This window comes from Medicago sativa, chromosome 3 (assembly GCF_051527215.1).
Source record: "Medicago sativa cultivar Bolivia chromosome 3, Bolivia_mono, whole genome shotgun sequence".
Classification (NCBI taxonomy): Eukaryota; Viridiplantae; Streptophyta; class Magnoliopsida; order Fabales; family Fabaceae; genus Medicago; species Medicago sativa.
Window position 1 is genome coordinate 95,813,464 of NC_140751.1, and position 67,949 is coordinate 95,881,412.

A 67,949-nucleotide genomic window follows, 5' to 3' on the forward strand; every position below is an offset into this window, starting at 1 on the left:
AGAATCAGTCAACATAGTATTTCACCATGACCCGGGCGCAGATACTCTACAACCGAGATGTTCATAACCTGCTTAAACGATCCAGCTGTGATAGTCCTCCGAACATGTGGATCAATTGAAGAAAGTTGGAAAGATGCTGGATAATCAAATGAACAGCTAGAGAAGAAATATATAAGCAACAATACCTGAAGGGAGCAGAACACACGCCAATCTTGCTACAAAGAACAAATAACTTCTACTAATCTTGACCTTGGGCATGACATTCTTGAAGCATGGAAGAATTGTTATATTTCAGGTAAATCAAAAGATGTTATACTAACAAGCCCGCCAAGGGCTAGATGAATGAAATGAAGAAATCACCAAACACCACGCCAAAATGAAATGTAGAAAGCAATGATCCCGCCATTAAGAGCTTGAAGATGAAACACGGAATTATTCTAACCTTTCTCAACCTTTGAGATTTGTTTTGCAGGTTTTTAACGAGGCACCCTCTCCTTTTTTCAAAAACTCTTGTCTTTATTATTGCATTCAAATATCATTATCAAATTGTAAATGCAGGCTTCGACATTCAACATCAACCCTGGAAGGGCTCTGATGCTCGCCCAAAACGTCAACCCTGTAAGGGCTCTGGCGGGGTTCAACTGAAAATTACATCAACCCTGGAAGGGCTCTGATGCTCACCCAAAACGTCAACCCTGTAAGGGCTCTGCGGGGTTCGACTGAAAATTACATCAACCTTGGAAGGGCTCTGATGCTCGCCCAAAACGTCAACCCTGTAAGGGCTCTGGCGGGGTTCGACTGAAAATTACATCAACCCTGGAAGAGCTCTGATGCTCGCCCAAAACGTCAACCCTGTAAGGGCTCTAGCGGGGTTCGACTGAAAATCACATCAACCCTAGAAGGGCTCTGATGCTCGCCTAAAACGTCAACCCTGTAAGGGCTCTGGCGGGGTTCGACTGAAAATTACATCAACCCTGGAAGGGCTCTGATGCTCGCCCAAAACGCCAACCCTGTAAGGGCTCTGGCGAGGTTCGACGGAATTTTCAGAGCCCTTCAGGGTTGGCGTTTTGGGGTCTTCGTCAGAGCCCTTCCAGGGTTGACGGAATTTTCAGTCGAACCCCGCCAGAGCCCTTACAGGGTTGGCGTTTTGGGCGAGCATCAAAGCCCTTCCAGGGTTGATGTAATTTTCAGTCGAACCCCGCCAGAGCCCTTACAGGGTTGGCGTTTTGGGCGAGCATCAGAGCCCTTCCAGGGTTGATGTAATTTTCAGTCGAACCCCGCCAGAGCCCTTACAGGGTTGGTGTTTTGGGCGAGCATCAGAGCCCTTCCAGGGTTGTGAACCACCAAAACCTTCCTAGAAGACTTGATGACCTCCAGAAGGTCCAGCCCCATGCTATCATCACTTCGCCTTGTCCCAAGACTCGTGCTTGGGGGGCTGTGAACCACCAAAACCTTCCTAGAAGACTTGATGACCTCCAGAAGGTCCAGCCCCATGCTATCATCACTTCGCCTTGTCCCAAGACTCGTGCTTGGGGGGCTGTGAACCGTCATAATATTCCTAAAGGCTTAGAATCCCTTCAGAAAGGCTCTAAGACCTCCAGAAAGGCTCTAAAGACCTCTAGAAGGGCTCGGGCGCCCTCCAGAAGGGCTCCCGAGCCTCTGGCGCGCCCATCTTAAGGCACCGTCCTTCTAAGCTTCCAGAAACCTCTAGAAACCGCCTAAAATACACAAATACCCCTGTTGCTTGGGAACCAAGCAACCAAAACCCAAGTCCATAACAGGCTATAAATACTACTCTTGAGAGCATTCTCAAGGGATCGAATCATCAGTCTAAAGCCTAGCATATGATTCTTAACACTGGAATCCTTACCGTACTTTTTGCAAGTACAGCTACCAAAGCATAAAAGACAGAAACATAAGAGGTCAAAATCACTTAAAAATATTAAGGGTCAAAATCACACAATCAAAAGACAAAAGTATAATTAAACATTTAAAAATAGAGTAAAATATATGAATTGATGAATACATTTTCCATTTCAAATAATCCATCACCATTTTATAGTCAAGGAAAAAAATGCTCATCTTACCTCATATAAATATACGGGTCTTATTATTTATTTGCAAACCTATATAAAACAAAATAACAATAAATAATTTTTTTTTTGTCAAAAAATATACAAGTAATTTACAATCATCTAATTTTCCCCGCATCTCACTCCTTTTGCTCAAACACTATTAGGACCAGATTCCAAAATGAAAAACTCAAAACCGTGTCACAACTCACAACTTTCTACAACAATTTTTAGATTCTTTGGAAATTGAAATAGTGCTCACCGAAATCCTACCTAACAAAGCTCACATCCTCATCGGGTACACTCACACACCTATGCTATGGTTTGATCCCATTCTTAAAAAAAAAAAAGAAAAAGAAAGGGGTACCCTAACGTACTGCCCTTAGCCCCTTACCCTCCAAGCTTGTTTATTACACTTACAACAACAAAACAGGCCAAAGTCCGTGACTTCACTAATGGTGTGTTTGGTTTAGAAGAGAAGTTGTGAAGAGAGAAATTGGTGAGAAATAGAGTAGATTTGAGAGGTTGTTTGGTACAAGAGAAAGAGATAAGAAATAGAGAAGAGAGAAGGATCACTTCTTTCAAAAAGTACTATAATACCCCTATGTTGAATAACATTTTCAACCAAATTAATTTAATTATTTTATTTAAATTAATACATTTAATTAATTAATTCAACTACTTATTTTAATTAAATAGAATTTATATCTTTTTTTATAAAGGAAACAATGAAATATATAAAAAAAAATTGTAAATCAACATGGACATAATTTCCAAAATAGCAAAATACGGTTTATAAAATATGATACGTATACAAAAAAAGGTTACAAATAAAAAAAAAAAAACTAAATTGACACAAACAAAATTAACTAAATTGACAGAAGGGTATAATAGGAAAACGAAAGGAAAAACGTATCTGTATAAGTTGATTTAGTCAATTAAATTTAAAACTAAAAGTTATAATAAAAATATTCTGTTTAAAAAAAAAATATTTATCAATTCAAATTAGGGGTATTTTGGTACACTTCAAAATAATCAACACTTCTTTCTTCTCTATCTCTTCTATCTTTCTCTTGTATCAAACAACCTATCAAATCAACTCTATTTCTCACTTATTTCTCTCTTTTCACACTCTTTCTCACCTTTTTATCTCTTCTTACTTTCTTCTCACAACCAAACACACCCTAAATGAAAACAATACCATGGACCTACTTTCTTTTTATAATTATCTTCCGCTATACCCTCTCTGATAATTATCATAAGCAAAATTTTACCTTTTAGATATATCAAATAGTAACCTTAGACTAAATACGTTAATTACTCAATATGTCTAAAAAAAATAAATTTTTTGTTTATAATAGTGATCGGAAAGAGTAAAGATTAATCCCTCGAGTTAGATATCAACGTGAGAAACGATTAATCTTTAGAGTTAGTTATCAACGTAACTAACGCAATAGAAAACAAAAATTTTCGTCAAAGAATTTTAAAATTGTTTCATTTTCATGAATGTATTCAAACATAAACTTCCAGTGGAAAGAGATTTATTTCATTCCAACACTATTTAACCCACCTTTTCTCTTCATTTGGTAATTTTTCACCCTTATAAATACCCCTCTTCTCCTCCACCTTTTCAATTCACTTCAACTTCAACTTCCTTAATCATCTATCTCTCATTCTTAACCTCTTTATTTCTCTCTACCAAATTAAAACCAATCTCAAACACCACAAACATTTTTCAAATCAAAATTAACAAACATGAGAAGCATCACAACATCTTCAACTAGTTACTCATCATTAGCACCTTCATCCACAGCTTCAATGATGAATCATTCATCATGGCACTCACCAATTCCTTACCTTTTTGGAGGCTTAGCAGCCATGTTAGGTCTCATAGCTTTTGCTCTGTTAATTTTAGCATGTTCTTATTGGAGACTCACTGGTCAATTACTAGACGAAGAAAACAACAACAACAACAGAAACATGGAGAATGAAAAAGATGGTGAAAATTCAAACAAAGAATCTGTGAAAGTTTATGAGGAGAAAGTTCTTGTCATTATGGCTGGTGATCAAAACCCCACGTTTTTGGCTACACCTGTTTTTCCAAAATCATCTTCTGTTATGAATCTAGATGCAAATCACTCCGATGAACAACGCGAAAACCATGAAGCTGTTGAGAAATCAGAGAAAGAAGAAATGGAAACAGAAGAACAGAGTGAGCAGCATCAGTAACATAATTTTGTTTATTATCTTAATTTTTGCTTTGTTCTTCTCATTTTATCTGTTCTCTTCCATGATTCGGGAAGTGTAAATTTAAGATGAGATAAATTTGAATGAAATGAGCGAATTTTGTTATAATCTGAAATTAATAATTTCTTATAATCTTTTGGTGTTATGAATGGTTTTATGGTTGATGAGTAGAACAGAACAGTGTATGACTGCGTAAAGAAATTTGTCTGCTTAATTAAAATAAAAATAAAATAGATGACGTAACCGAATAATAAGACAAATTATACCGTCTCTGTTGTAAACTTTCCATTCTTATGCAGTTATTCATTTCTTGGTATTATTTTATTTTTAAGGAAATGACAAATTCAAGCTTAAACTTGTGAGAGAAGAAAATGAGAAACTTACAAATACCAACCGCTCAAGAAAGGAGTAGTAGTGGTATTGTTGTTTTCTTATTTCATAAGAACAAGTAAATTACTCATTGTTTCTTTTTTCCTATTCTAAAGAATAAAAACTTAACTTCAATAATCATTAATCATCTTTTTTTGTTCTTTTTATCGCATTAACTAACATTCCTGGAAAAAGGAGTAAAATAAAAATCTTGGATACAAAATGTGTAATTGACAGCGTTCGAGACTGTAAAATACTACAGTACATTAATGATTTTCACGGGAAGCAGGATGGAAAAAAGACTCGCGTGTGCTTCTCTGATTGGATGCAACGAGTCAACGAGATATGTGTTATGCTGCTACGTATAGCCGCATCGCTGGCTTCCAAACACACACAACAGAAAGGCACGATTAAATGCAACTTTTTTGTAGAACTGTTTTCGTGTAGTACTCAAACTTTGAACTTGGGCAAGTAATTTTTTTCTGAAAAAGCAAAGAAATAGTATTTTTATTAAAAATATAACAAGAAGAAGGCCCAAGGCATGCCATAAGTCTAGCAGAATACATGATAAAGGAACACCAAAACACTGAATGCAAAACAGCCACCAAATTAATAGCACAGAGAGCACCTAGCTACTAACTCATGTCTCCTAAAACAAAAAGAAATTCAGCCACAAAACAACCATGAGAGGTGCATTGCTTTTGGAACTTGGCCAAGTAATTGATAATTGAGTTCTTGTTGTTGCATCCTGCAATCTATTTTTTTTAGTAATTAAATAGGTCTCACATATACATATTACTCATTTAATTTTTTTAAATAGTAGTAACTCAATTCCTTCGATCCAACATCTCATAAATTTAGTAAATAGGACTCGTTAATCAATTATTAATAAATTTATATCATTGCATTTCAATTTTTAAGATTAAAAAATGGTGAGTCCCTCTTAAAATTACTTAAATCCGTATAAGTGGAAACATTGATTTTTAAAATTATTTTCTTCATTTTAGAATAATTATAATCTTTGAGATCATTATTTTTTGTATTGACTTATATTATTGATACTAAAACTAATGAAGGAAAATATTATGGATCTAGACTAAAGTTGAAGAAATGTTTCATACATACTATAAAATGAAATTTTAAAATAAAATTATAGAGATTCAAAAAATAACAAGACTATTTTCATATTTTTTAATGGTTTTTTTTGTTAACCTTCTGATTCCTTAAAATTATTTTCTTCATTTTAGAATAATTATAATCTTTGAGATCATTATTTTTTGTATTGACTTATATTATTGATACTAAAACTAATGAAGGAAAATATTATGGATCTAGACTAAAGTTGAAGAAATGTTTCATACATACTATAAAATGAAATTTTAAAATAAAATTATAGAGATTCAAAAAATAACAAGACTATTTTCATATTTTTTAATGGTTTTTTTTGTTAACCTTCTGATTCCTTAGAGAAATGAGATCGTGATGTAAGTATAGTCAGACAAAATTATTTTATAAAAAATTAAAAGTGGTTCTCCTAAATGACTCGTCAAATGCTTCTCAAGTCGTATTATTAAAGTGTATTCGATAACTTTCAATCAATAGTTTCATGATTACGAAATAGTTTACTTTTTTTTGCTTAGACTTATAATTCACGTTTCCAATTTCACAAAGAAAAAAAAAACACGATCCTACATGTTTTTGCCAAAAAGGTTTTTTGAATCTAGATTAAACAAGCAAATGCTTCTCGCACATGTTCTAATTTTAAATCGCACAGGTTCTAATTTTAAAGTGTGTACAATAGATGCTAATCAATGGTTATCTGCACATGGGACACTACTAGAAACTCTCGAATTTCCTGCGGAATTTTCTGCGGAATACACTGAAATTTTTCCTGCGGAATTTGCCAAGGATTTTGGTTCCCAGGTAATACCTTCGTGGGTAATTGTTTCCTGAGGATTTTTGGATCCGCAGGAAAGCTTCCTGCGAATATATCCGCAGGAAATGTCATTAAATCCGCAGCTAAAGTTTGGTCAGTTTTACCTGCCCGTAAGCATGTTTACTGCGACTAATCCGCAGGTATTTCCGCAGCAAATGACGCAGGAAAATCCGCAGGAAATGCTTTCAAGAGGTAAAAAAAAGCTGGTAAATATGTAGCCCAAGCATTTAAATTTATTTAATTTAATAAAAGATAATACACTTCAAAGCGTTTGATAATGTCATACAACAAAATATAGCCTTTAAAAACACTGAAATTTCAATAGAATGTTTACAATTGAACTAAACATACAACAAAATATAAAACCCCGATTGATAATGTCTCATCCTTCTCAAAAGTTTGTTACACCAACACCACCTAACATACTTCCTATAATGGATCACACACATATAACATCTTCGACAATTCCCATTGTCAATGGATATGCTGCAAGATAGCTTTCATTTGTAATGGGTTGTCTCTCCCCATCACATTTACCTCCAGAGTTCCCCTGCCCCCTCTGCAAATTTCAGCCATAGAAGCAATTACTTAACTACATAATAGAGACAAGATGTAAAAATAAAACGAAGTAGAAGTACACATTCTTCTTGCTTGTAGTGAGAAGCTAAAAATCCAGTGAAAAAGACCCTTGTACGTGTGCTTGCTATCAACTGTGGAATCAACCCACTTAGCCCATGTCTTAAATGCTTGTTGTAATGCTTCAGAAACTTCTAATCTGTCATAGACATGATTACCTTGCTGAAAGTAGTTTCTACTGCAAGAATGAAAATTGATAGTAGTTAGCCTTTGAACTACTTATTAATAATAAAAGAATAGTGTCTTAGCAGAATTGTTTTTTACCCATTTTTTGTCTTTTCATGATTCCACCAGTATCCTGTGTTGAAAATGATTATATCAGCATCATAATATTGAGACTTGGAAGCTTGAATCATATAAAGCCTAAGAGTTTCTCTTTGAGGAACTTCATCGTTACGTGACACTTTCCATTCTTGTACAAGAAATGGGGATTTCACAATGTCTATGGAGCATCCATAATCCTAATTAACATCACAACACATCAAAAACACAATATCAAACCTTAAACCTTATGCAAGCAAAAGCTCTATAAAATTCACAACCAAACAAACACATCCAACATCCTAACACAAACCTGTCCCACCAAATTACAGTCAAACTACTATACTAACTTACAGGATAATTATTTTCTGCATTTCTGAATTCTAGAAATGATATACAAGGGAAAAGGATGGAAGACACCATACAAGGACATCACTAAGATAGCATGGTAAGCATTATTACCTAACTTTAATCTAGTAGTGTACCAGTGTTGTTAATCACGGATGGAAGAAAATAGCCGTTTGTTAAAATCTACTAGCAAATAGCCACTACAGCACTATAGTGATTTGTTCAAATTCCACAACACTGCAGAGCCGATATAACTGCTATTTGACAAAATTGTGTCCATCTGAACTCCACTCTCCTCTCTTCATTGAAGGAATTGAGCCCTAAGCACTCCTACAGACCTTATGACTAACTAATGCATCTACTTAAGAAATTAAATTACATGAACAAAATCAAAGAGGAGAAAAAGAAGATGAATCATTATGCATACATGAATGAGTAAAGGTACTATGAAATGCCACCCACAAAAAAGGCAAATCAAAGAACACACATTCAAATATAGGATATTATCATTCAAACTGTATAAAAAGATTAAAATAAAGACAAACACAATAACCTGTTTGAAGTTAGTGAATGCGTCATCATCTTCACTAGTAAAGGGGATTCCCACAGATGATTCCATACGCTGCACTAAATTTCTATTCTCAACAAGAACTGTTTGACCTTTATCAATCAAATCCTGCACAATTCAACAAGCAAACAATACTTCAAAACCTAGATCTTATTCCCAATTCAACCAACATATGTATATTATTACAAAAAATAATCAGACTATGAACTACGAGCAAACCACCAAATTAGTCCCCGACATTGTCACTGTTATATTAGCCATTCAAATCCAATTCTACATAAAGAACCCACCAAAATGCATTGAAGTATAACAACATCAAGTAATCACCACCTGCTTAGCAGCAAGAAGCTCATGACACTGCCCTTTCAGATTCATAGGGTTTGCCTGCAGAAACCCAATTTCAATATAAAGCACATCAAAGGTACAAAATGAATTAAAAAGAGTGAAAAAGGGGGTGAAAAATGTATAATGATATTAACACATGTTCAGAAATTTACTAAAATCAAAGCTAGACAAACAAAGAATCTAATTCAAACAACAGAAAAAGCAAAATATGAGCATCGAAACACCAGGAGAAAGAGAAAAGAGAAAGCATATTCACGAATATTATAACAAAGGTTAACAAACAAAATTAAATAGGAACTTGATTGACACAGAAAATTGAATTGAAATAAATTAAGTAACAAGGCAATGAAGCTTGTTTGAAGCCTGTTTAGGAGCAAATTGAACCTGAGATTTGGCATAACAGTAGACTAAGTAAACAACAGTAGACTAATTAAACAAATTTCTCACAATCATTTCATCAAACACTTTATGTGCCTTCTCCAAAATTCAATTTTTACTAAGTAATGAATGAATTACCTATTTCCTCGAATGAAAAGCTCGTCATCATCGTCCGTAAGAATCTAAAACCTAAAACTCAAATTAGATTAAACTCACAATTAGGATCATGAAAATCATAAATCAGAAACTCATCATCAAATTCAGTTGAATAATGAAAGTAATCTAAAACCTAAAACTCATAGATTAGATCAAATTAACAAACTAGAATCATGAAACTCACCAATCAGAGAGTAAGAGACCACAAATCCGAGCTTAAAAGACCACGAGTTTGAACAAATTCTACGAGAACGCAACTTCAACTTGAGCAAACACAAATTTGATTTGAGCAAAAATTAGCTTGAAGCTTTGCGTTGCTGGAAGGGAGATGAGCGGTGGTCGAACGCTGGTGGAACGACGGTGGAGCGGTGAGAGAGAGAACAACGATAAACTGAGTTTTCTCTTCATTTTCTTTTTGTGACACTTTGAGTTTTTTTTATCTAAAAATAATACTCCATACAACACTTCATTTTCTCTCTCACTCTTCCCCTCCCTCTCCAACAAGCCGGTCCTAGTTTTTACTTCCAGTTTCTTCATTGAGGGGTGGTTTTGGGTCAATTTTTGACCTGAAATCACCCCCTCATCATCTTTTTCTCTCTGTTTCAATCTAAATAAGTGATTTTCACATAAATCTAGGTTTTTTCATTGTGATTTCATCATCTAAGTGTCGTGGTTTGTTGTTCGTCGTCTTGTGCGGCGCTGTTTGATTTCCCGTCTTCTTGCGGTGTTCATTTTATTCATCTTGAAAGATCGATTTTTCAATCAAAGATTTGGGCGTCAACGTTGCAGATCCGGAGACCATGGATATTCCGGTCACTTTAATTTTATCATATATTTTTGTAGGCATTATGTCGTTATATGCTATTAACTTGGATGCTGTGAGTTTGTTTGCAGATTCATCCTTTACGTTTTTAGCGGTGTTGAATGATGTAATCTCTCGATTTGAATGAATGAATATCAATTTGTTTTTGTCAAAAAAAAAAATAATACTCCATCCGTTTCAAAATGAGTGTCGCTTTAGCCAAAAAAATTTGTTTCAAAATGAATGTCACTTTCAGTTTCCAATGCAATAATAACTTTTTCTTTTGAATTGTACCCTCCAATTAATACTCTGCACACTACTTCCAAAGTATTACTTTTAAAACTAACTAATAGTTAATAAGGATAATTTGGTAAAATAACCATTCTCTTTCTTTTAATCATTTCATTTCTTAATATGTGTGTAAACACCTAAAACGACACTCATTTTGAAACGGAGGGAGTAGTATATGTTTATATTTATATATAATTATGATGAGGTTTTGCTGATTTAAACCAACCAAAAAAACATAAGGTGTAAGTTAGTAAATGTGTATCTTTTTTATTTGGATAAAAAAAAACTCAATTATCTCTTCCAATTGTTTTCATAGAAGCCTATTGTTGCCAATACACTAATAAGGACTCCAATGAAAAATATTTAAATAGGTCCCATTAATTTTATATTAACATTGAATATGTATTAAAAAATAATCACAATCGACAAAAATAGTTTGATATTTTATTTGAACTTAAATTTAATATTGTAGGGTCCATGTTCACAATGTAAAGAGAAAAAAAATAATATACTCAAAATCTTTCAATTTTTAAAATTTCATGAAGAAATTCTGTCAAAAAAAATTCATGAAGAAATTAAAAAAATAAAAATTAAACAAATCCGCAGGAAATTCCGCAGGAAAAGTGACCAACACATTTTCGCAACAAAATCCTCAGCAAAAGTTACAGTTACCTGCGGATTTTCTTGCGGTGGGAGAATCCGCAGGAAAGGACCACAGTATAACGATACCCGCATGAAAATCCTCAGGTATTCCTGCGGATATATTTCCGCAGGAAAATCCGCAGGTAATTCGACAGTTTCTAGTAGTGGGACCAGCAGTGGCGAAGCCAGAAAAAAAAAAGTTAGGGTGGACCACTAAAATTAACCGTTGAAAAATTGTTTAAAGCCTCATAAAATAGACCTATAATTGAATTATTTAAATTTTTCGGGTGGGCCACTACACCATTTTGCGGGAATTTGGATCAATCGAAACCTAAAACCGACATAAAATTGTATAAAATCTCGCAAAATAGACATATAATTGAATGATTTAAATTTTTTGGGTGGACCACTACACCACTTTGCAGGAATTTGGATCAACCGAAACCTAAAACCGATACAAAATTGTATAAAATCTCGCTAAATGGACCTATAATCGTTGATTTTTTAATATTTCCGGGTGGGCCGTGGCCCACCCTGGCCCATGAAGGGCTCCGCCACTGGGACGATGCTGGTCAAATACATTCATGAGACCATCCTAAACGTCACCTTAGGAATATGCTTGACGGTTGTCTTGAAGAATTGGTCGTCCAACACGGTGTGGAGATTGAGCTGAAAATAAAAACATCGTACAAGAGAACGACACAATTGCCACCTGCGTTCGGAGATATGGAATACATGGAGACACTAAAGTGATGAAAGAGTTTTTCTTGGAAAGATCGAGGTGCACAAATTTTACTCTTGATTCAATGTAGAGGATGCACATACGAACTTACATAAGACTGAAGGATCATTTTCATCTTTTTTCTTTTTCATCTTAGTTTGCTTTCCTAATTAATTTCTTATAATGGTGATGGCGTTAAGTTTGAGTTCCGTAGTAAGAGTAGTAATATGCTACATGTGAGATAAAATCACAATTTTGGTATTAAATCATGCATAAATCAAGAATTAGAAGTCTAATTTGCTACTTAGATATTGCTTTACATACACATGCCTCATCTTTAAAGGGATCTCATTTAACCTTAAATTTGATTTGAGACATGATTTGTTATGGTTCTTTTTCAAAGTTCTAAGGTTGTTTTAAAACCATATTTGATATGTAGAAGTATTGAACGATCTTTGCACATTCCTTATTCCATTTTTTCTTTCTTTCTGCACTTGAAGGCAACCTGTCTATCCCCCCTATCCGGCGAACTACAGCAGAAATGACCCTTCTTACTTGGCTTAAGAATACATGTGATAATTTTATATTTCTAGATGTTTATCTTCAATTTGGGAGATATATGCATCGGAACACTTGTTTCTGAGCTATACCTCATCGCCATTTTGCATATTTTTGCTAATTTTGAAGTTCTTATTGAATTCTATTGCATATTTTTACCTTTCACATCTACTTAGTCACTTAGGCATTGTTGTGTATACATGCCTCATCTTTAACTGGGGCTCATTAAACATTATTATTATTTTTTGGGTGAAACCATTAACATTAACCTTGATCTGAGACATGAATTGTCTTAGCATGTCATTGGTGCTTTTTCGAAGTTCTAAGGTTTTGTTTAAAAACCGTTTTTTATATGCCGAACGTATTGGACGGTCATACTGCATTTCTTGTTTTTTATTTCTTTCTTGCACAGGAGGTTACCCTCATATTTTCCCCATTGTAATTTCCTTCCCTCTGACAGTATTTGTTTTCTTATTTTGTGTTGTGACTTGCAGGAAGATATAAACCATCTTGGGCAACGGTAACATTGTTATCTTGTGGAGGTTATATAGGCTATGCATCTTGGTGGATCAATGAGCTAGCACTGACTTTTAGTTTATGAATTTATTTATATGTAATGGTACGTAGTGTGGAGAAATAGTTCTTCTGGTCTAGTTTAAACCTTTTAAAATATTAAAAACTTATTGTTGAATCAATTAATTATTAATTATCATAGTTGTTTGTATATGATTCAGTAGGAGTAATATTTAGACCATTGTAGCAATAGGAGTAATATTTACTCCAGTGCCATCTAAAAGAATCATGACAAATTGACAGTAGCCTGAGTACTAAGTTCATGGGAAGACATACAATGAAATGGAATATATAATCGTAAGTGTGATCGAGGGCTTTCAAGTTATTACTATGTAATATGTGGAGTAATGTGGAGTACTTCAATGCTAAGTGTACTCTTCTAAACGATTTATCCATCTCAATGCTCCTTACCACTCACCAAATTTTCAACCATGCATAACATAACAATGCTTTCCAATTAATAGTTATATGGTGTTTCTTCATACAATATAAAAATGCACGATTTTTTTTTTTAATAGTTATATGGTGTTTCTTCATACAATATAAAAATGCACGATTTTTTTTTTTTAAAAAGCTAAATTAGCCCACCTAAATTGACACCGGTGAGAATCGAACCTGAGACCTCGAGGAGGAGCACACTTCCAGGTTCCAAGTCAATACCACTAGGGCAACCCAAGTGGGTTAAAAAATGCACGATTTTAATTTCACTTCTATATTTCTTTTTCAAATCTGACTTGAATTTTTAGCTATTTTCTGTAACTAGTTTTAACTCAGCTTCTAGCCAAATTAAACAACCTTTTGTCTTAATGTTTATTTTGAAAAGTATTATTTCTTTTGTGCACTTTGACAATTTGGAACATCCTTGTTTTAAACAAATGTGTGTTTGTTACTGCTCAATATATATGTTTTAATTTGATTTTGTATGTTTCTCCCTCATTTTTCTGACCTTGGCGGTCTGTACATTTTATTTACCTTTTGTTTGATGACAAAAGGGGAGAAGAGTATTAAGTTAGAATAAAGAAATTTAAATTGCGGGGGAAGAAATAATTTTTTTAATAATTTTTTTTTATGTTTGACATAAGTTTTTTACGGGGGGATTTATATTAGATAATGAGCGAGGTAGTTAGTACTCTACCTATTAAATTGAGAGAAGTACAAGGGATACACGATCTAAGAAAAAATATAGCACAGGCTGATAAATAAGACAACTAAGTAAGTTTAAAAACCACTCATAATACAATCAAGAGCCATTTTCTTTCTACCTAGCAACCACCTCAATGAAGTTAGCTACAATATCATTGATCACTCTTCAATTGTTGGGGTTTTACATGAGATTATGAGAAGATAACACTTGATACAGATTTTTCCCTTAGCATTTCCCTTGTTTTTAATATTTTTTTTCTACAATACATCTAATCATTTATTACCTTATTTCATCTATTTATCTTTTTACAGCCATTAAAATTGGACTGAGACATTTATTTTTCATTTAAAATCAATTTTAACTATAATTTTTATAAAAAAACATTTAAAAAAGATTTAATAGAGAAGAAGTGGGGATTTCAGGAAAACTTCGTTGATACATTGGATATAATATGCTTGAATGTGTTGTTGTAATGCAATGTCTTATTTAGAAGAGGCGTTATTAACTATAATGATAAGCTGTGTATTGTTGTAATGTGTTGAACTTTAGGAGTTCTTCTCTTAACTTTTTTTTTTTGGGGTAGAACATTGTTTTTCGGTTGATGTTTTTTAGTATTTTTAACAAAAAAACAATATTTTCCAAAAGAAAAATACATATTTACCCCTTTCTACTCAATTTTTTTTTTTTTGGATGGTGACTCAATTAATAGCACACTAGACAGTTTTACAAGGGTGTGGTTATGGTGCATAAGGAGATCCTTATGCACCGTGCATAATTGCTTTCTACACCCAACATAATTGCTTTCTACACCCCAAGTGAAAGCTTAATTCTAATAAGTCCTGCATAAGTCCAGCCCATTAACACCTAGTTCAACAAAAACAATTTAACCTTTCTACACCCCAATTGCTTTCTAATTCTACCGCTGACAATATCAACAACTAGTTTCAATGATATTGTTCCTGATATAATTTCAATGCAAATATGATTTTGACTTGATTGCGCTATGTATCCTACAGTCATAACCACCTCAATTTTACTTAACTAGCTGAGAGTCCTTGGATTTTGTTATGGTCAACTCTGTGCAGTAGTGAAACTGAAAATAGTATAGTGTTGCACTTTTGACCCAATTTCTTATTATCATCGAATTTCCAATGAGGTCTTTCTTTGTGCAGTAAAAAAAAATTAAGTTCATGTTATTTGATAGTTAGCAAGTATTATGTTACACTAATAGTTGATGGTAAAGATGATAATGATAACTGTTAGTAAGCTCTCATTAAAATAAGTATCAGAATATGCTGTTTTAAACACTTCTCTTCTCAAAAAGTTCTCCTAGGATGCTAAACAATATCAGGAACTAAACAAAATACCTTCATAATCACGCTTCAAGATGAAACCTAACAACGAAAAAAATTGAAATTTTAATTCGGAAATGAAAAAAAAAGAGTCTCGTCGGAGAAGAAGGCTTTTGCCGGCGGTGCTGTTTCTTTGTTTTATAGAGAGAGATGAGAGCTTTTTATGAGTTAGAGAGAGAGAGAGAGAAATGAGTATGGATTATGAGTTTCTTTACTGGAACGTTGTTTAACATGTTATACACTGAAATTATTACTGAAACCATAATTATGGTTTAATGGTTTTGACAGTCTTCTATAAGAAACCAAAATAATTGTCTAATGGTTTTGTTATGGGTATGGTTTCTGTGAGTTGTACTTCAAAACCATTTTGCTGTGGAAATGGTTTCTGTGAGTTGTACTCCAAAACCATTTTGCTGTCGAAATGGTTTCTGTGAGTTGTACTCCAAAACCATTAGATGTACTTAATGGTTTTGAATTTTCTTTTTCATCAATTCACAGAACCAAGACCGGAGAAGGAGTGAATCGAGTCCGAAGCGGAATCAATGTCAACGCGAGGTCAAGGAGGAAGCGTCTGAGTCTAACGCATACTGGACGATCAAAACCACATTTCCCATTTTCTCTTTCCCACTTTACAGATCAAAACCAAAAATTCATCAAAATTCTCAAGAACACTAAGAACAATGTGAACACAAAATTTTTTCCAGCAACGTTTTTTCTTTCTTTTTTCTTCACCATTCAAACTCAAATTCATCAACATAACCTATCAATTCCAGAACACATCTTACAATACCTCAATAACAACCATTTTCCAGATTCACAGTGCACCAAATCAAATTGTATGCACAAACAACATCACCATCATTCATAACCGAAGCTACACAAATTAACCATGACAACATAATCTCACACAAATTCAATTTAGAACAGAGGAGGTTTCAAAACCGTGACTCAAAACAACAGTTCACAGAACCAGATTGATCCGGAGAAGAGAAGGAGGAGTGCGAATCAGTTTCAACGTCTAGTTCTGCCCGAGTTTAACAGTGAGATCCAGAAGAAGGAAACAAGGTCGAAGCAAAGAAGTGAGAAGAACAGAAGCCAAGTGTCGCGTCATTTTTCGGACAGTCGAAGACCCGTTTTTGATTTCACGACTGAACATTTAATTCTTTTCAAAAGAAAGTGGAAAAAGGTTCAAATACCACGTTTTTAGGGATTAAGGGTTCGGGGGTCGGTTATATTTAGGGAAGGTGTTAGGCACCCTAAATATTCGTAGTACTCTACGAGAACCTCTTGATTTTATTTAACTTTTGTGCTATAAACTTGCTTGCTTTTAAAAAATGGAATTAGCAATGATAGAAGAAAATTAGAGACCTAAGTTATCTACGTTTTATTGATTTGGAAGGAAGCATATCCTCTGCCTACGTACCCGTGAAGGATCAAAACCTCGTAGTTCGGGGTAGAAATTGACGTTTGATTTGTTTTGTGTTTTTTTAATAGTTTTTTTGAAAAAGGTTTTAAAATGAAAAGCCAAGTGGCAAATTGAAATTTGTTTGTATTTTTTATATTTTGAAAGAAAATAGACTTAAAGTAGAATTAAATTGATTGATGATTTGATTAAGAAAATAAAATGAAAAGACGATCGCTTGATTTATGATCAAGGTTTGTTTATAAAAAATATTTTAGTGATTTTGATATATTTGAATGTTTTTGTTATTTTTGAATAGTGATATGAAAATTATACAAGCAGAAATATAATATTAACAGTTGATTTAGGACCAGAGCACTCTGGATTAATTTAATTAAACAAGGACCAGATCGTTCTGGAGAATAATTAAATTAAACAACAATATAATATAATCAGTTAATTAGGACCAGAGTACTCTGGATTAATTTAATTAAACAAGGACCAGATCGTTATGGAGAATAAAATAATATTAACAGTTAATTTAGGACCAGAACACTCTGGATTAAGGTGTGTATTTAATGACAAAATTTAAATATGCATATTAATAGTAGATAATAGAATGTAATGCAAAAAAAAATAAAAATAAAAATGCATGAGAAAAGAAATAAAAATGCTAAAGAAAATTAAATGCATGGAAGAAAATGAAAATAGAAAGCAGGGGTGTAAGCAGTATAATGGGGGTGCAGAAATAAAGTAAAGAAGCAGATTGGGCTTAAGGTGTGGGGCGCTGTTGTTGGGCTTTTATGGGTTTGGTTCAGACCGGTCCGGTTTAAGAGAACCGGACCGGTTCAGTGAGTAATATAAATACATGAAGGGTGGTTTTTTTCTCATTTTTATCTTTTCCTTCTCTCTCTAACATGTTTCTAGAGAGAGAGACTCCCTCCTCTCTCTTATCTTCTTCTCTCGCCGGTGAAGGCAAGTGGTGGTCGGCGCGGTGGTCTGCCGGTAAGGTGCGGCGGCGCCACCGCGCCGGAGCTAAAAGCTCCTCCTTTTTATATTTTTTTTCGGTTTTCTTGTTCCTCTACTCCTACTCCTTCTCTGTCTAAACTCAGAAATTGCACCAACGATTTAAATCGACGTAGATCTAAAAAGTTTAGGAACACTACCTTTTGTGTGTGTGTGTATGTATGTGTCTGTTTGAGTGGCTGTTGTTACTGTTGGTTCGGATTTGGAATCGGTTTTAGTGTGAATGGTTGTGTTTGTGTCGGTGTGGATTGAACGGTATAGAAATAGGTTTATGGTGTGTGTCTGTGACGTGTGTATGATGGTTGGTGCCGATTTGGTGTTGTTGGTTGGAATGATTTTGTGTTTTGGCTGGACCGAAAATTCCCCTGCTTTGTGTGTATTTGGTTGCTAGAAAAATTTCTTTTTGCTGGAAATTTCTTGTGTTGGAAATTTCTTCTCTCTCTTAATGCTGGTTGCAGGTGGTTTATATTGATAGAGCTGGATTGAGACAAAGTGTTGGTGAAGGGAGCAACAGAAATTACCTTTGGCTTGGTTTAGAGGGGACAATGACAGGCTGTGTGAGCCCCCTTGGATATTTTTGGACAAATTTTGGACTTTAAAATAAATAAATAATAATAATAATAATAATAATAACGAAAATAATAATAATAATAATAATAATAATTATAATAATAATAATAATAATAATAAATAAATAAATAAATAAATAAATAAATAAAAATAACTAAAAGTAATAATAATTAAAAATTGAGAGAAGAGGGCCCGACTCGGAACCAAAAATATGAGGTATTTTAAAATACCTCTCTGCCGAAATTTTCACTGAAAAGGCAAAGACTGATCGGAGTCAAAGGACACGTGTCTGTGATACCTTGTGTCAAAAATTGGGGTATGACAGATGCCCCTATTTAAGTTTTCTTCGTCTGGAGATTTGGAGATGAAATCTGTGATTTGACGGGCTGAAGAGACTTAAATACCGAAAGTGCACCAATTTTGACCTAAGATGTTATGAATGCAATGTTCATGAATATAAAGGTATGTATGCATGCGATGCAACTATGAATGCAACACTGATAAACATATGCCGACTGAGGGACCAAACCGACAACGATTACTGGGGAGGAAAGAATGCCAATTACCTTTGAAGTGATAATGGAGGGCATTACGGGGAAAGGAACTGTCAAATACTTTTGAAGTAGTAAAGACGAACGTAACGCTGTCTATTACTTTTGAATTAGTAAAGACGAACGTAACAAGTGAATAAAAGTGTCTATTACTTTTGAAGTAGTAAAAAGACAAAGTTTGTTACCTTTGAACTGGTAGAGACGAACATGACGGGAAATAAAATTGTCAATTACTTTTGAAGTAGTAAAAAGACAAAGTCTGTTACCTTTGAACTGGTAAAGATGAATATGACAGGAAATAAAATTGTCAATTACTTTTGAATTAGTAGAGGACAACGTTTGTTACCTTTGAACTGGTAAAGACGAACAAGAAATAAATTTGTCTATTACTTTTGAATTAGTAAAGGACAATGTTTGTTACCTTTGAACTGGTAAAGACGACCAAGAAATAAATTTGTCAATTACTTTTGAATTAGTAAAGGACAATGTATGTTACCTTTGAACTGGTAAAGACGACCAAGAAATAAATTTGTCAATTAATTTTGAAGTAGTAAAGACGCGTCTGTCACCGTGAATTAGGTGAAGACACACAATGCAGGAGAGAAACTGTCTATTACTTTTGAAGTAGTAAAGACGTGTCTGTTACCTTTGAACTGGTAAAGACGAACAAGAACTAAATTTGTCTATTACTTTTGAATTAGTAAAGACGTGTCTGTTACCTTTGAACTGGTAAAGACGCATCATTAAGAAATAAAATCGTCTATTACTTTTGAAGTAGTAAAGATGTGTCTGTCACTGTGAATTACTAGAGATAAGATTTTGAACAAACACTGGGGAAATTTGGATAGACACTGGTAAAGATGAGTATTTGGTGGGACCTGCCACTTGAAACGGATTTTGATTGGTGACGCTCTTTGAATCAGTCCTATTGGGGATGACACTATTGAAATTGAATTGTGATTCCAAACTGTTCATTAGTTGGAACTGGCCGTTTGAAACATGATGAAAGTAAACCTGATCGGTCCGTTGGTGGACTTGGTGACTTGAAACAAGATAAAAAGGTAAACCCAAGCGTTCGTTGGTGAATTTTGTGATTTGAAACAAAATAAAAGAAAAGTAAACTCAAGCGTTCGTTGGTGAACTGACAGCTTGACGTGATTGATATGTGAAGTGTTAATCTTTGTTTATTACCATGAGGTGATTTATCTGTGTGTACCGTTCGAGCCTTCCAGCGTCTAAATAAACGGTTATATTCCCCCTTTTAACGGTCATGAATAGTGAAAAGTAACCCCTTTTTCTTTCCCCCTAACGGCTACATTCCTCCCTCCTTCTATAAATACTTCACATTCATCTCTTATTTTTTCACAACCTCCATCCTCATTCTTTCTTAAAATGACTATATTCCTTCTCATTGTCATCACTCTCCTTGCATTCGTTCTTCTACTCATCGACATCTTCCATTATGAAGAAATGGCGTTTCTAAGAGAGATTGAAGTCGCAATAGCGGTATTGCTTGGTTTACCGTTACTGATCCTGGCATGGACTATGGAGATTTGTTCTCGTAGAAATCGCGGTTAGAATAATAATCTCTGCTATGAAATGTATTTTTTTCTTTTTTTCTTTCTTCTTTTTTTTTTTGGTGTGGCTGCTGGAATTTGCGAGAATCCACCCGGCTTGGTAAGAGTTCGCCGGAATCCAACGGGCTCATAACGAGTGACATCTCTGGACCAGACACACTGGGGATGACACTTTTGATGACAAGAAGGTAAATGCAAGATGTTCATTTATAGAAACTTGCGGCTTGACACCATGATAAGTAAAGACCGGACTGAGGAGACACGACCGAAATGAGATTCTAGGTGACTGATGTAGTTATGTATGAATGATGTTGTATACGTGTTATGTATGCATGAATAAATGAAATGTGAAAATATTAATGTATGAATATATGATTGTTATGAATGTATGAATGTATGCATGTATGAACTGTATATGACAGGTGACTCGGTGAAACGAGACAAGACAAGTAAGATGGGAGGTGGACTGACGACGCAGTACAAACACTCGGCAAACTTCCTTGAAGATGATACTATTGTGAGCAAATAGAGCTGTTGACGGTGTAAAATCTGGCACAAAGTAGCAACTGATGCCTTTTGGGGATAAAGCCCATTGCTGACGAGAAGTCTGGAAGAAGTTGTCATTTGTAGACCAGCGCAGAGTGTTCCTTCATTGGCATGCTTCAGCAGTCATGCTTTTTGCTTTGAAAATCCCTAACTTTTGCCTGGACCGCCCTTTCGGGTTTTCAGTCCACCGGGACACTCTTTTTTATGCCCCTAATTTTTGCCTGGACTAACCTTTCGGGTTTTCAGTCCACCGGGACGCTCTCTATTGCCTAAGCCGCCTTTTCAGGTTTTCAACTTAGCGAGCTCTGATTTTTTTTTTTGTATTATATTTTTTTTTGTATTTTTAGACTGTGACAGCATCTTGCCCAATGTAGAAGTTCTCTCCACAATGCTTAGCCCTATTTCTCTTTCGGAATGTAACCGTTCTCGAGCTGGATGCTGATGTACGCTTCCCTTACTCACGAGTTCAAAGAGAGTGTGTTTGTTGTTCACACTTTTCAAAAGATGTTAAAAAAGTTTTATTTTTTTTTTTTGAAAATTTTTTTTGCTTCAAGTATTGCCATAAAAAATAGAAGAAATTTTTGCAAATAGAAAAAAATGAGAGTTCCAAATAAATGGGTAAATACTCAAATTTGATGAATTGAGTGGTGGCCTACCAATGGCGTGGCTCCACGGATATTTGAAAATTTTGGAAAATGGTAAATTAAGGGGAAGATACATTGAACACAACAACCGTTATGCTCCCTAGCAACTTTGAATTGCCCCTGTTCCGAGTCTTTGATCTGCAGATGCTTCGAATTGGAGGTTCTTTGGTAACAGGTATGCCCCAAGTGGATTGTGCTGACTGATGCAGTTACTTTGTCATGATCCTTAACTTTTGCATAGATCGCCCTTTTCGGGTTTTCAATCTATCAGGATAATCATTTTAGTTCATGTCTCTAATTTTTGCCTGGACCGCCCATTCGGGTTTTCAGTCCACCGAGGCGCTCATTTTTGCCTAAGCCGCCTTTTCAGATTTGCGACTTATCGAGCTTTTCCTTTTTTTTTTTGTATTTTTTGACAAAGTATTTTTTGACTGCATCGGCGTTCGCAGGACGTGCAAGCTTGTCAACATCCGTAGTCACAAGAGTCATTGCACACGGGCCTTCATAGTTTAGGCGGCCACTTGCCCCTGGGGTCTGTTGGAAAGGTAGTGTCTCTTTGAGCACAAAGTCTCTTCCTTGAATTTCATGGGGATGAACCTTCTTGTTGGAAGTTTGTTTCAACCTCTTTTGATATAGTTGTACAAGGTCGTCATGCATTTTAAGTTTGATTAAGCTTGGACCGTAGTAGAACTCCTATTGACGGGACTTTCGACCTCCACGGGAAGCATGGCCTCCATGTTGTATACTGAGGGAAGGAGGGGGGGTTGCCCCTGTTGAAATGTGTAATGAAGCACGATACCCATGAGAGGCAACGGTAACGTCTCATACCAGTCTTTGTAAATGACTGCCATCTTCTGGACAATCTCCTTGATTTTTGTTTGCAGCTTTGACGGCTAAGATGCCCCAGTATGCGAGAGATCTCATCGGGTGTCTCTTCATTTTCCTCTTCTTCATTTTCGGACACAGAAAACTCAAAGTTGGAAGAGAGTACATGGTTATTGTATTCAACGGGTTTATTAATGCATGATTTGATTATTGATTTTGACAAGTATAAGTTATGATTATGCAAATATTTGAGAAAATTTTTTTGGTTTTTTTTTTGTATTACCATTTTTCCTAGAAAAAAAGCACAAAATAAAAGCAAAGTTGGGATCGAAGCGACTTTTTATTAATGATGGAAAATACATGAAGCAAAAGGCCCTACACAAGTTCGCTTTCGTCTTGGGCGGGACGAAAGGATTTTTTTTTTTGAAAAACATAAAGCAACAAGCAAAACATATTATTTGAACAAATGAGTAGTAGAAATAAACATCAGCAAATACCCAATTGCCTAAACATTCCATGTACCACCCGAAGCTCTTGGACTTCTTGCTCAGATTGATCCATCTTTTTTTGTTTGTACGAGTGTTTGCATATGCGAGCCGAACTTGGATAAAGACATCGGGCCACTTTACTGATGGATTGACCGTTTGTAGATAGAGACAAAGTATGAGACACGGATAGAAACTATGAATGCACATGATGTATGATATGTTTATGCAAAAAATGTAAAAAAAAAAAATTTGTTATCAAAGGATTTGTCAAGGTGAATTGTAAACATCGCTGATGAACATGATTCCATTTGAAAATTTGTAAAGATATTGCAATCGGTTCTATTTTCAAAAGGTAAGAACGAAACCAAGGAAGAAATTCTTAACAAAAGCAAAAGCTTAGTTAGGATTGTTAAAGTTTGTATTTCTTAGTGCTCTTTCTTACAAGGTCCGTTCATCTGTGATGTTTGCAAAAAACTTGTCTATATCCTTCGAAATTTGATGAAAAAGTCGTTTATGAATGAATGCATGTATGCATGATTATGCAACAAAAACGGTGAAAACATGGTGAGGTTTAAGGTCCATGATGATGGAGTCAAAGGTAAAAGCGCCATTTGGTCAGGACTATGGTTTTCATTTGCACATGTAACAAGGGTTCTACCAAGTTCCCAAATTGCAACCCCCTTGTGAATATATTGGTGTATAGGAATGCTCCTATTCCAATAACATCCATGAGGCAGTCTAGTTTGAGTGTAGTATCGCGTATCAACTAAAGACAAGAATGCTCTTGGTTTAGCCACCGCACTACGTCCTAAAAAGGCAAAGATGGGTTAAGGGTTACTAAGGTCCACGGCTTCGACGGACACTCACATTGAAAGTAATAACGTCAACACGAATGCTCATGTTAACAAGACTACTACCTTCCGTGAGGCCTCCACCGAGTAGGGTTATCACTTGTAAACATGGTCCAAGAATGCTCTTGGTATGTCACTATGATTTTACCCCGTCCTATCTTATATTTCCCTCAAGTCCGGGTATAGGACTTCTTTTCTCACCGCTCACGTTAAAAGAAAGAAGAATGAAGAAAGGAGAACATATATGCATGTAATTTCCATATTTTATTTAAAACATGTTTTTGTTTTTTTTTTTAGCAAGTTTATAGCAAAAAAATTTTTAAATAATGCCAAGTTAGGCTCAACCCTCTTACTGTTAATCCCCAGTGAAGTCGCCATTTCTGTCGCGTCATTTTTCGGACGGTCGAAGACCCGTTTTTGATTTCACGACTGAACATTTAATTCTTTTCAAAAGAAAGTGGAAAAAGGTTCAAATACCACGTTTTTAGGGATTAAGGGTTCGGGGGTCGGTTATATTTAGGGAAGGTGTTAGGCACCCTAAATATTCGTAGTACTCTACGAGAACCTCTTGATTTTATTTAACTTTTGTGCTATAAACTTGCTTGCTTTTAAAAAATGGAATTAGCAATGATAGAAGAAAATTAGAGACCTAAGTTATCTACGTTTTATTGATTTGGAAGGAAGCATATCCTCTGCCTACGTACCCGTGAAGGATCAAAACCTCGTAGTTCGGAGTAGAAATTGACGTTTGATTTGTTTTGTGTTTTTTTAATAGTTTTTTTGAAAAAGGTTTTAAAATGAAAAGCCAAGTGGCAAATTGAAATTTGTTTGTATTTTTTATATTTTGAAAGAAAATAGACTTAAAGTAGAATTAAATTGATTGATGATTTGATTAAGAAAATAAAATGAAAAGACGATCGCTTGATTTATGATCAAGGTTTGTTTATAAAAATATTTTAGTGATTTTGATATATTTGAATGTTTTTGTTATTTTTGAATAGTGATATGAAAATTATACAAGCAGAAATATAATATTAACAGTTGATTTAGGACCAGAGCACTCTGGATTAATTTAATTAAACAAGGACCAGATCGTTCTGGAGAATAATTAAATTAAACAACAATATAATATAATCAGTTAATTAGGACCAGAGTACTCTGGATTAATTTAATTAAACAAGGACCAGATCGTTATGGAGAATAAAATAATATTAACAGTTAATTTAGGACCAGAACACTCTGGATTAAGGTGTGTATTTAATGACAAAATTTAAATATGCATATTAATAGTAGATAATAGAATGTAATGCAAAAAAAAATAAAAATAAAAATGCATGAGAAAAGAAATAAAAATGCTAAAGAAAATTAAATGCATGGAAGAAAATGAAAATAGAAAGCAGGGGTGTAAGCAGTATAATGGGGGTGCAGAAATAAAGTAAAGAAGCAGATTGGGCTTAAGGTGTGGGGCGCTGTTGTTGGGCTTTTATGGGTTTGGTTCAGACCGGTCCGGTTTAAGAGAACCGGACCGGTTCAGTGAGTAATATAAATACATGAAGGGTGGTTTTTTTCTCATTTTTATCTTTTCCTTCTCTCTCTAACATGTTTCTAGAGAGAGAGACTCCCTCCTCTCTCTTATCTTCTTCTCTCGCCGGTGAAGGCAAGTGGTGGTCGGCGCGGTGGTCTGCCGGTAAGGTGCGGCGGCGCCACCGCGCCGGAGCTAAAAGCTCCTCCTTTTTATATTTTTTTTCGGTTTTCTTGTTCCTCTACTCCTACTCCTTCTCTGTCTAAACTCAGAAATTGCACCAACGATTTAAATCGACGTAGATCTAAAAAGTTTAGGAACACTACCTTTTGTGTGTGTGTGTATGTATGTGTCTGTTTGAGTGGCTGTTGTTACTGTTGGTTCGGATTTGGAATCGGTTTTAGTGTGAATGGTTGTGTTTGTGTCGGTGTGGATTGAACGGTATAGAAATAGGTTTATGGTGTGTGTCTGTGACGTGTGTATGATGGTTGGTGCCGATTTGGTGTTGTTGGTTGGAATGATTTTGTGTTTTGGCTGGACCGAAAATTCCCCTGCTTTGTGTGTATTTGGTTGCTAGAAAAATTTCTTTTTGCTGGAAATTTCTTGTGTTGGAAATTTCTTCTCTCTCTTAATGCTGGTTGCAGGTGGTTTATATTTATAGAGCTGGATTGAGACAAAGTGTTGGTGAAGGGAGCAACAGAAATTACCTTTGGCTTGGTTTAGAGGGGACAATGACAGGCTGTGTGAGCCCCCTTGGATATTTTTGGACAAATTTTGGACTTTAAAATAAATAAATAATAATAATAATAATAATAATAATAATAATAATAATAATAATAATAACGAAAATAATAATAATAATAATAATAATAATAATAATAATAATAATAATAATAATAATAATAATAATAATAATAATAATTATAATAATAATAATAATAATAATAATAAATAAATAAATAAATAAATAAAAATAACTAAAAGTAATAATAATTAAAAATTGAGAGAAGAGGGCCCGACTCGGAACCAAAAATATGAGGTATTTTAAAATACCTCTCTGCCGAAATTTTCACTGAAAAGGCAAAGACTGATCGGAGTCAAAGGACACGTGTCTGTGATACCTTGGGTCAAAAATTGGGGTATGACACCAAGGTACAGAACAGAGGAATTCGATTCAGATCCGATAACAGACGCGAGCTCAGATCCGAAGGCCATTATCTCAAATCGTCATCATTAACTCAGATTATAACACGTGTCCCTGATCTGATGGTTGTGATTAACTTATGTATGGTGCATAAGCTATGCACCATAACTTTTGCCCATTTACAAATGTAAATTGAAATTGAGCAAAGAACAAAAGCGTCAAAGAGAAAGTTACGGGCAAGACAATATCAAGTGTTGTTGTCAAACTATCAAGCCTAGCTTAAGTGATGCAGCGGGGTCCAGTTAGAAAAAAGACATTGCATTGGAATTGAAACTTCCTCCTACCAAACGGTCCAAAAAGTCATCTTCTCCTTCACGGCTTTGCAATTCACCTCTTTACATCAACACTGACTTCAGCTAATCCAAATCCACGTGTCAACCTCCAATTCGCCATTCCTCAGATATCCCTGTCCCACCACACTAGGTAGAATTGAATTATACTGAAACAAAACGAGTAATCAACTTATCCTTTTCACATAACAACGCTTCTTCTTCTTCTTCTTCTTTCAAACCAAACAAACTTCATTCCAAAATGGCTTCTAAACTCTGTGACTCATGCAAATCCGCCACCGCTACTCTCTACTGCCGCCCTGACTCCGCCTTCCTCTGCGGCGCCTGTGACTCCAAAGTCCACGCCGCTAACAAACTCGCCTCTCGTCACCCTCGCGTCACTCTCTGCGAAGTCTGCGAACAAGCACCTGCACATGTCACGTGTAAAGCCGATGCAGCTTCTCTCTGCATCACCTGTGACCGTGACATCCACACTGCTAATCCTCTCGCCGCACGTCACGAGCGTGTTCCCGTTACTCCGTTCTTCGAATCCAACACTTCTCACTCTGTTAAATCGCTTCAAAACAATAACAACAACTACGATGCTGTTAAAGATGAAGCTGAAGTTGCTTCGTGGTTGATCTCTGATCCGAAAGCAGATCTCAACTCATCTCCTTATCTTTTCTCTGATTCCGAAGCTATTCCGTTCATGGATCTCGATTACGGTGTAATTGAACATAAAAACGACGGTGTTGTTCCCGTTCATGGCAACTTCGATCCATTTGTTTCAGCTTACAAGAACAACAACGTGCACTTGCATACAGAGTTAGAAACACCGTCACAGTCGCAGATTAGTCAGAGTGTAAGTGATCTTAGATCTAAGATTCTAAGCTTATTTTTATTGACATGGAAATATAATATTGATTAATATATATCTTAACACTTATTTTTTTTGTTGTGATTAATTAGGTATCGTCTTCGTCGATGGAGGTTGGAGTTGTTCCTGACGGGAACACCGTGTCGGAGATATCGAACTGTGGTTACGGGACGGTGGCGGCGGATCGTGAGGCTAGGGTTATGAGGTATAGGGAGAAGAGGAAGAATAGAAGATTCGAGAAGACGATTCGTTACGCTTCTCGTAAAGCATATGCGGAAACTAGGCCTAGGATTAAAGGGAGGTTTGCAAAACGCACTGATGCAGTTGACTCCATTTCTGGATACGGCATCGTTCCCACTTGTTGATTTCTTTTTTGCTCTTGTAATGTAATGTTGATTTTGTTGCTTTCTTTCTTCTCTCGCTGCATTTTCTTTCATGCTGTATATAAACTTTTTCTTTGTTTGTTTTAATTATGTAATGTAAAGTTACAAATTGATCTTGCTTGCCAAACGATTTTGTATGGTTTTTGGGGGTGAATTTTGTAATAATGTTATGGTAAAAAGGAAGATGATGGCGAAAAATACCGGTTGCAGTCTTTCAGACCCTTTTTGGTTATGGTTACTGTTTAGATTTGCATGTTGATTAACGTATCTTAATCTGTAATAACATTCGCTTAGGACGTGTGATTACATGATGTTTTAATCACAAATCATAATATTATAGTAATCAAAGTAGCAGTATGATATTATAAAATTATTATCCGCTCTTTCTGCTGTGACGTGTATCGGTATCACTCTTTTCCTGGCCGCTGCTGTCTTACAATGCAATTTTCTTTTGACTTCTATCATCTTCTTCCAAATATTGTCTTAAAACTGCTACTCTCCTTGAGCACGTGGTTACTGCAACAAGTAACACCACGAACTTCACTTCAAGAAAGTTAAGGTACAAAAACATAGTCAAGAGTAATTATAGAGACAAGTTGGATGGATCGTGATTCGTGATCGACTGCGGTCTACAATTTGCTGCAGTCATGTGTTCTCGATTGTTCGATCATGATTTAAGACTAAAATCATAAATAAAACTAAGTTGTTAGATGAAGATTAAACTGTTATGAATGTAATGTCTGCGGGACTGCGTTAAAAAGTTTATTGCAATAAATCTTATCGACTTGGACGCTCAATTTTAACCTAAATTTTAAATATTGAATTTATGGATACCGTTTATATTTATACGTTGCTCAACATTCACTTTTTTTTAAGTAATGTTGTATTTTTAAAGGGGGCTTCTATGGTGAAGTTACTTTTGTGACTTTTTTGGAAAAGTCGCTTATGTGGCTTGATGGGAGAGTGCCACGTGGATGTCTTTTTAAATCGGTTATTTGGAAAAACGATTTTAAAAAGCTTTTGTTTTAAGAAAAAAGATATTTTTAATTTCTTTTTTATTATTGTTTTCATTTTTATCCCTTAGGACTGTGTTCCTGGCTCTGATACCAGATTTGAAGTGGGGTTTTTCGCGGAATTTTCTCGAGCTCGAGCTTCATTTATAAGTTGTTTAATTCTTTCTAAACCCCAAAAAGGTTCTAAAAGAATTTTTGCTCTTTTCTTTTGAATCTCTGTGAGATTTTCTTGCATTTCTTCTACCAGATCTTCAATTAAATCTATATGAGATCTCATTAAAGTTTGAGCTTTATATATTATTTGTTTGTATGTTATTAGATCATAATACCATTCTATATCACTTACTAGATGTTGTAACCTAGTTTTAAAAAGTATTAATTCTGATTTAAGAGTTAAACCAGGCATATCTAATTGTTGATTCTCCAGCGGAGGTTTTCTTGTTCTAACATTTGTTCAGTTTTTATTTGTTTTAACATTTTTTCGATTTTTGCTAAACCTTGAAAGGGTTCTAAAAGCATTTTTGCTTTTTCTTGCTGAATACTTGTAAGAGTATTTAAATCTTCTATTTCTTCTAATAACTTAGAAATAGAATCTACATGGTAGATTATTAAATCCTGTGCAGCAAAAAGAATTTGTTTTAACATAATTCTTGTATTTTGATAATTTATTTCAGAAATTATTTCTTCTAATTTTTTCTTATAGAGTTGTAACTCTGTTTTTAGATCTAATCCAGGCATTTTGACTTTTTATAGTCTTTGATTAATTTTATTAACCTGTATCGATAAAGTTTTTATAGAATCATGCAGATCCTTAAGCTCTTTTTCTCTGCTTATTTCGAAATCCTTCCTAGGAGGTTCGAATGAGGATGAGGCATTATCTTCAAATATATTTTGAGAACTTAATGGTTTATTAAAATCTGTTATTCGAAGACTTTGGCTTTTAAGCAACGGTTTTTCTGTTTCTTCAAACAGATTCTTTTCTGCTTTTATTAATGAAAAGCTATTTCTTGCGAAATTTTTATAGATTGGTGATTCCAGAGAAACTAATGGTTTAAACAACTCATCAATATGAATTGTATCTTTTCCTAAGAATTCTATGCTATGATGTGAATTACTCAGAGCATAATTAAGTCTATAATAAATTGTAAAAGGATGATTACCTTCTTTCATGAATTTTGGATTTTCCATTTTATAATGAAAAACTATGGATCTATCTAGATCTATATCTTTTAGGGATAATCCTATTTGTAAATTTATATCAAATTTTATTTTTCCATCTTTAAGATTACATTTTCCTTTTGCAATCATTGCATGGTTTTTATCTAAAATCCTAGAGTCTTCTAGGGCTATTTCTAAGGGTGAATTAATACCTTTCATGAAGGTACTTTTGATTAAGAATTGAATGGTTGATATATGAATATAACCAATTTTTCTTCTTTCGTTTTCGGAAAACGTTTCAAGTCTCTTTATGATTTGTTCTTTGTTTATAGTAGATATAACTATTTTCCCATTAGTTGTTTCAATAGGAATTGCTTCTTCTCCTGTTACTATTCCAAATTTCAGAATATTTTTTCTTGAAAGAAATTCTCTCAATTTACTAAATTTTCTTTTAAAATTTTCTTCAGCAGTTAAAGATAAATCTGCTTCTTCTATTTTATTATCTATTATGCTATCAGCATAATAACTAGATGTTCCTTCAAAATATGAAATTTCAGTCATGTTTAATATGCAGTAAAGTCATACCTGATTATTTCTTCAGAAATATGGTTGATTTTTGCTTCAGCAATTTGATTTCTTCAGCAGATTTTTCTGCTTGTGTTGAGTTTTTCCCAACTCAGGGCGAATTCCTCCAGAGTATTACCTCAAGAATTCTCAGCTATAGTGTTTTACCACTATAGGACCACTAGTTCTTAAAACTAAGAGGCAAGCTCATATCAAACGATATAACTTATATTGCTTCAATTCATGGTGCTTACAAATGAGCTTCGAGGCCCTTATTTATAGGATGAGAGACTTACAAGTTGGCCTTCATAGTTGGCACAACGTCTCTTTCCTTTACAGCACACGGAAAAGAAATGACATGACAGAAAGAAAGCAACAAAGAAAATTATATTACATAGTTGCCTTAGAGATAAGGCTTATCTCTAAATGGGTCCCATGCCCACTAATTTTCTACATTTTCTTCGTTGTTTGGTGAGACGTCACTGTCATACAACGATTCTTTGTCTGCCACGTTATTTATGTCTTTTGCACACCACTTACATTGGTGTCCTTTGTATTTTTGAAAGTGTCGGCAGCACTCCTGTTGGATTGGGTCGGGTAGACGGCCCAAGTCTGCTTCAAGCCCACTAAAGTTTTCTTCGAACTTTAGAATTTGTTGAAGGTGTTCTTCTCTTGCTTGTTTTCTTGAGTCACTGTAGACTAGAAAACTTTCTTTTGCAGTTATTACCCTGAAGTTTGGTAATTTTACTCCAAATTTGATGAGAGTGTCATAGAATTTTTCCATTTGATGCAGAAAACATTCTGGTCTTGGATCTACATCTCTTCCATCATTTGTTGGATATGAATGATTTGAAATGCCAATCTTTATTAAGTGTCTGGCTTTAATAACTTCATCGTCTTCAAACCATGGATAAGTTGAAGTAAAGGATAAAAAGAACTCTTTACCTTTTGCGAAGCTATTGTTGAATTTATAAGCGATTTCGCCTATATCTTTTGGAAGAAGCTCTAGTTCATGAATTTTTCTTCTTGTATCTTCTTGAAGATACATTGTTTTAATCATCCCACAATCATAGAATGATCTGACTAATTCTTTGCTTACTCCTGGGACTGTTACAGCTTTTACTTCTATCCCGTTGTTGCTAGGATAAAAACATTCTGTTTTTAATTCTTCTGAGTAGTTGGTTAACCATCTCCAGTTTTTGTAGTAGTCTCCAATGGTGACTTCTTTAACAAATTTGCTTTCTCCATAGATAATTCTATCTACAGATATTTTCTTCTTAGTCTCCATTTTTGATGGCTGGACTATATTGTTTGCTGTTGCAACCTCCTTGTAAACAGCGTTGTAGGCTGTTTTTGCTTCTTCAAGGGTCTCATAACCTTTGTATCTGACATTTTTGCCGTTTGTATGTAACTTTGTGGTTTCCCAGTTTTGGTAGATACCTTTCATAGGTCCATCAAAAATTACATAAGCTTTCTTTTTGCCTCCAAGTTGACTGTCAATCTTTTGGCTTGTTTGTTGATCAATGGATTCTTTTTCTTTTCCATTTTTGTTTCATCTTCTTCGACTTTATCAGCCCAAGATGTTTTTGGTAAATCTGCAAGGACAGTTGTTGGGGTTGTTGAAGATTTCCATCCTTTTGGTTCTATTGACTCAATTGGGATGTTTGACTCTTTTGGAGCTGAGTATTTTACATAGTAGTTGAATTTTCCAGAATCTTGACCTAGCAGATCCCAGTTTTCACTATTTTTAGATTCTGAAACTATTGATGTTTCTTTTTTACAAAGTTTTTCAAGGTTTTGAATTGTTAATATCATCTCCCCCTCTTCAGAAAGAAGAGTTTCTAGACGATTTTTTGCAGAGGCAATTTGCTCCTGTTTTTGTCTGAGAGAATTCTGTAGCGTCTTTATAGCTGCTTCCATTCTCTTGTCAGTGCATCTGCAAAGCAATTCTTTTCAGATTTTATATATTCAATATATGGGTGAAACGGTTGGAGTTTCATCTGCCATCTTACAAGTCTTCCATATTTATAATTGACGCGAAGGTCATATTTCCAAAATCCGGTTACATATTTGGAATCTGTTCTTAATAAAAATCTAGTTGGAATTAATTCCATTTGCCATTTTGTTAAAACTTTAACACAACTTAATGTTTCTAATTCATGAATTGGATACCTTGTTTCGGTATCTGTAAATGATCCTGAAACATATTTACAAAGTAAAAGATCTTCATCTTTTATCTTATTTTTAATATTTTCATAAGAATAATCAATCTTAGTATCTTTTGATACTAATTTTTCTGATAAATCAGATAGTTTGTCCAATTTCTCTTTCGAGCTACTAGACTTAGCGTACTGGGTTGCTCCAGTATCTTTCATTCCTTGTTGATGGGTTACATCACCAACATAGTTTCCCGAATCATCAAGATTCAGTATCGCTTTACCATTAGGTAGAGCTCTCATACAACCTGCCCAGGTTGTTTTATCAGCATCAATCTCAACAATTAAAAAATCATTTTCTGTTGGATTGTATAAGCTGGGTAAAACTTTAATTTTTCTTTTAATAGTTTTTACAGTTAAAGTATCTTGTTCAGTCCATGACCATGGAACCTTTTCAGATATCTTTTTCTGTAAAATCTTTCTTTCAGTTGCCAAATTTTTGAAAAATCCTTCATTGGCAATATAATTCAAACATCCTAAAAATCTTTGAATTTGTTTTCGGTCTTTCAATTCATCAGGGAAAGCTTGAATCTTTTCCTGAACATGTGGAGATAAATCGAGAGTGCCATTTTCTTTAAAAATAAGCCCTAAATACTCAATTTCTTTTTTGGCTAATTGTGATTTCTTTTTTGAAATAACAATTCCCTTTTCTGAAATTCTGTTTAAAACAATTTCTACATCTTTAAGATGTTGTTCTTTAGTTCCTTTTGTAAAAACTAAAATGTCATCAATATATGCCAAACATATATGTTCTAATCCTCTAAGAGCATTATCCATAAATCTTTGGTATATAGATGGTGCTTGTTTTAGTCCAAATGGATGGACATTCCATTGGTAGTGTCCTTGTGGACATGAAAAAGCTGTTAAAGGCTTAGTTCCTTCTGAAAGTCTAATTTGATAGTATCCTGATTTTGCATCAAAGGATGAAAACCAATCACATCCTTTTATTTTCTGCAAAATATAATCCTTTCGTGGTAATTTATAAGAATCCCCGATTGTAGCATCATTGAGTTTCTTATAATTTATCACCATTCTAGCTTTTCCTCTTTTTATTTCATTATGATTTGTCACATAAAAAGCGGGTGCCGAATGTGGACTTGCAGATGGAGTAATTAACTTCTTTTCTTGAAGTTCCTTTATATCCTTTTGAAATTCTAATTTATCTTGTACTGAATAAGGCATTTTATATTTTACATTAATCTCCTTATTAGGATCTCGTAATTTGATGGTAACAAGTTCATGATTTGTATTTTTCAGATTATCCAAAGGATCTTCTGAACATACAGTATCAAGTTTTTGTTCTAATTCTTCAAGATTTAAAAAGAATTTTCCTTCTTCCCAAATACTCTTTAGATTTATAAGATTTTCAGAAATTAATTGAATAATCTCATTTCTAGTTATAATTTTTGTTGTTATCACTTTTGTCTTTTCTTTGGGGTTTGCTAAATTTTTCCAAAGCAAAGAAATAGTTTTAACATTTTGCACAAACGGTGCATATAACTTTAAAAAGTTATTTCCAATGATTAAATCTAATCCTGAATCATGAAGATAAATTGTTGGTATGAAAAATTCATAACCTTCTATGGTAATTGAAATGTCTCTCAAAACAAACCATATTTGATGTTTTGATTTGTCTGCAACAATTATTTCTTTGGGTTTTTCTAACCTTTTCCAATCTCTTGATATGCTTCGTTTTCCGAAACATAATGTTGCGCCTGTATCTAAATAGGCTAAAATTTCCTTCTTTCGAAGTTTTATTTTGATAAAGGTAGCACTAGGGTTTCCTTTACTCAAAATCTTGGTTTTGCTCATCTTCGGAATCTGTACAAAGTTCATAGAAACTTTGTTGCTCCCAATCAGAATCTGAATCTGATTCTACTGGTTCATAACCTATTCTATAGATCATGTTTAGAACTTGTTTCTTTTCTTTAGAAACTTTCTTTGGACATTCATTAGCATAATGTTCTGTTTCATGGCATAGCCAACATGTACATGATTTTTTACCTTTAGGACAGGTTCTATTTTTCCTAGGGTACTCCCTTTTTCTTCTATAGAATTTTTTCTTCCTATGTTTCTTTTTATCATAGGAAAATCTTTTAAATTTCTTTCTTCTAGGATATTTTCTTTTTCTCCTAGTTTTTTCACAACCATATGCTCCAATTTTTCCTTGGATTCTATCACAGCACAATCCTATTCGTGCATCTCGTTTTGATTGTTTCTTTAGGCATTGTTCTTGCATCCAATTTCTAAGAATAGAAATTCTAGCTCCTAAAGTATTTTTAACCGTTCCTGAGGATACTGCACTGTTAAATTCAGTTTGAATTATTTGGGACATTGACATAGGTAATTTTTGGTAAAATAATTCGACAACCTTTTGGTTTTCTCTAGTGTCTTTGTTTAAGTCATAGTATAATTGTGAAAATTCACAAATATAATTTTCTATGTAACAAGGATTACATATGGATAAATTCATTATTCTCCATAGTTTTTCAGTATTAAAGGCGGTATTTGAATCTACCGTATCTTGCCATCCTTTGAATTCATTTAAAAGCCATTCAAAGATTTTATTAATCATTCCCATACTGTTTTCTGCAGTTTGTTCTTCTTCAGGTTTTTCGGCCAGAAATTTATATGCATTACCTTCTGTTCTACACAAAAGATAATTAAAAATTTGTTTTGGGCTTAAACCTTTTAAATCACTATCTAGCTGTATCTGGATAGTATTTTTATTATACCAATTTCTTATGGCTTGAACAAGATTATCAACACAATCAATATTTAAAATTCCACTTCCATCATTTACACTATGTTTGGGAATATAATTCATAGGAATTCTTTGGAATTTAGCTTGAGAAAATTCTCTATGGAATTCTGTATTCCAATTATAAGAGGGTCCTCTTTTTGTTCCCGAGCTTTCGCCCATTTCTAATTGTTCTATTTTAACGAAATTTCCATCGTCTTTTGAATCATCATCGGAACTAAAGTCGTAGACAAAATCTTCTAGATCTTTAGGTTCAGGTTCTTCCTTAATGGAATCTTTTTCATTTATGTCTAAAGTAGCCATAAGTTGATCTAATTTTTCGAGTTGATACTCTATGTTTTCTTCTATACTCATTTCTTATAGTTAAAAAATAGAGTTTTTTCAATTTCTTCAATCTCTTCCTTATTCTTCCCCCCTTCTTGAAGAGAAAAATGTTGTTTACAACAATTTTTTATCAGATAATTAATCATGTCAGTGATATTGTTTAACTGAGGATTAAAAGAATGATATATATGAGGGTATTTATGGTTCTCATTTTTATTGTAACACGGAAAATCTTTTTCCATATTTACCCAAATTTCATGGGGTCTTTCTAATCCTTGCTCATAATCTTTTGTAAACAAATTATTTTGTTTATAGATTTGAGGTAAGGTTTCAAGAAAAGAAATTTGTCTTTCAAATCTCTCATTTAATTTCTTGGTTTCGTCAAGCAAAGCTTTAACTTTGGTTGTGAGTGTATTATTTTCTTCACTCATCTAGCTAATTCTTTAAGTTTATTCCTTAAATCTTGAGCTAATCCTTTATATTCATTATATAAAAAATGATCTTCATTTTCATGGCTTTCATATAAATATTTGTCTAAAAAATATTCAGCCGTTGTATCACACCATCTAATTTGTGCTTTAACTAGTGTAATATCTTGATAGTTTGGACATAAAATAAAGGGTTGTAAAATACACTTCCCTGTTGGTCCTTTAATGAATTCCATTTTTTATTTAGACTTTTAAAGTCGGTTTTTGAACAAACTGATTTAAAAGATTTGACTTTATTGGAGAAGTCATTTGGGTGACTGCACCGTAGAATTTCCTATTTTTAAATCACATTTGTCATAACAATTTATGTCATAATGATTGAGTTTCCTTTGCAATGAAAAGAAAATGGATATCTTATCATTGTGTAACTCCATATCTCTTTTATCTAAAGGTATGGATTGTAAACATATCTTTTTTACTGGTCATTTTGATCTTTCACATCTCCTGAGAATTTATGATGAAGTTCTATTTATCGGATAGTGCATCAATTTTTTCCAACTTCATAAAATTATTTTTCTCCAGCATGAAAATCCGGTATTTTTTTTTTTTTTTTTAATATCAAAGACAAAGCTGCCTAAAACTTATGGGGGGTTTCAAGCCCCTCCAAACGGTGTTGGTCCAATAAATTGGAGGCTTAAGACCAACTTTAAATATTAAACTCTTTTGAAATGCGATATAATAAAATAAAAGTTAAGCTGTCTTATAATTTTGTTAAAAAGAATTATTTGTTAGACATATATATCTTAAAGATAAGATTTAGCATTGAGAATATTTTTTTTGTTTAAAAAATTCATATTGTTCGTGTTCTGTTTTTACAAGAAAATATATGACATATTGTCCATGTTAAATCTTATTTTTAAGATATATAATTGACAAATAAAACTTACGGTATATCTAATTTTTTATTTATTTTTGTCAAGTTGTCCACTAAATAAAAATTTACTCCTTAAGGTAAAACAGTAAGCTATGTCAAATAACCTATTGTTTTATTTTATATCTTGAAATTGTAAAAAATAAAAGTAAACTAAACTAATGGCATGGCATGTATTTGAACCAAGAAAGACAAACTCAAAACCATTTACATTTACACTTGCTAATAGGTTAATCTCCTTAACTAGTGCTTCAGGGACACTAGCTAACATTTCCCTAAATTAAATGGGGTATGGCTGGTTGACTCACGAGGAATGAACTCAAACCATATACAATTCATACCAGAGAAATTTATGATGCAGTGACATTATTTTACACATACAGATCAAATTACACCGTAACGTTTCTTTATTATTGATCTAGAAGTGATCATAATTTACAGTCGGAGTAGGTGCAAACATGACAGAATGTGGCGTGCTTTGCTTGAACAAAATAGATCTTCACCGGAGCACCGTAAGTCTTAGTTGGAGTGGGAGGGTGCACTTTTTTTTAACAAACCAAAATGATTTATAATAATAATAAAAATGGTTTCTCATAGCATAAGATGTATTAAAGAGAAATACCCAAGTCTTATAAAGAGAACACAACCGATCGAAAAGAAGAAAAAAGAAAAGAATGTTATTAGTCAATACTCAAACAAAAGAAAGGGTTAAGCCACCAACTATGATAACCGAAAGCTAAATTAACATATTTTGTCATCAACCACCAATAAGAAAGTAACTTGACATTATCTAGAAGATGGTGAATAAAGACTTTCTTTTAGCTAAAAATTATATTATTCATCTCTTTCTAGATTACCCAAACACATGAAACCCAAATAACATACATAAAAGATCGTTGTACTTTTTAAACGATTGTTAAAAATCTAAACTGCGTAAAACGATCTAAAATATTAAAGGATCAACAGAAAAGAAACCAATCCAATGTCAAACATGGTACTGAAAGAAATTACAATTTAAAAACAAGTGATTAACTGATTCTGAAGCATCACACTCGCTCACACAAAATTGAGAGTCTTGATTAAGTTTGGGATGGTGTACCTGAAAAGACATTTAAACTTTCAAGTTAGTAAGATTTCAAGGTGTTTTGATATTTTTTGAGAATGTGTGTACCTGTGTTTGTTTTTGCAGCAAGATGTTCTATACATAGATTACTGAGTGTGTCACGCAAGCATGCACAATTAGACCATTGTGTCGTTCTCAACACAAGGGATGGGCAACCGACTGATTATTAGATGGCTCAAATTGATTAGCTTTCTAATATCAATTTTAGTTGATTAGTTTGGCTTCTTCAATATATATATATATATATATATATGGTTTTGTTACAAGCCACCCTTTGGTGGTGTCTTTTAACAAGTCACACTTTAAGGTGTGATTTTCACTTTTTAGTTATAACTTTGCTAAAAGACACCTTCATAAAAGTAAGTTGGTGTCTTTTCGCAAATGTTCATAGAGTAACTTGATAAAAGACACCTTCATAAAAGGTGTCTTCTATCGTAACTCATATATATATATATATATATATATATATATATATATATATATATATATATATATATATGTATATATATATTTTATCCTATGAGTGGTCGTGAGTTTTCTTCTTTTTTAGGAAAAGTGCTCTTTGCTTTCTAAAAGACAAACCAAACAAACGCGTAGCGTTTGGATATTTTATATCATGAGAACATACTAAAAATACAAAATAAGTTTATTAAATAAAAAACATGAAATATAGCTGTAAGACTTATGGATTATTAAATAGAGTTATAAGACATCTAAATGCTTACTTATATAGAGACGGGACTCAGAAAACATTTTGTCGTCAAGGCAGTTTTTGCTCTTACGCACGAGAGTGAACCAAAGTGTATATCATCATTGTCACCATCTCCATGATTTTTTTAGGCAAACAATAATAAAAATCTCCAGGTTATTAATCACTACAGCAACAAAATAAGGAACACTAATGCAAACAAAAAAAACTGTATTTTTTAAGAGCTAGCACAAGTGACAAAAGTTCAAGACATGCAAAGCTTAATTTATATAAGGAAAACTTAGTTCAATGATTGATTGAACTCGAGTGATTAACGAACTCCACTACAAATTATTCCAAAGAACCAAATACTGGGTGGAACAATTATTGATCAATTTTTACTTTCCTTCCTATTGAAATCCAAATTATTGGATCCACTTCTTTTGAGAACGGAAAGGTTGACGAGAAAAGAAAGTAAAACTTTTGTTATATGAGTATATAGTATTTCTTTAGTTTACTGCTTTTGCTTGTTATAATTAAGAGGAACAAATTGGCATGACATGTCAACTATGAAGTAGATTAGTTATGTAGTGTGCAATTCATGCCTTGCTTGTCAAGTTGTGTAGAAGCCAAGAAAGTGTTTATATTAATATATCTACTCCTGAACTTCATATTATATATTTTCGGAATGGTAGAAGAAATATTTCACAATTTTTAATTAAGTCAAATGAATAAGCTGGCTGGGCATGAATTGTATCATAAACGTTTCTTCTATAATTCTTTTGCAAAGTGCACACGCAAAGTATTCAAAAACTAATTTTAAAGCACTTTTTTTGTTAATCATCATACTTACGCATACAATTTTGAAATATGTAATAATTATGATATTGTCAAAGTATTTCTTAAACATTTTGAATACTTAAGTTGTTTTTATAAAATAACCTTGGGGCTCACGCAAATCATACTTCTAAACACAAATTAAACTGTTTTGGATAAACAAATGTTTAACAAACAACTCAAATAAAAAAATCTCAAACTTAATTTGTATATATTTACCGGCAGGACCTAATTAACTTCAACCGGTCACTAGTTTGACTTAAGAATGATAATACATTTTGGGATTTGACCCCTCAAATTAGTCGGTCCTTAAGCTAGATACCGAGTTTTTTTTTTTAAAAAAAAAAAAAACATCATAATGTCTTCCATATAGGTTATCTCATCAGAAAACATACAAACCCAAATATCAAGGATAACTATAAGGAAGATATCTTCATCAAGGACTCCCACATATTCAGGAGCATAAAGACTCTCCCACATAGTGGACAACATAAGCTCAACATTTTGAACTCACATGACCTCATTTCTACTAAGGATTAAGCAAAGAATTACAATACAGGTTGAAACAAAAGCAATTGTCTTTTGCAAGAAGACACCACATCCACATGGTGTTTGCAACAATCACATTTTAACCAGATTAATTTTACTGCCTGCGTAAAGTCGTGTGATTGCCTGCATGATCGAAATGCATCTAACAAACAAACATTTTTTTTTGCGTATTTTGTTACCACTCGCGGCGCAGATCTAAAATGCATTATGATACTTTATAGAGGTAAAATCCCTTTTGTTGAAGTGTCAAAATTGAAGAGTTTATACACGATTGAATGAGAAATACACTTATTTGAGAATTTAGCTTGTTCCAAAACTCTCAATGGTTGTGATTCAGTTTGCTTTAAACTTTAGACAAAGCTTAAATCAAGTTTTCAATCCTCGCCGTCAAATTTTCATATATAGAAAGAATTCTGTAAAATGTTGAGCAACACATTCTTAATAGAGACTATCTATCATCCGCTACTTTTTACCAATCCGAACCTTTGTTCATGACAAGTTTTAGCACATAATTGTGTTGATCGGTTTAAAGTTGCAATTTTCAAGTGAACAAATACATCAATGCATATTTCTTATAATTACTCATATACAAGCCATAATTCATGTGTATATTGCGTTAGACTAAAATATCTAACCCTAAGAACAACAAAGACGACAAGGAACCATGTTTAGATGCAGCAGTAGTAATTATACGTCTGCCTAATCTCCTTACACACATCAATATTTTTCCTAGCTACAAATTAGGTATGTGATACTGATACAACAACTCTATTTAACAGGATCATCACGAGTTTTGATCTGTTTCCTGTATATTCTTGTATGATGCACAACTACAAGATGGTCTTTATATATAAACTGATTTTTTTTCCACTTTTGAAATGTTTGGATATCCACCTCTTCACCAATGCACAAACCCTCTAACTGTGGCCGGCAAATTGGTTGGAGCTACTATGAGAAGAAGTGCCTTGGTTCATCAAGAAACGAACAACGACACAAGTGATATTGTCAGCACTACCTCTCTGATATGCTTCTTGCATCAGTCTCTTTGCTGCCTCCTCTGCATCTTCAATCGGTTTAATCATACCAACAGCTTCCTGAAAAATGCTTAAAATGTTAAACAAGTTGGAAAAGTAACGCTTCTCAGCATGACATTTTCAGAACTCAAGGCTATCCAACTCTACTAGAGGAACTTAATTATTTCGAATTTAGGTGGTTAGGATGTGAAAGGTGAAAAATGAATAACGTTGCGAACCTCATTTGAGACGACATCCCAAAGCCCGTCACTGGCCAGAATAAGAAACTCTAGAGAACTATCAACTTTTTCTTCCTGCAAAATCACAATCATGCAACATAAATACAAAAAAAGAAGCAAAACTAAGAAGATTTATGTTCGCATCACCCAGAATAAAGATCATACATGACAACAAATATTTTTTTTACAATTGTTACTAGTTCATGGCAAATTGGCAATTGCCAAATTAGTTTTTAACTAGAAGAATCTCAAAAATGCTATTGTACAAGGTTAATTATAGAATAAGGATAAATGACAAACATTGGAATACATATTCCTTATCCACATATTCCATAAATCTACGAAGATAACTTAAAACAAACAGACTCATGTACAAAGGACAGGTTGAAATGAATCTATAACCACATGAAATAGTCAAGAATGGATTTCTCTAACCATAGTAGACATATACCTGAATTTCTGGATCAGCAACAACATACTGCTTCAAGAGTCTATCACCAAATGCACGAGAGACAGCAAGAACACCTCCAACTCTCCAAGTTCCTGTAAAAATAATATTTATCAATAGTGATAAATAAGAAAAATAAACAAATACAAATATACATCAATGTCACCTTACCAGCCCACATAACAAAGCCTCCTGCATCTTCAATCCTTTGCCTCTCATCAGTTTGGTCTGGCTTATGATCTCGAGAAACAGCAATTGCTACAAGAAAGCACGATTGGAAGGAAAGAATTAAGTAAGCATTCTACTTCTACATAAGAAGGTTGAAGTTATTCTGTTGCAGTAATTACAACAGAACTTGTTATACACATACATGCATACACGATGCATCCCTACCATTTTTACTCGTGCACTAACATTATACGCTTAAAAACAATTGAATAACTTTTATATTTATCAATGCTAAATGATATCAAGATCGTCTTTCAACAAAGACTTATATAACAGTACAATCAATAATTAATTGCGTGCATCTAAGAACGTGAATAATACTATGAAGATAGTACTCTTACCATTACCGCCTCTGCATATAACGGCCCTGGAGTCTCCAACATTTGCAACAAGCAAACGATCGCCAACTAGAATGGCGGTAGATGCAGTAGATCCTGCATCTTTGTGATGGTTGTTTTCTGATTTCAGATATTCATTGTCGGTATGATTATATGCATCAGCTGTGGAAAAGCAAGAGTTATTATATGGATTTAGCAAATCACAAAACATAAAGACCATGCAGCGACAGGTGGAGAGAACATACCTATTGCTGATTTGGTGTCAGAAATGAATTTTGGGTGACTGATCAAATTGCTAAACAAGTTTTGCTTAACATACTCAGCTGCACGAACACCGCCATGACCTAAAAGAGTTATAGACAAGTTTATATATAGGCATAACCAATATGAAATAATTCTTACACGGTTTATTTCTCAGGCAAAACAAAGAAACACTAACTAAACAATTATTCCTATATGGAATAACTGGAGGTTCAAAAATAACAACAAAGAGGAGGATGAAGCATTTATTCTTGTCTTTAGCCAACAAAAGGTTTGTAAATTGGAAAACCTTCAAAAAAATTCTTTCGCGGTGGCAGAGAACGAGGATCTGCATATGTCGTTACATGAAGCAATATATTTCCGAATATTGTAAGCAATGGAAAATATTTGGAAAGAAACATTAATACGAAAATACTGATAAAATATCCATGACATGATTCCCTTGTGAAAGATTTTCGGCATATTTTCCAATCAAAATTCGACCAGGAGAAAAAAATTAGAGAAAAATATGTAACTATACCATCAAAGACTCCGAAAAGGCCAACAATTTCACCATCAACACCGTCAATTCTGGTCTCATAAAAATCTTCCATTGAAGATCTCTTGCCAGGCGAGCTAGCATACCCATAGCTAAACTTTCCATTGTGACTACATGTACAAATCACAACAAATTGTGTCACAATAATGTCATACAGTTCATAATTTCTTTTTCCCTCTTTTCCCCCAAATCAATGAATGAATCCAAGCAATGATGTCTAAAAGTATAAAACCCACAACTTATGTATAAAATTTAAAACTAAATTTAATTACATTGTTAAGCAAACGACGCATCCTCAACCTATAACACAGACTAGTTTTTTTTTTTTTTTTTTTTTGAGTAAATAACACAGACTAGTTAACCGTTAACGTATTCAATTTTTCGGACACAACCTATAATCTAAGGAGAAAATTGATCAATAAAGTTTAGTACTAAATATTAATTATATATTCAAGAGAAAGTTGTTTTGGGAACAAATTTAAGCAATTCTAGTTTGATAAAAAGTCATTTTCAAATAATTCCATCTTTTGTGTACAACTACTTGAAAATTAAAAAGAGACTTAACACAATGTGACAGTTTTGTAATAATTAAATAAAAAAACAGAATGATACGAAAATGCTTAATGCATTTCATTCATGATAATATCTTGAATGCATGTTGGCAAATGATACGGAACAAATCATGGATATGCAAATCAACACATTTTGGTAAGCGTAAGATGCAAGAAACATACCTGAGACCGCCACCGCTGACCGGTCCATCATCTATAGCACGGACCTGGCTTGTTGAGGACAAAACTGAATTGAGATATCCCATATTACAACTGCAATATTTCTCTTTCTTTGACCAAAATGATGAAAGAAAAGCACTATTGTTTATTTGATTTTTTCCTGCCAAAGATTCCAAGTGATCATAACATTAGTGTAGGGTCATTTTTTGAAATATAAACTCAATTTCAGATTTTAACCTGCACACAAAAATTTGATTTAATTTTTAATTTAATTTTGTGTGCATAAATTTTACAATTGATATGGTTAATGGTAGAAGAAAAAAGGGAGGGAAAAAGAGAGGAAGTTAGGTACCTGAGAAAGGGAAGATAGAAAGAATGAGAGAAAGAGAGAGAGTTGAGAAAACAGAAGAGGTCTTTTGTTTAATTTTAGTTCAAGTTCAAGACAACCCATAGTTTGTTTGTTCAACAATTCAGACATTCATTCAAACATAATCTTCTACTAGTTCAAAAATAATCCTATATTTTCTTTTGAAAAAAATATAAATATATTGGGTTAGGAAGAATTAAATATATAATTAATGCAAAATTATATTCAAAAAACTGAATTGACTATTTATTGATTAATTAATGTACTATAGTTTTGGTGATATTCTTGAACAATCAATGAATTAATGATGTTGATAAGAATACTAAACATAGGCATTGCGTACGCGTAACCGAAGATGAGGGCGAAGCATTTGGTGGGACCAAGTCAATACCAATTGTTTCTAATCTAGTTTTGCGATGTGCTTGTTTTGTCTTAAAAAAATATGATTTTGTTAGAAAAATATAAAGATTTTTGAGTAATGTTATACTATCATAAAAAACTTTTTTTTTTTTTTAGATTTAAGGCTCTTATACTTAGTTTTTTGTTTTTAGAAAAAAATTATTTTAAAAAAGATACTAGAAAAAACTTTTTATTTTGAGGTTAAAAATGATTTTTTAACAAGATGAACTATTTTTATATTTTAAACAACATAATTAAACAAAAAAGATTTATTAAAAAGATACATATTTAATATAAAATGCACTAGTTCTAATGAAAACTTACTTTTTTTAACTTCTTAACATGTACAAATTTGTACTTGATAGAAAAACTCAAATAATAAAAGTAATTTTGTTGTTAAAAAATAGATATTTTTTTCAAAAAAATCCAAAACAAATGGCCGTTTCTCAATTAGAGATTAATTTCCTGTAAAATGAGATGTAAAATTTTTTCTGCACATGAATCCGACCAAATCACACGAAAGTGCCACATTTATAAGTGAGTTCCTAAAATATATCTAAAAATACCTACATGGCATGATTTGATTTGATGAATCTGCAAAAAATCTTTACACCGTCGATGTATACAAATTAAATCTTTATTTTTCAAATATAATTACAGAGTGAACTTATGTGATATGATAATGAATTTTTATTTAATGTCGGTGTAACACTATTTTACATTGATAACAACCAAGCGTTATCCCATTAAATAAAATCGGCTAAATTAATCAAATTACGTCGTAATGTTTAATCATAATTCATATTGTGATCCAACTCATTAATCTTCAAGTCTTTTCTAATAGTTTTTTCTTCTCACTTTTCTAGGGTTTTCTGATCTGATCATCATCCATCTTTTATATTCTTGTTGTTACAAATTTTCTCTCTACATGCCCAACCACCTAAGCATGTTATCCACCATCTTTTCTACTATAATATTTTCATTTTTAATCCTATCTCATTTAGTTTTACCACACATTCAACACAACATTGCTACGCTTGTCACTGCATTAAAATTTTAATGAAAATGCAGTGTAAAATAGTTTATATTGTCATGTAAGACTACTTTGTAACTGTAGCATCTAAGTCAAGGATCTGATGGCATCTAAGACTACTTTGTAGCTGCAATTTAATAATAATTACAAAATGTTGAATTCTCATTAAACATGTCTGTAAAACCAGTTTGCACTAACGGTGTATGTCATTTCATTTTTTATGAAAATTATATTCAAATATAATCTTCTTTTTGCCTACAATTTAGCTTTCGATTTTCAGGATTAATTCCATTTAATGTTGTAATCTTTGTTACCTAGCTAGAGAGTTGTATTCATTCATACCTAAGGGAGGCATTGGTTTTATTATGTATTATGTTTGAAAATATACTCGAGTCCTAACCTAACACTCCTTGTGTGAGTGTGGAGCTCTCTTTAGTTTAATATACTTCATTTTGTCTTCTTCGAAAAAAATATAATCTCTTCCTATCTGTGATACCCGGATACGAGATAAGATACAGATATGATGCTGCACCGATACGTCGATACAGAAAAATTTCAAAAATCAAGATACGATACGGCTGAGAGCTCTCTTTAGTTTAATATACTTCATTTTGTCTTCTTCGAAAAAAATATAATCTCTTCCTATCTGTGATACCCGGATACGAGATACGATACGGATATGATGCTGCACCGATACGTTGATACAGAAAAATTTCAAAAATCAAGATACGATACGGCTGAGATACGTTAATAAAAAATATTATATAATTAAATGTACAACATAATTATAACCATTTTTTAATATGCAAATATATTAACAAACAAAAGAAACCAGTCATAGGCTCGTAGCACATCAAAATAAATATAAATAATATTGACGATTAAGAGAGTGATGATTAGTCAATGACATACACATTATATCCCAAAAAGAGCACCATCAGTGTTATACTATATCAAAAAGGAACATTGTTAATGTTATACTATATCGATCCAAAAAAGAAGCACTATATCCAAAAAAGAACAGTACTCGAGAGTTAAGTTATTTTAGTTAACATTAATTGGGAACTATCGGGGCAGGTAGCGGTGCAGGATAATTATCGGACACTCTCCTGATACGTATTAGGAAGTATCGGATAATTATTTTTTTAAAAAATAAAATTTAATCTTCAGATACTCTCCTGATATGTATCGGGAAGTATCAGACAGGTATCGGTGCAGGATACGTAGGGGATACGGTACGTCATCCATTTTGAAGTATCGGGGCTTTATAGCTTCCTATCATATTAAATGTCAAATTCTAGTATTATTTGTTATCTTAAAATATCAATTAACCTAATATAACATTTGTTTATTGCACCTCATTTTTTATTCTTTATTTTGAACTGAATTGCACCTCAATTCATATAACCATTCCACTGATCAGAAGCTAACAACTTTCTGTTTAGTAGTTTCAGAGTATCCTCCAAAACAAACCCGCACGCAGTGTCTGGAGACAGATGCTAGGAATAAGGTATATGAACATTTTAGAACTATCCATATTCAATATTCCAATCCACCATCTTTTCTAAAAAAATTTAGAAGGAATTCGCATGAAGAATGTTATCTTCCTTACCTTTAGAAGCTTGCTTGCTGCCCTTGTTGAGAAGTAATTCATTTTCTTTTGTTTTTCTTTTCTACATCATGGAAATAATTTGGTGGTGGTAATTTGTAGCATTGCTCCTTTTTTATGAAATTTCTCTCTGGACAATACTGTAGCAAAATCTTTGCAAGGGCTTTTCTTTTACTTATTATTCCGCACCTCTTATGCTCATGCTGACACAATGGATTGCATAAAAATAATGCACATGAGTGTGTATGTCTGTGTTTGAGTGCGCGCGCACGTTACACTTGACACTGACACTTGACGGTCCCGACTCAAGTATTATGCTGGGAATAAAACATCATGCATCCTTTCTAATGATGTATACAAGCTCAAAGTATATTAAAATTAGTAAATGTTGACTGTGTCATTAGAATATTTTTTAAGGATTTAAAAGACGTATTTTTTATGGATTAATGTATATTTATAAATTGACAAACATTAACCTGTATTTGAAGATAATTATCCCTTTTACTGGCTTCTTAACCAACACATCTGGTACACGCATAACCCTTATTTTTAAGCCAGTTTAGTGCACAACATTTCTTTTGGAACGCAACCTTGGAGATTCATAATCATCAAAATTGTCCAATGACACGAATTGAATTACTGGAGAAAGACTTGGGGAACGGTTCAATTTAGCCAAAATTTCCCTCTAGAAAAGGAAATAATCTATTTCCTTGTATAAGCTACTAGCTTCTAAAACCAATGTTGTCAAAGATGCATGTTAAAACGTAAAATCATCTGATATTTGGCAGTTATTTTTAAATTACGGTTGCAAAGAGAACTTATGTGACAATATCATTAGTTTTCATTAGATGTTGCAATAAAAAAATGTGCAACTTCATTAAACCCCATAAAAATTAAATATGTGTTCAACGTTAAAACAAATTGCTAATTTTTCTCTACTATCTAAAAGAAGTGAAACTGTCCATCCATAGAATTTACAATTTGGAATTTGCCGAAAGTCAATAATTATCGAATTGTTGTATTTACGAACTGTCAAAGAATATGGAAGCATATATAACAAAATTTAGAATCTTCATGCAAAGAATATTAAGAGGATGAGGGAAGCATTTGCTAATTTCTAGTTCATGAATGTCGACAGTTGTATTTCTTAATCAGATAATTTGTGTAAAAGTATCGACAAATAGAGCCAAGCGGCTACCTGCAATCTGTGACTAGAACGCAAAGCTAAAGCTGAAATAATGTCTATAGTAAATTTGTGAACTTCAGGCTTCACTGCCATCCGAAGAAGCATTGTTGTCCACTCCCCTGGCGCCAACTTCACCACCTCACGAATGTAATGAAAAGATTTCCCAGTACGCTCCTGAAATGTTCAGGAAAGAAAAAATTTCAATTCCATTTAATGGAGTAGAATTATTTAGTAGTTAAGAGTATCACCTACCCACTCCCTCCCCCCTACTCTCATCCTACCAGACATAACTGACTCAACCCAACTAAAAATCCTTATCCTTCAGCATTGTCAGGAAGGGATTTGGGTTACGGGTTTAGACAACACTATAAGAACAACACACAAGCAGTTCACAACTAATGATACTCTAATGCTCTCACCCTTTTCAAGATCCCTTCAGGTAAGCCACTGGAACACTTTCCTCCAAAACTACAATCTAAAATGTGCCATTATCCCACCACTGATGTTATTGTCTCTGCCATCCCATTACCACTTCCGTCACCCAACTTCTGCCACAGCTATCCCATTACTACCATCCCATCATAGACTACCCCGCTGTGTCCCTCTAAACACTAAGATTTGTGCACTTCTCCCCACATTGCCATTTAATGCACAACCTATGTACATGACAGGGAGCCATAAGAAACTTCGTGTTGCCCTGGACACACACGCATGAATTTTTTTTAACTAAAGACAATACCTCAAAGCGCAATATCCTCTGGTCTTGACGATTCCCATTTAATGCACAATCAATCACTTCATCTTGCAGAAACACATCAGCTGCTTCTACTATATCCCGAAGAAGGAAAACACGCACTCTCTGACCCTTCTCTGATAGTATGAATAATAAAAGATCTTCTGTGGAATCAACGACAGCATGCATATCAAATGATTTCCAAACAGAAGGGCTTGAGAATTTTTCAGGATTAGGGTCTTCGGTTAGCTCTGAAGCTTGTTCAGATATTGCTGCCACCTGAAACAAGAATGGCATTCATATTATATTTAGTCCAAAGTTGTATAATAATTTTGTTCATAAGAATATTCAAATTTTAGTGCAGAAAGAAATGGGATTTGCATTTACAATGCAACACAATTAGAGGTGATTATACAACTCTTATAAGCAAGCACAACTAAAAAGAAGTTATGATACATCTGTGATCATAAATCATAAAAGTATATGTGCTTGTATAGGTGTGTGCGTGTGTGTGGTTATATATGAAACACAAATGTCAAATAACAATTCCTTTTACTTGGGGAGTTATGACACATACAGCTCAACTCAAGTAGTTTTACTTCAGCTGTATGAATTTCAGTTTTAAGTTGATGAGCTTACAAAAAATATTGGAGTCAACATTCCACGTAATAATTACATGTGAAGCATGGTAGAAAAACTTATATCGTACCAGGCGCTCTAACCGATTCCACCTTATCGATCCATTATTACGAATGACAAGTTCCCTCAAAATTCTTCTCATATCAGGACTAGGATCTGCTATAAGTCTTCCAATAACAAAAGGATATGCACTTTCAATGACCTTAAAATCAGGATCCAGAACTTTAGCTGTCCCTTCTAGTGATCCCAATGCTCTTATAACAAGAGCATAGTCTGGTGGGAGGGAGAAGTTAAACTCATACATGATATCATATAGTTGGTTCATGACTCCCTGAAATTCAAAGAAAAAATGAACTTTAAAAAAGTGCCATGATACCCTGAAATTGTGCTTTAAATAGATATAAAAACAAACGGCTAATGTTAAAGACATTATGAGGAATGGATCAATGAAATATTATCTTAGCAAATAATTTTGACGCTTTCAAGCTCAGCACAGAGAAGTAATAAAGCAAGGCAAATATTACAGCACTGTTATATAGATGTCACCAGGCAGCTGGTGAGTTGTTGAACTATTAAAAGCCTAAAATTGAATGACAAACACAAATTGTTGTGTGTACATTGTGTGTATGTTCATGGTAAGTACACATGAATTGATAATTTTTTCAAGTTAAGAGAAAACCAAGTACAATGACATAGAAGAATAAGCCCTCATAAAATAGCTCACTAGTATCTACGTATTTGAAGGCAACTGGAATCGCCCACCAGTCTCTCTACATATTTGAGGCCAACTGGAAACAGAGACCCATCAGTCGACCTCCAACAAGAGGCTAAGAGACTACTTACATACTTAATACCAAAGCAGGACTGCATCAAAGAATTTATCCTTGGAAATTCAAGCATTCATATATCTAATGATAATCACAAAACAGAAGGATAAATTATGCACAGCCGATCCTTCCTAATGGAGTTCCTACCAAGCGTCTCAATTAACATATGATATGAGAAATGCTATGAATTCTCTGCTTTGTGATATGATGGTTGATGACCAAAATATAACACCAGTTACAACTATTACCCAGCAGACAGTTGGTCCTTAGATGCGGGATAAAGGACAAACAAACCTGGAAATCTTGAGACTCACTGGTCCGTTGACTCCTATCAGAAAAGGATGCTTGCAGTGCATTAGAAACTAAATGTATATCAACCCCTTCAGGAATAAATCCCAAAGAAAGGAAGTCATTTGCCAAGCTCAGAGAGTCGCGATTAACAAAGTGCACAATCTGAAAGAGAGATAAACTCATTACTAGTCACAGACAATTAGGGAAAATTGGGTATCTCAATTATGCAACAGCTATTTGAGTGCTTTTAATTCATAAAACATGGCTCAGAAGTTAGGCACAAAAACCCTCTCAGAGAGATCATAAAAAAGTTATTTATGAATGATAAATAACTCACGAAGTAGTCAACATATAACAAATCCATTGATCACAAATAGGAAGACCATTCACTACATTGACATAAATCACCCACATGAAATTTTAAATTCATAGATATAAGTATGATACATTTTACGAGGAGAAAGGAACAACTATCTTGCCAAATGTTGAAATGTCTAACATCTTTAATTCACATTGACCTTTTCAAACATTGTGTTCCATTTAAGAAATTGTCATCAAATGTAGTGGAAATTAACTTAAACTAATTAGTTTTACATCCATTAAAATGAGCAATGTTCAAACATCTCACAATTTGAATAAGTCCAATACGATAATGCCTAGGAATATCCCCCATCATTCCAAAGTCAAAATATGCAAGTGATCCATCATTTGTCGCAACAAGGTTTCCCGGATGAGGATCAGCATGGAAATAACCATCCTCGAGCATTTGCCTCAAAGAGCAGTATAATCCCTACGAAGTCATGAGAAAGACATAAGGACGTCAATTGGTATTAAGTAAACATATGCAGTTAATATATTGCCAAAAGAAAATGTATGCTTGCATTTAATGCTATTCATAACTACATGTAAGCATACTAATTTAAGTAACTAAACACACAGTCGAACAAGCAAAGGCATGAAAGAGATATCATGCATGTAAACTTGTTATAAGCATGTGACCAAGAAAACTTATGTGGCTCGTACCTGGTCAATGAGTTCCCTTCTGTTTAAAGAAGCTTTACTCAAACCTGTTTCATCTGTAAGCTTAATTCCATCTAACCACTCCATAGTCAGTACAGTGGTGCATGTATAGTCCCAATATATTTTGGGAGCTTTGACTGACTTTGTTTTATTGTTTTTTATATTACCTCCGCCTGCATTTTGTCGCCCTGATCATCAGCATCTATCCAAAAGAATCACGAATCTAAATTGCATGCCAAAGAACCATACATCATATAAGAGACAAAAATGTACAGCACATTGGAAATGCACATTGCCCTCTCATATTTTAGGAACAATCATCAGTTCTGAATAGCAGCAAGCTAGATTTTTATGTGTAAATTGCTCCAAAGCTAATATTAAAAAATTCTAGGAGAAATGCTTCAATTAACATTTGGTGAAGCATTATCTAAATTTTGAATTTGGGATTACAACATATGCTTTGAACACTTGAACTAGGCACATGCCAAAGGTACAATAAAAGAAAACAGTAAATGGAATTTTTGCCAGATGTTGAACTTACTTGAAGAAGAACAGTAGAGAGAAGCAAATCGCTCGGCATTTTTCCCTTCTAGGACATAATCGATTTCATCAAACATGTGTCTGACCTGTTGAATAATATATGAAGTAATTGTAATGTAAACTGAAAATATAAATGTCTCCACAGCAGTCAGCTGGTGTAACGATCATGCTCACACACATGCGAAAATAATTTATTGTTTGAAGTGGGTTTCAGAGATATTAGACTGTCAATATTAGGTGAAAAATGGGTCATATACAATGCCGACAATAGATTTGTGTGCTCCAAGGCAATAGATTTGCAACTCACCATTTCATTAACTGCTACTAGAAGATCTTTGCGAGCCTTCGCAAACCGTTTAAATTGGCCCCCAATCATATGGAACAGCAAAGCATCAAGGGTCAATGAAAGTGACATGCCTGGCCTCTGAACTTTTACAGCTACAAGTTCTCCAGAATGCAGATGAGCTGTAACACTTGAAGCAACAAAAGTAAACACTTCAATCTTCCTCAAATGTGTCTATAGTACTCTAAAGTTCCAAATTTAAGAAGAAGAAGCCAAACAAATATGCAAATTAGAATAAAATTCTAGTTTATTATTGCTGGTAACAAACCTTTATAAACCTGTCCTAATGATGCTGCTGCAATAGGAGCTGAGCTAATGTCCCGAAAAAGTTCATGAATAGAAGCACCAAATTGGGTTTCGATACATCTGATTGCAACATCAGTTGAAAATGGAGGTATTTGATCCTAGCATGAATAAAAATTTATAAGTTTTCATCAATACCAGATAACAAAACCAGGAGCATGACAATGGTCAATACATGCATCTACCATATTTGATTGTATGTGTTAAAGTAAAATGGAAGAGGTCATTGTACCTGTAATTTAGCAAGCTCTTGACAATATACTGTTGGTAATATGTCAGGTCTAGTGCTCAATGCCTGTCCGAGCTGTATTAATGTGCAGACCACGTCAAATAAAATAACATATTGAAAATTTTGATATAACAAGTACACTTGTTCCACATGGTATATATATAATGTTGTGAAGATTATATGAGAAACCCACATTCAATTGATTCCAAAAAAGAAAAAAAACAAAAAACAAAACCTCAAAAAAATAATACTCCCTCCGTCCCATAATAACTGAGTCATTTGCAAAAAAAATATTGTCCCAAAAAAATTGACCCATTTCACTTTTCAATACAATAATAATTACTTTTTCCAATTATAACTCTAATTAATACTACTTTCACTTTGCATTTATGATAAGAAAGAATGCACCAATACTTGACAAGACACTCAAAACTATTTTTTTCTCTCTTTCACCTATACATTTTTTCTTAATATGTGTGAAATGAACAAAAGGCTTAGTTAAAATGGGACGGAGGGAGTATAAAATAAAAGGGGTAACTATAGTTAGAGTTGAAGAACTGGAAACATGATTATTGATTTCTATGAGTGACTGTAAAAATAGATAAAGGTAGGTGATGAATTTCAAAATAAAACAGATAAAAATAAACATTTTCATCTATAACTTTATGAAAAGCCTTTGAAACGGTCAATTTATTTTATATTACGAACAAGACAAAAACTTACTTTAGAGTAATAATAAGTTTGTATTATAAAGAGTCATGTTAATGAAAAATGCATTTGCCAAACTACAGCAAGAACAAAAGGTAGATGATGAATTTTATAATAAAACAGATAAAAATAAACATTTTCATCTATAACGTTATGAAAAGCCTTTGAAACAGTCAATTTATCTTATATTAGGAACAAGACAAAAACTTACTTTAGAGTAATAATAAGTTTGTATGATAAAGAGTCATGTTAAAGAAAAACGCATATGCCAAACTACAGCAGGAACATTGTGGTATAAAAAGAATAAGGCAAAGAATAAAGGAAAAAGACATGATAAAACCAGAAACCAACAGGAAATAACCACTGAAAGAAACTTGCCTTAATGTAGAAAGGACCCAAGCGTATTAGAGTTTCACGAAACTGCAAAACATTGTATTCACGTCATTGTTCATTCCTGTCAGTTTTTCACTTATAAGTATTAAAAGATATGAATATGCACTCTATTGTTGGAAGAAACGTCGGTGGAAGAAATATGTATGTGGTTTGATAAATCTTGTAGTGCTTAAATACATGGTTGACACATAATGGAAGAGGGCACATTATGAGACAAAGTGACATTGCCAACAACCTCGTACCAATCAATATAAAGCAGACACATGGTTGTAATTTAATTTGAAAAATTACACAATTAAAATCTATAGTCTTCACTATTTGAGCTAGGTATTCTTAAATAAATTTATTTCCCTTCTCTACACTACTTAACTCGAAAAGTTCACGCTGGGTTTCTCAGGTGTAAGTGTGGAAAACGTTGTGGATTTTCTCCCAAAACTGCCAGAAGTGCAAAGTGCGCTGCACACATACAAGGAAGCAAGGCAGAAAAATATATGAAATTGAAGGGAGCAACCAGGAAGCAAGTAGTGAATCTTGCTCATCCAAACTTGAGTGCTGAGGATTAACAATGACTTCATCTTAATTTTACTCTTTGAAGAACCGTGGTGGTAACGATGGATTAACCACAAAACACTGCACAACTTGTGACTTCGAATAACACCTTCTACTTGTTGCTTACAGTGGAGATAATTTTTCTCAACTAGTTCCACAGAATCTTGATGAGACATTTGTCAGAGCAGAAGCTACACAGTGTGATATCCAGGAAAGAGAGTGGATTTCAAGGAGAAGTCATGACTATCATTACCAGTTAATAAAACAATATTTCATTTGGAGTCATTGAGAAAATACAAGAAAATTTAAGAAAATGTATAATGAAAACTTCAGAGAAAATTTGAGTATAAACTCGACTATATTTCTGGATGTGATGACAATGAAATTGAGTCTCTAGGTTCGGATACGAGTGAAGGTGGTATTTTGCAATAAATGATTGTGACAAAAAAATTTAACTACTAACTAGCAACTGAGTTTTAACAGAAATTAAGAGAAAGTATCTTGTGCAACAAGCTGCACGCAACACCCACACGAAACCGAGCTTAATTAACCAAGGCAACAAAAAGCGTAAGTCAAAAAGAAGCTTATGATCATGTGAACACAAGCATGACAGGATGAATATTCTAACGAGTTCCAATTAGGGTATAAGAGGAACAAAAGGGTCACGTGGTTTTATAAAATAGCAGTAGTGTTAAACTGAAAAACTATCAAACATTAATTGACCAAATAAAAACAGGGTGATAAAATAATAAGCACGCAGACAAGTTCTTGAATGTCAACAGAGAAGGAGATAACATAAAATCAATTTGGTAACATGGCTTTTATCTCAGAGCAACAGAAACTATTGTCGACATAACTGTGAAAAAAATACTTGTATCCTCGAGACTGACAGCAAGAAGAACAAGCAAAGTCGCTTGACTAGCTTCGCTTCCCACAAAGCGGAATTGGAAGTATGGATTTATGACTATAATATCGACATCATGAATTTTGCTCACTTGAAATTGTACTAGAGCGGTACAAGCTGATTTAAATGAACCAAAAATAACATTACGACATCTATGTAATGCAACAGAGGAGGAGTTATTGTCCAAGATAGACACCGTTATCAATTCATATGCAACTATGGAGTTGTGAAGTCAGCCTCTACTAAAAACAAAATAAGGTTGCGCCAACAATATACCTACAATGGGACCCAACCCTTTCCAGGACCTTATCATGGCAGAAGCAAGGTTTGTTGTTGCCTTTTATAACCGTGGCTAATTCTTCATGCATAACAAATTGAACATATTGATCTATTATCCCAAACCAAAAATTATGTGTGTTTGTTTTCTAAGTGCATATGCTTAATTGTATAGAAAGTATTGGTAACAGAAAATCAATTACCTTAACTGCTCGTTTTTGTATGTCTTCAACAAACAACTGCCACATTGTTAGCCTGAAGACATGAAATGAAATAACCGCAGCCCTATACAAAGCCAAAAAGGGACCAAACCGGTATATAGCATTGAAACTTTTAGAGCTATAAGTTCCAAGAGTAATCCCAAATTTATTTTCCAGTGATTCCCTCCTCCTCCTTGCATAATCAGGAGACGGAGTTTCACCATGCACGTTGGTGAAACCAGTTGAATATCTGCACCATAATCCCCCACAAACAAAAATTTGAAGATCACAAAACATAACCTAAACAAAATTATTTTATATTAATCAAATCATATGTATAAGGAATCAATTCGACTCACGAATTTTGATGCAACAGCCAGGAAGGGGGGCAGGAATCCAACCTCCTCAGATATTCCAGTGGCATACATTTTCCTAAAGTAATCTCAGTTGCACTTATATATCGTAATTCTACAAGAAAAAACACTCACACTCTCAAAATGATACAACAACAACAACAATATCAAAATTAACCTAACTAACATTGAAATTCAATAATTTCAGCAAGTAAAACAAAATCAAAACTAACCGGTGCTATAGAACGGAAATTGTATAATTGCATTTAAATAAGGAAAAATTAAAGTATTTAGAAGCGATGAATTTGCGGAAAGTGTTAAGTAGAAGATTACTTGCGGGGATGGAAATGGCGCCGGTGTGACGATAAAGAGCGGCGAAGGCATTCCTCCTCATTGATGTGTGAAACGAAGGAGTTCAGTGTAGTAGAGTGAAGAAAGAGGAAGCATGAGAAAACGATGCACACGAATAGTTTGAAAAAATGCTTAGTTGAAACGAAGAAGCCATTGATATGTATGGCGGTGATAAAGCAGAGGAACTGCCACGTCTGGTGGTGTAGTATGAAGCCACTTGGCAGTTGACGTCGATTTTGATTTTGTAGAACGCGAACCGCCCTCCGGGTTTTGGATTGGATTTCTTAAATTATATTCTGATCGGAAAAAGTTTGTTTACTGTCGGCTCTTTAACCCTCTTTTCCTTGTGAGTTTAATGGAGAGTTTATGTGAAATGGATTTACATCAACTTGAGGCCTACTCTAAAAAGAAATGATAGTCTTACATTGAAATTTAATGAGCTAGTGTCCTTAGGACACTTGATAAAAACTCCGGTCACTATTATAAGCAAATTTTAACTTTTTAAGTTCATTCAATAAATGATGTACATGATCTATATTGTAGACCACATACATCATTTATTGAATGAATCTAAAAAGTAAAAATTTGCTTATAATAGTGACCGGAGGGAGTATCTTTTTAGAATTTTTCTATTAACACATTGAAACATCAAAAAACAACTTTTAATCTATCTAATAAAATCTATAATATTGTCAAGTAAAATTATATTGCAAGTGATCTCCAAATAAATTTTGTAATGTGAATTTGGTTGTCGTAGCATATGTCTCTTTTGATTTTAAAATCTAACACAAAGTCGACATTATCAAATTGCATATCAGCAAGTTAAATGATGTTGGTTCGGTTGTTGTGAAGGACGTCTCTTGTAATTTTTTTAATTGTCAAGTAAGATTATATTACAAGTGGTCTCTAGCTAAATTTTGTAATGTGAATTAGGCTGTCGTAGTAAACGTCTCTTTTGATTTTAGAATCTAGCACAAAATCGACATTATCAAATTGACTTTATCAATTAATGTAACATACAGTAAAGCAATAATTATGTCATTCACAATAATTATCTAACATAAAGTTGACTTTATCAATTTACACTCACTTAATCAATGTAAAGCAATAATTATTATTTAAGAATTTTTTAATTTGTCACTTTGATCCTCCAATATCTTTTTAGCAATTCAATTTAGTCGTTGAATGTAAACTTTATTTGTTAGTATTTGAGATTACATAATTGAGGTTTTCGGGTCGGCCTGTCTAATCGGTCAATTTGATATGTGGGATTGTAAATTTTTACCCTCCACTATTAGTTAGCTTGTCTCATCTTACCGTATTAAAAAATGGATGATGTGACAAGCTGGCCCATCAAGTCTAGATAATTGAAAAAACATGTTTTCTTTCATTTTTTGTAAGTTGTAGTTTTTTTTAAATGACAAATATTTTGTTAGATTAATTTTTCTCATTTGTTCAGGTTTTTTTTGGTGGTGTTCAGGTTTAAACATAGCCTTAAAAATATCAGAAGTGATTTTTTATTAAAATAATAAGTGTTAAATATGTTAACTTTTTGTATCCGTCCTTCTAAAAAATTTCTTCAACTTTTAGTAATTTTGCTGAAAATTTGTAGGGTTAATTAAGTTTTTGGTTCCTATAAATATCTGCAGTTTTGTTTTTAATCCTTATAAAAACAAATCACACTTTTTAGTCCCTACAAAAATTTTCGTTAGTGTTTTTTGGCCCTGTTAAATTAAAATTTGTTTAATTATGCTTAAACTTTTGTACTTTTGAAAGATTTTTTACAGACATATTCATAACATCGTAAGACACTCTTTTATAAAATCTTTTAATTTTTTAACATGTATTGAATTAAATATGAATTTTTCTAAAAGCCAAAATTTCAAGATTATATTAATGAAAATTTGGACCGAATAATAAAATTTTGAGTTACTTTTTTGCGAAGGAACTTTGTATAATGTTCTAAATAAGTATGTAAAAAATATGTTAAAAATTTAAAAGTTTAAGCACAATTAAGCAAATTTTAATTTTACAAGGACTAAAAGTATGTGTTGGTCCCTGGTAAATTAAAATTTGTTTAATTATACTTAAACATTTATATTTTTAAATGATTTTTAACATGTTAAGAACATTATCATAATCTCTTTTATAAAAACTTATAATTTTTTTAACATGTAATGAATTAAATATAATTTTTAAAACGCCAAAAATTCAAGATAAAACTAACGAAAATTTGAACCTAAAAAGAAAATTTGAGCTAACTTATTACGGCGGAACGTTTTATAATGTTTTAAACAAGTATGTAAAAAATCATTAAAAAATTTAAAATTTAAGCATAATTAAACAAATTTAATTTAACAAGGACTAAAAACACTAACGGAAAATTTTGTAGGGACTAAAAAGTGTGATTTATTTTTATAGGGACTAATGACAAAACTGCAGATATTTATAGGGATCAAAAACTTAATTAACCCAAATTTGTAATATAAGAAGAATCTCTCTAAAAAAATTATAATTTTTTAACAAAATATGAATTAAATAGGAATTGTTTTGTTGACGGTTAAAAATTCGTATTTAATTTATGGTTTGTTAAAAAAATTTGGGAGATATTTTTACAATATTCTACATATTTCTGTATAATTTCATTAAAAAATACAAAAATTGTCTTAAAAATAGAGATAAAAAATAATGCTTGAAAATTTAATAGGACTGAAAGTTCAAGAATTTTTTCATAAGGATTAAAACACAAAAAAATTGGCATATTTACAGGGAACACAAACATATTTAGCTAAGTTGATAAGAACAATAAATAATATATGCAACGTCTAGGTTCAAACCCCATTAAAAAAAACATGTTTAACTCAAATAATAATGTTATTATTTTCATAAACAAACCCACCCAAAGTTCTATTGCGTCCAGGGTTCAGTTGGGGTTTTCATTTGTTGAACTGTGAAGGATCTGGAAGAAAAAAGAAACACTGGTTACTTCGCTTCTTCCCGTTTTGTACAATGGCGCAAGATCAATACTCACCGGCAGTTCCTTTATTTCTCGTTCTTCTAATAGCAGCTCATGTTCTCGGTCTGGTAATTTCTCTCTCCACTTTCCCTCACTTCATTTCATGCTACCAGTTCCATTCCCCTTACATCTATTCTCAAATAACTGTGTGCTTTTCCGATTTACCGCAGGTATTTTGGATTTATAAATTAGCTACCCAGAAACAACCACTACAGAGGCGAAAGGCTCACTGAAAGAGAAGGTTGGTGATCGATGAACCCTAATTTATATCAGACAGTGTAATTGTTTTCAATTTTATAGGTGTTGTTGTTCTAGCACTCGCGATTTGAACTATAATGTAAATGGATCGGTTTGACGTTTAAATTCATATGTTGCTCGGATTTTAATTTATTGTTTCATGTAGAACACATGTTTTGATTTTTCAAAATTGATAGGTCCTTTAGTTCATCGTGTGTAGTTTCAGTGTGATCTACAACCCCGCGTTCTGGTTTATTAGGTTTTAAGAGGATCTATGTAGGAGTCATAAGTTCAAAATAATGCTCCTCCAAAATCATATATAGAAACTAGTAATTTTTTTGGAAAGTAAAGTACTCTTACAGGGCTCATCAGTTTGGAGTTTATTTTACCTACTAGTTTATTTACAAATACAATTTCTTGTAGATTTTTCTTGCTTGATGTGTTTATCGTTTTCGTAGCTCATATAGGATTGCATGAGCATGTTGAGAGCATTGAAATTGATGATCTGGTTCCATCTTTAGCGTCCCTTACATTTTAGGTTTGCATGGCTGTGAATTGTGTAATGATATGAGCTATGTAGCATGCATGATGGAATGTGAAATTCAAATTGTATATATTGACAGTACGAGCAAGTTTGAAATAGGATTTGATGTTATTTAGAAATCTTGCTGTTGCAAAAATAGCATGATATGACTCAGGTATATTTTGGGTGCGCAATTCTCTAATCTGGTAAATGAAAAAATTTCTATTGATGAGAGGGATCAATTGACTAGTACATTCATGGGAGATAAATTTATGGTAGGGATATTGCATATTATATGCAGGGGCCGGGGCTCGAACCCCGGACACTCCACTTCTCCACAATTTAATTGTGTGAGCTCTAGCCACTAGTCTACTTGACCAAAAAATTTGAGTTTTTCAATTTGGGGTATCGAGTCCAATTGATGATTCTCCTTTTCTTTGCAATTCAAAAGTTTGTGGTTCCTATTGGCCTCAATGTTGTTAAATTGAAGTCATGGTGCTGCCATGGTGGAATGCCACGATGGATTTTTGGACAACCACCGTAGGAAGTTTGTGAAGGAATGGCTGCCATGGCAGCGCCATAGTCCGCAATGGTGTGTTTATATGGCGGATTTTCGGCCTTCCGCCATCCGCTGTTGACAACATTGGTTTTCCTAAAAGAAAATAATCTCCATGGATACTCAACCTAGTTCAGATTTTGTTAAAGCCATCTTTATCGAAGTTTTGGATATAGTCTGCCTCTACTTATGACTTTTTCAAGCAACATGTTGAATGAAGATGCCAAAGATTGTCTAGAAGTTAAAAATTTACAAATGCAATAATCTTGTCAAAATATCGTTCAATATATTTCTCAATAAAGTTGGTGAATATATTGTTAATGATCCGATTGATAGGTTTATATACTTTATCTTATAAACTTTTGTTACATTATATTTTATGTCTGTAGGAAACATGCCTTGTAACGTTAATAGTGCACTCACTGTCCATTGCCCACCATATTTTGGGAGTTTAGATTATGTATTCTCACAATAAAATGTTCTAGCTTGAGTTTTAAACTTTCCTGTTGTGTGCATTTTTCGAGCCTTCTTGAGTCAGCCTTGGAAATATGGTGGCTGTACAAGTTAATTAATTTGAATTTGAATAATTAAATATTCATCTGTTATAATTCTAAAATTGTTATTTATTTATGGGTCTTGCTAACTTCTACCCTAAGGGCACAAGGATAAGAAACTAAATAAAGTAATTTAACCTTGGAAATTGTGCATTCATAACCTTAAAAGCTTAAAAATTTATCTTTTCAATTTAATATTTGTTGTTTAATTCTATTTTAAGATCCTTATCTTGTGCCCTAAGGGCACAAATTAGCATTTCCCTTTATTTAATACCCGTTCGTGCATCCTGTGTGCTGTTTAATGCAGTTTGTGCCAAACTAAGGCTCTAACTTGAGCAAATTCTTGATGTAATTGTTGATTCTTGACATTATTTATGACAACCATCACTCGCAGCACTTCTTTCTTTGTTTATTTGGGAGTAGGAGTGTGGGTCTTATGGATATGAATGAATGTTTCAACAATCACAGCTACATATCTATGTGACATTAGATATATCTTAGATTGTAAGTGCTAACTTGATCCATCTTTAGTTAACTCCAGACCAGTCCAAGTCCACATTGTCTATTGTATGCATTATATTTACTCATTTTCTTACTTTTGTAGTCCAACTAGGGCAGCACTGATCAGTTGTTAAATTGAAATCTAGGAAATAAAAGTTGAAGCATTTATCATGCAAAGTAATCTATTTCATTATATTTGCAGTTACAAGTTTGCATCCTTTGGAGAAAAGAAATTTTTGTAGCTGATTGTTCTGGGAAATTGGCAATGCTCGGAAGTGGCAAGCTATAAAATTTTGATCATTTTCCTCAAGGTCTTCTGAGATTGTTGCAGTAGAGAATCTATACTCGAGTTTATATTTAGTCTTTTGTTACTTGTCAGTTGTGACTAGTTATTTACCAGTCGTTCTTCCTGTAAAACAAAATTTGAGTTGATGAAGTGCATTTTTAGGAGGAGAATAAACATTACAAGTTTATGTTATGATACTTGTTAATTTGTTGGTATGCCTTGGGCTGTATGTTTAAGAATATAGTAGTAAAATATGTTTTTTGATAGAAGAATAGTGGTAGAATATTCACCTAATCAGGGTGATGTGTTATTGTAAATTGATAGTAATAATCGTAACCGATCATCTAAGCAGTGAGTTAAGAAACAAGAGATATGAACACTTTTCCACAATCTCACCAACACTCGCTCTCTTATTGGATGATATCGGTGTATTCTATGTCTTACATTTTGAAAATGACTCCTATATAAAGTGATAAGAGTCGTATGAATTTCGCCCAATATAAAGAGAATTTTGAAAATAGTGTTGTTAGTACTACTGAAAAACAGAGGTTTCGATGAAGGTTTGATGATCCGGTGATTTGTTGTTAGTAATGCACATTGTTTCATCTTAAATAAATTAAGCAACATTTTTAACTAATTTTACGGTAAAGGCCAAAGCCAAAATGCAATTTACTTTAAGCCGTTAATTCAGCAGTTGATTAGTGATAATGCGTGTTGCTGAAGACTGGCTTTGAATTTGGTGAGGGGTCTTCCTTTTATAAAAAAAAAAACAAAAGAAACACCATTTAGCGGGTGAGGTTTAGTATGGGAAAGGAGAATTCTTTCCCTTCATGGGAAAGTATAAGGACAGCCATAGATTTATTACTTCTTTATTAGATGGCCTAGATTTATGACCTGGTAAGGGGAGAAACTTTTTGATGGTCACATGGTGGACCATGAAATACCATGGTCTATCTTTTGTCATGTGGTTCTGGGTACATTTTTGCCTGTGCATAAATCACCTCCAACGAAATCAATCTCTGGTGGCTCAGTTTGAGAAAATTGTCCATAATCTCTTCTGTATTCATTCTGCAAATTGTAATACAGATGCACCTATAACAAGAAAATTACAATTTTGTAATGTTCATTCATTACAACATTTTTTTTTCTTCAAAAAAAAAAAAAAACCAAAACTTCAATTTTCATAAAATTTATAATTTCAATTTTGGGTTAAAAAATTAGAACGATAAAATTTGCATCCCAACCATCATCATTTCTGTTTGAGATGCAACTTTATAACTACTTGATTCCAGATAAATGTAAAAGCTTTACTTTTTCTTGACTTAGAATGATAGCCGCCCCAGATCTGATTTGTTTTGTGTGTTAGAACAACAAACTTTAAAGTGATAATTATATTGCCATTGCCGTAAATATCAGTGAAAAAAAGCAAGATTGTTGTTGTGAGGGAAGCTTTATAAGAATATTCTATTTTTTTGTCTTTTGCTGGGTTTTACCACGAACAAATATAACACACTGAATCTGAAATTTTATTCAAACGGTGGTGTATCAGATTGTTCTTGAAAAGTAAAAGGGAGGTTAGTTAGTAAAGTGACAGAAAATATTAAAATATAAAGGCTGACTGTTTTTTTGTTTGAACTGAACCGGTGGCAACCTCCACCTGTCCTTTAAAATTGGATTTTCCCATGGTGGGAAACAACTTTAGTTTCCCAGGCTAAATGCCACCCATTTTTTTGTTACTAGGACGGTTAATTGTTACATGGACAATCAATATAATCATCCTATGATCACTACTAGTAGGAGAGTGGTGGAGGATATATCTTGGAAGCCACCGGAGATTGGTTGGATCCGTCTTAACACCGATGGCGCGTCTAAAGGGGGATATACAGCTGGTTGTGGAGGAGTGTTGCGGGGTGAAAATGGGGAGTGGATTTGTGGTTTCTCAAAAGGATTAGGGAGTTGTGATTCGTATGTAGCTGAGCTTTGGGGTGCGTTTGAAGGATTGAAGTTGGTTAGGGCTCGTGGTTTTAATAGAGTGGAGCTTCATGTTGATTCTTGGGTAGTGACCACTACTCTCTCTTCCTCGAAAATAGGAACGGCAACAAGTTGGAGTTTAATGCAACATATTCGACGGTTGTTGGATATGAATTGGGAGGTTCGGATTTGTCATTCGTACAGAGAAGCTAATGTTTGTGCTGACGCACTTGCAAATATAATTTGTGATGGAGGTTTCACTTTGATGTTATATGAGCATTGTCCTGCTCAAATTAGTATGTTGTTTTTAGCTGATTTAACTGGTGTTTGTACTCCGCGTATTGTTAGGCGGTAGTTTCTTCCTTTGTTGGGCTTAGACCCTCTTGTTATCCAAAAAAAAAATGCCACCCATTTTTAGCGGCGTATACCATTCTTATGACTTGTTTCTCAGCGGCGTTCCACGTGTGTTCTATGGTAGCTAGCACCTTTTGCAACACTGTTATGATTATGGATATGTTATGCGCTAAAAAAACAAGCAAAAAGAAGCTTCGACAAGGAAACCATCCGTAATGACATGATGATTAGCTGGTTCGTTTGTCTTTGGGTTGGGTAGCTTGGTGACAGTTGGCATGAAAATGAACTGCCACCTGTCAAATGTCTTCTAATCACTCAAGATAGTATTATCAAGTGAGTGAAAAAATCGGAAAACTGATGAACAAAAAACGAATGGGGCTTGCTTATATTATCATGCTGCCTTGAATTCCACTGGTTTCCACTTTCAATGTCCTTTTTCCATGTTTTTCTGTCTTAGTCATTTTTCTTTGGAGGGTCTGTCTTGGTCATCAACACCCAATCCAATTGTTAAATGTAAGGACTAAGAAAATCTAATTTGGTGCTTCGTAATTTTTTTCCGGATCAATTTAGTATCCAACAAAAGATAATTTAATTTTTTTTTTTTGACAAAAAAAGATAATTTAATTTAATCTTTGATATTTTCACATCAAAAATAAATTAGTCTTTTGTCGTAATAAATCACATAAAAATGTCAAAAATAAATGTGAGCGTATTATTTGTCGGAAACTATATTGCTCCGAGATAAAATTGTGAGAGATCAAATGAATATTGACTCTTGTTTAATTGTTTAATTACTTTTATGTCCATGGAATTGTTACGTAACTACAAGTCTACGAAACCCAATCCCCAAACTGAAGAAAGGAAAAAGAATTCTTGCAAGTTTTTGTTATGATTTTTAGCTTGGCTTTGCAATTTCTGGTTTGATTTGTGTAACTTCTGTTGTAAAAATTAGGAATAAATTATTTCTACAAATAATAATCTATCATATAAATAAGAACATCTAAATATTAAAGAGAATAAACAAGAGGGATAACAATTAAACTTATCTTTCTTGAAATTGCGGTGATTTGACGTCGGCGAAATCGAAGTAAGCAAACACGAAACAATGAAAAGAGATAACCTGCCAAACAGTAATCCACTATATAACATGAGGCGTGACAAAGTCACTGTCCTTAAGGATTTTATCCGCCTCATAAGCGCATATCCTCCCAGGATACAACATGTTCTTCCCTGATATGAATCATATCAGAGGCAACAGAACAGCTTGAATTTGATAAACACAGGAAATGTAACCCAGAAACTCAATGGTATTAGACTCATAGAAAAGAGGATTTTGTAAGTTGTGCATGAGTTTTCATATATAAGAAAATTGGTGTTATTGGTATTGAAAGTAAAAAGAACGTGACCTCAGTATAGGAAAATTGGCAGTTAGAGATAGTCAATTAAAGTAGAGATCAAAGCAACTAAATATATATTCTCTCTACTTCACACAGATGCCCACCCACGTATATATTATGTCTAAACATGTGAAAAACTAGTTCCTATGAAGGTGGTCACTAGTAACCGAAAAAAATGAAAGTAATAGAGAGTAAAAGCTATTTAGTAAGCATGGAACGGATAGAACCATTAAAATAGGAATGAAAAACGTCTATGACTTATTCAAAAGAATAATTAATATATATATAGTAAAAATAATAATTAACTTTAAAATAAATTAATTAAACAAAATTCCAACAATCCCCCACAATTTATTTTAAAGTTAAACTAAAAGGTTAAAAAGAGTTTTCCTGGGTAAACATCATAGATGTAATGCATCGGAACGGTGTAGCAAGCTATTGAACCCGTCCTAGACTAATGAGACTTAACACACAGTGAATTGGTTTAGCAAGCTATGGAACCCAAGACACTTGTTGTATGCAAGAGGTCTCACAATCACATTACACCCCCACAATTCTTGCTGTTACGCGGTTGTGCGCTAATAGGCCGTGAACGTGCCTGGTATTCATGAGTGCTCTAGAGACCCGCCACGGTCTCATGCAAGCGGCCCCACTTGACACTCATATAGGTGATTCCATCTAGTGTATGCTGCAACCATACACCACCCATAAGGGCTTATGGTAATCATTAAAAGCTTTTAAAGCTTACCCATCAATTTTATATTATTTAGCACATCTCA

The 67,949-nt window shown here is 33.5% G+C and overlaps 6 protein-coding genes and 2 long non-coding RNA genes across 14 annotated transcripts; 4 read left to right on the top strand and 4 right to left on the bottom strand.

Moving 5' to 3' along the window:
• The first annotated feature begins 3,694 nt into the window (after positions 1-3,694).
• LOC146942364 (protein GLUTAMINE DUMPER 5-like) lies at positions 3,695-4,427 on the top strand. The gene has a single exon (XM_085756331.1). It carries the CDS (start codon positions 3,828-3,830, stop codon positions 4,299-4,301), a length of 474 nt encoding a protein of 157 aa, XP_085612457.1. The 5' UTR covers positions 3,695-3,827; the 3' UTR covers positions 4,302-4,427.
• Positions 4,428-6,839: 2,412 nt separating this feature from the next.
• On the bottom strand, positions 6,840-9,735 carry LOC146942365 (protein trichome birefringence-like 4). Of its 6 annotated transcripts, XR_015032662.1 has the most exons (8): positions 9,501-9,735; positions 9,299-9,349; positions 8,768-8,821; positions 8,423-8,545; positions 7,984-8,227; positions 7,525-7,721; positions 7,263-7,438; positions 6,840-7,183 (listed from the first exon to the last, which is right to left on the bottom strand). XR_015032662.1 is itself a non-coding variant. In XM_085756330.1 (7 exons), the coding sequence occupies exons 3-7, from the start codon at positions 8,810-8,812 to the stop codon at positions 7,099-7,101; spliced, it is 456 nt and encodes a 151-aa protein (XP_085612456.1). In that variant the 5' UTR covers positions 8,813-8,821; positions 9,299-9,349; positions 9,501-9,735; the 3' UTR covers positions 6,840-7,098. The 6 variants fall into 6 exon arrangements, 3 of the variants coding, with proteins under 3 accessions (XP_085612456.1, XP_085612454.1, XP_085612455.1); XR_015032663.1 differs by having other exon boundaries at positions 6,840-7,438; positions 8,007-8,227; XR_015032661.1 differs by having other exon boundaries at positions 6,840-7,438.
• A 1,901-nt stretch (positions 9,736-11,636) lies between these two features.
• On the top strand, positions 11,637-13,054 carry LOC146942366 (uncharacterized). Its single transcript, XR_015032664.1, has 2 exons — positions 11,637-11,832; positions 12,825-13,054. It is a non-coding gene; the product is annotated as an uncharacterized LOC146942366 (long non-coding RNA).
• A 14,015-nt stretch (positions 13,055-27,069) lies between these two features.
• LOC146942367 (zinc finger protein CONSTANS-LIKE 4-like) lies at positions 27,070-28,332 on the top strand. Its single transcript, XM_085756333.1, has 2 exons — positions 27,070-27,736; positions 27,844-28,332. The coding sequence occupies exons 1-2, from the start codon at positions 27,137-27,139 to the stop codon at positions 28,114-28,116; spliced, it is 873 nt and encodes a 290-aa protein (XP_085612459.1). The 5' UTR covers positions 27,070-27,136; the 3' UTR covers positions 28,117-28,332.
• Positions 28,333-29,894: 1,562 nt separating this feature from the next.
• On the bottom strand, positions 29,895-30,866 carry LOC146942368 (uncharacterized). Its single transcript, XM_085758043.1, has one exon. The coding sequence runs from the start codon at positions 30,864-30,866 to the stop codon at positions 29,895-29,897; it is 972 nt and encodes a 323-aa protein (XP_085614169.1).
• A 10,406-nt stretch (positions 30,867-41,272) lies between these two features.
• Positions 41,273-45,264, bottom strand: WIN2 (HOPW1-1-interacting 2). Its single transcript, XM_085756311.1, has 9 exons — positions 44,875-45,264; positions 44,526-44,682; positions 43,774-43,901; positions 43,238-43,336; positions 42,996-43,154; positions 42,598-42,684; positions 42,430-42,521; positions 41,979-42,053; positions 41,273-41,820 (listed from the first exon to the last, which is right to left on the bottom strand). Exons 2-9 carry the CDS (start codon positions 44,606-44,608, stop codon positions 41,644-41,646), a joined length of 900 nt encoding a protein of 299 aa, XP_085612437.1. The 5' UTR covers positions 44,609-44,682; positions 44,875-45,264; the 3' UTR covers positions 41,273-41,643.
• A 3,653-nt stretch (positions 45,265-48,917) lies between these two features.
• Positions 48,918-58,077, bottom strand: LOC146942370 (Protein kinase superfamily protein). 2 transcript variants are annotated; one of them, XR_015032656.1, is made up of 15 exons: positions 57,758-58,077; positions 57,431-57,539; positions 57,075-57,321; positions 55,128-55,169; positions 54,045-54,116; positions 53,778-53,913; positions 53,474-53,631; positions 53,168-53,252; positions 52,630-52,799; positions 52,235-52,396; positions 51,610-51,768; positions 50,559-50,819; positions 49,856-50,128; positions 49,536-49,772; positions 48,918-49,290 (listed from the first exon to the last, which is right to left on the bottom strand). XR_015032656.1 is itself a non-coding variant. In XM_085756312.1 (14 exons), the coding sequence occupies exons 1-14, from the start codon at positions 57,816-57,818 to the stop codon at positions 49,078-49,080; spliced, it is 2,148 nt and encodes a 715-aa protein (XP_085612438.1). In that variant the 5' UTR covers positions 57,819-58,077; the 3' UTR covers positions 48,918-49,077. The 2 variants fall into 2 exon arrangements, 1 of the variants encoding a protein (XP_085612438.1); XM_085756312.1 differs by lacking the exon at positions 49,536-49,772.
• Positions 58,078-60,671: 2,594 nt separating this feature from the next.
• Positions 60,672-63,720, top strand: LOC146942371 (uncharacterized). The gene is made up of 3 exons (XR_015032665.1): positions 60,672-60,859; positions 60,962-61,032; positions 63,365-63,720. It is a non-coding gene; the product is annotated as an uncharacterized LOC146942371 (long non-coding RNA).
• Positions 63,721-67,949: the final 4,229 nt, after the last annotated feature.

Bases quoted from the DNA above. Each gene is read 5' to 3' on its own strand.
- LOC146942364 (XM_085756331.1), top strand. From the start codon at position 3,828: ATGAGAAGCATCACAACATCTTCAACTAGTTACTCATCATTAGCACCT.
- WIN2 (XM_085756311.1), bottom strand. From the start codon at position 44,608: ATGGGATATCTCAATTCAGTTTTGTCCTCAACAAGCCAGGTCCGTGCT. The intron at 43,902-44,525 runs GTATGTTTCTTG...TTGTACATGTAG, and splicing joins GTCAGCGGTGGCGGTCTCAG to TCACAATGGAAAGTTTAGCT. The intron at 43,155-43,237 runs GTATGTTCTCTC...GCTTTTCCACAG, and splicing joins TGACACCAAATCAGCAATAG to CTGATGCATATAATCATACC.
- LOC146942368 (XM_085758043.1), bottom strand. From the start codon at position 30,866: ATGACTGAAATTTCATATTTTGAAGGAACATCTAGTTATTATGCTGAT.
- LOC146942370 (XM_085756312.1), bottom strand. From the start codon at position 57,818: ATGAGGAGGAATGCCTTCGCCGCTCTTTATCGTCACACCGGCGCCATT. The intron at 55,170-57,074 runs GTAATTGATTTT...AATGTTTTGCAG, and splicing joins TACAAAAACGAGCAGTTAAG to TTTCGTGAAACTCTAATACG. The intron at 51,769-52,234 runs GTGAGATGTTTG...TCTCTCTTTCAG, and splicing joins GTATTGGACTTATTCAAATT to ATTGTGCACTTTGTTAATCG.
- LOC146942365 (XM_085756328.1), bottom strand. From the start codon at position 8,812: ATGAATCTGAAAGGGCAGTGTCATGAGCTTCTTGCTGCTAAGCAG. The intron at 7,722-8,422 runs GTTATTGTGTTT...GATGTTAATTAG, and splicing joins CATTCACTAACTTCAAACAG to GATTATGGATGCTCCATAGA. The intron at 7,184-7,264 runs GTGTACTTCTAC...TGAAATTTGCAG, and splicing joins TCACTACAAGCAAGAAGAAT to AGGGGGCAGGGGAACTCTGG.
- LOC146942367 (XM_085756333.1), top strand. From the start codon at position 27,137: ATGGCTTCTAAACTCTGTGACTCATGCAAATCCGCCACCGCTACTCTC. The intron at 27,737-27,843 runs GTAAGTGATCTT...GTGATTAATTAG, and splicing joins AGTCGCAGATTAGTCAGAGT to GTATCGTCTTCGTCGATGGA.